The sequence below is a fragment of the Balaenoptera musculus genome, chromosome 19 (genome assembly GCF_009873245.2).
Source record: "Balaenoptera musculus isolate JJ_BM4_2016_0621 chromosome 19, mBalMus1.pri.v3, whole genome shotgun sequence".
Classification (NCBI taxonomy): Eukaryota; Metazoa; Chordata; class Mammalia; order Artiodactyla; family Balaenopteridae; genus Balaenoptera; species Balaenoptera musculus.
Genome location: NC_045803.1, coordinates 23,857,409 through 23,913,582, shown reverse-complemented (window position 1 = coordinate 23,913,582; position 56,174 = coordinate 23,857,409). Strand labels below are relative to the sequence as shown.

The following is a 56,174-nucleotide window of genomic DNA, read 5'->3' as shown; positions in this document are numbered from 1 at the left end:
CTGCGGCTCTGCCAGCCTGCTTAACTGCTTCCTTCTAGCTGCTGTCGGCCTCTGATTCGGCAGCCATGCATTCAATCAAGTTCAACCTGAGGTTATCAGGATTAACCAGATGTCACACACTTCCTCTCTGATTCAGCCAGCTTCTTGACCTGCTATGTGGCCATCTGATTATGGTTTAAGTGGGTATCATCATGTCCACAGGAATCCCAAAAGGCATGAGGTGCTGGAGTTAGGAAGGAGAGAGCAGCCCACGGTTCCTACGGTAGACTGAATGTTTGTGTCCCCACAAAATTCACATGTTAACATCCTAATTTCCAATGTGATGGTATTTGGGAGGTGATTAGGTCATGAGGATGGAGCCCTCGTGAATGAGACTTGGTGCCCTTATAAAAAGGACCCCAGAGAGCTCCCTTGCCCCTATGGCCATGTGTGGTTATACTGAGAGGACTGCTGTCCATGAACCAGGAAGCAAACCCTCACCAGACACCAAATCTGCCAATACTTTAATCGTGAACTTCCCAGCCTCCAGAACTGTGGGAAATAAATGTTTATTGTTTATTGTTTAAGCCAGCTAGTCTCTGGTATTTTTGTTACAGCAGCCCGAATGGACTGAGACAGTTACCAATGTTTCAACCCCTTCTTAGGGGTTCTAAGGTTCAGAAGAGTCTGGAAACTTGCTAAAGGTCACACAGGGAAGATTCAAAACCAGATTTGCCTGGCCCTAAGCCTGAACTCTTTCTCCAAGGTTCAGCATTTCCCAAACTCAAGATTCCTAGGCCCCATCCTCCCACTGCTAATTCAGTAAATCCGAGGGCAGGCCTGAGAATTTGTATTTTAAAAGTGACTCTCGGGCTTCCCTGGTGGCGCAGTGGTTGAGAGTCTGCCTGCCAATGCAGGGGACACGGGTTCGAGCCCTGGTCTGGGAAGATCCCACATGCCACGGAGCAGCTGGGCCCGTGAGCCACAACTACTGAGCCTGCGCGTCTGGAGCCTGTGCTCCGCAACAAGAGAGGCCGCGATAGTGAGAGGCCCGCACACCGCGATGAAGAGTGGCCCCCGCTTGCTGCAACTAGAGAAAGCCCTCGCACAGAAACGAAGACCCAGTACAACCAAAAAAAAAAAATTAATTAATTAAAAAAATAAATAAATAAAAATAAAAGTGACTCTGAAGATCATCTAGGTTTGAGAACCATTTATAGGGAGCCACTGTATTTCCCCAAATCCAAACAAAATGGCCCCATGAGGCTCAATTTGTGAGCTGGGCCCAATTTCACCACTTGCTTTAAACAATTAGTTAACCAGTCTATTTTACATCATGCCTGTCTTATTTCAAATCAAGCCTTTTAACATCTAAACATATAAAGTCCTTTATTTATTGACCAAATCTCTGTCCCAAGACAGCATTTATTCTGTGACTATGTGCACTGTAGACCCCTCTGGTCCTCTGCCCTCTCTTGTACTGTAACCTCCTAGAAACAGAAATTGAGTATCTATCATTTCATCCTGCACAGAAAGACACATAATACATGCCTCAGCCCAGCACACGTGGCTTGATAGGAAAAGATGTCCGCCTTGTCATCCTCCAATTTTAGTTCCTGGAGTTCTATAGACTCTTTTCTGGCAGGAAAATTAGACCAAAAGCTGCTTTAAAAATACAGTTCTATGCCCTCCAAGGCATTAATAAACTGGAATCGTGTAGGAGCTTTCTAGAGCAGAACCATCTCTGCAGTCAGAGCTGAGAGTCTGAACCAATTCAGGAGAGAAGTTGCTGCTTATGAAAAGGAGATTTGCTGAGCTTATAAATGGATTTTTTATGAACTTCTTGTCCTTCTTCTGATTTCGGCACTGGATCATGCTAGATTATGCTTCTAATGCCTTTCCCAATTCAAAAATTAGGCTTACAATAACAACCACTTTTAATAAGTCAAGGAATTTATCTAAAGAATGGCTTATTTCATGCAGACTGTATTTCTCTCTATTCAAACACTATAACCTTCTTGTTCCACTACCATAGACAGAAAGCGTCAGGGAGCAATAACTAACTTAATAGCTAAAATAAATGTTTAAATTTTCTGTGTAAAAAATAATAATGTAGCTAAACTTAAACATTAAAAAATAAATTATTGGCTTTCCTTCAGAGTTGGCCAGAAAATATATTAAAAATGCCCCACAAAGAATTTTTTAAAAAATGCTAGGAAAGGCAGAGAAATGATTATGACAGTATAAATGATGACAAAACTTTTTCTTTTAAATTATTTATTTATTTATTTATTTTTGGCTGTGTTGGGTCTTCGTTTCTGTGCGAGGGCTTTCTCTAGTTGCAGCAAGCGGGGGCCACTCTTCATCGCGGTGTGCGGGCCTCTCACTATCGCGGCCTCTCTTGTTGCGGAGCACAGGCTCCAGACGCGCAGGCTCAGTAGTTGTGGCTCACGGGCCCAGCTGCTCCGCGGCATGTGGGATCTTCCCAGACCAGGGCTCAAACCCATGTCCCCTGCATTAGCAGGCAGACTTTCAACCACTGAGCCACCAGGGAAGCCCCCCGACAAAACTTTTAATGAGAAGCAAAACTTAATCACTTAACTCTTGTCTACACCATGTCAGGAAATGTGTTTAATCTTTTCCCACTGAACTGTGTTTCTTCTTACTAAACTGATTCAATTTGCCTGATTGGCATCAAGACTGTATGTGCAATTCACTTCTGTTAGGGCAGTTAACTCAGTCCCTTCATGTATGGCAGAGATGAATACTGTGTGGAATGTGGGGGCCTTGCTTGTCTGGACATCTCATCACTTGGACTTGGGGACCAAAGACATGCCAGGTGACAGCCCCAGGATTTAGCCACTGTGACCTTTTCATTAGGGTCACTAGACAGACACTATATGGACATAAACCAAAGGCACACTGAGGAAGGGGCACAACTGAGCCTGGGATGGGGACAGGTAGAGAGGTTTCACCAAGAGGGGACTTTGGAGCCATGTCTTGAAGGATGAATAGGAGAACAACTAGCAGATCCCATTGACTCGGAGACCCAATAACCAGCTAACTGCTGCATAATAACTTGTTGCCTGCTGCAGAGCCGGCACGGTGCTGAGTCCTCTCTCCTTGCAAACATCCTCTCCTCTTAAAGAAAGTGTTACTGGCAGGAGATTTCTGCTGGCACACATCCTCAACTTTCCATTTCTCAGTTTCCATGATTTCCTTTGCTAACCCAATGGACTGGCTCGGGCAGCACATCCGTGGCTGTGGTGACAGGGAGCATTTCCTTCCACTCCTCCTTATGGTGGTCCATCAGCACAATCAGCCCATGGTCGGTGCAGTACTACTCAGGCAGCTATCTTGTCAGCTTGACTGTGTCCCTCTACCCAGCACTCATTTCCAGCTATTCTAATCTTTCCTATATCAACCTACAACCTTTTAATCCAATGTCCTACGCAGACCAGGGAGAAAAGACATCCAGTGGGCCGCCAAGGTCTGGGGCTCTGGGGGTACAGTGAGGGATCCTTCAGGGTAAAAGGAGATTCAGTGGCCTGAGTCTTTGTGGTCAGGGCTGCCCAAAGCCATTCCCAAATGGCACTCTTTGTGCATGATGGGCTCCACTTTAAGAACACTCAATTTATGAAAACCTGAATTGACAAAACAAATACCTCAAGGGCACATGTGTTTCACTCAGCATTCGGGGTGCTTCTTCAATCTGAGATTCATGTATTTCATCAAGTCTGACTATTCTTTTTCTGTAGGGTCATTTCTCATGTTGCTTAACTATCTCAAATTCTCAGGGGCTCTAATTCTTTTGTGGCTGTGTCTGCTGATATTCTCTAATGGTCTATGAATTTTGCCTGTGAGCTCATATTTCCTGGGGGCACATACGTGTGTGTGTGTGTGTGTATGCCCTCACACATGTGTTCTGTGAACTCTGGAATGTGGAAATGTCCCCACAGGGCAGGTCTGAATTCCCCTCTGCTGAATACCCAAGTATTTCACCTGTGATTAGTTTTCCTCTTAATTTATTGGCTCTCTATTGCTGCAACAAGCAGGAAGAGTAAATTTGCGTTCCACATCCTTGCATGGAGTAGGTTTGGGGTTTCAACTTCTCAAGAAGGTTTTTTTTTTTCCATCCAGAGTCCTGATGAGATAAACTCCCATGCTAGGGTAGGTGTGCACCTAATCACAGAGGTGCAGCCATTCCAGAACCCAGGTTTATGCAGGTGTGAATTCCAGCTCCCCACCACTCGTGGCTGAAGGCCATGTGTCCTATCCCATTGTGGCCAATAAACTGTTTGGGTCAGTATCAAGGTCTGCTGTTCCTGGCCCACCATGGCACTGACTTTCATGGGCACCAATGTGGTGTGAACTCCGCTTCATTGCTGGCACGTGGGGAAATCTGTTTATTTTGAGCTTGTCATTGAATTTGAACTTTTCAAAAAACATTTTACTCTACTGTTTAAAGCAAGAGGGAGGTCCACATCAGTTCATCATACTATATTCTGAAATCCAAAGTAGAGTTAATATTTTAAAAGTAAGAAATCCAACAAACAAAATACCAGGACCAGATAGCTTCACTGGTGAATTCTACCAAACACTCAAAGAAAAATTAATACCAATCCTTTGCAAACTCTTCCAAAAAATAGAAGAGGAGGGAACACTTCCAAACTCATTTCACAAGGCCAGCATCACTCTGATACCTAAAGCAGTACATCACAAGGAAAAAAAAATTAAAGGCCAATATCCCTCATGAACATAGATCCAAAACTCCTCTGCAAAATATTATCAAACCGAATTCAACAGTACATTAAAAGGATCATACACTAAGATCACGTGGGATTTATTCATGAGATGCAAGGATGGTTTAACATTTGCAAATCAATCAATATGATACACCATATTGTGAAAATGTAGGATAAAAATTATACAATCATCTTAATAGATGCAGGAAAAGCTTTTGACAAAATTCAACATCCATTTATGATAAAAACTCTGAACAAGTGGGTATAGAGAAAAGGTACTGCCACATGATAAAGGCCGCGTAAGACAAGCCTACAGCTAACATCAAACTCAATGGTGAAAAGCTGAAAGTTTTTCCTCGAAGATCAAGAATAAGACAAGGATGCCCACTCTCACCACTTTTATTCAACAAAATATTGGAAGCCTTAGCCATAGCAATCAGAAAAGAAAAAGAAATAGGAAGCATACAAATTGGAAAGGAAGAAGTAAAATTGTCACTATTTGCAGATGATATGATACAATACACAGAAAATCCTAAAGATGCCACCAAAAAACTACTAGTGATCATCAATGAAGCCAGTAAAGTTGCAGAATACAAAATTAATATACAGAAATCTGCTGCATTTCTATACACTACAACAAACTATCAGAAAGAGAACTTAAGAAAACAATCCCACTTACAATCATATCAAAAAGAATAAAATACCTAGGAATAAACCTACCTAAGGAGGTAAAAGACCTGTTCTTGGAAAATATTAAGACACTGATGAAAGAAACTGAAGATGCCACAAACAGATGGAAAGATAGACTGTGTTCATGGATTGGAAGAATTAATATTGTTAAAATGACCACACTACCCAAGGCAATCTACAGATTCAATGCAATCCCTATCAAAATACCAATGGTATTTTTCACAAAACTAGAAAAAATAATTTTAAAATTTGTATGGAAACACAAAAGACTTTGAATAGCCAAATCTTGAGAAAGAAAAACAGAGCTGGCAGTATCATACTCCCTGACTTCAGACTACAATACAAAGCTACTGTAATCAAAACAGCATACTACTGGCACAAAAACAGACACATAGATCAAAGGACCAGAATAGAGAGCCCAGAAATAAATCCACACACTTATGGTCAATTAATCTACAGCTAAGATGGCAAGAATACACCAGTCTCTTCAATAAGTGGTGCTGGGAAAACTTGACAGCCAGATGTAAAAGAATGAAATTAGAACATTTTCTAACACCATATACACAAATAAACTCAAAATGGATTGAAGACATAATGTAAGACCATAAGCCATGAAACTCCTAGACGAAAACTTGTGCAGAACACTCTTTGACATAAATCATAGCAATATTTTTTTGGATCTGTCTCCTAAGGCAAAGGAAACAGAAGCAAAAATAAACAAATGGGTCCTAATTAAACTTAAAGCCTTTTTCACAGCAAAGGAAACCACTGACAAAACGAAAAGACAACCTACTGAATGGGAGAAAATATTTGCAAATGATATGATGACAAGGGGTTAATATCCAAAATATGTAAACAGCTCATACAACTCAATATCAAAACAAACAAACAAAAACTCAGTCAAAAAATGGGCAGAAGACCTGAATAGACATTTTTCTAAAGAAGACATACAGATGGCTAACAGGCACGTGAAGAGATGCTCAACATCACTAATTATTAAAGAAATGCAAATTGAAACCACCATGAGGTGTCACTTCACACCTGTCAGAATGGCTATCATCAAAAAGTCTACAAATAACAAATGTTGGTGAGGATGTGGAGAAAAGGGAACCCTGGTTCACTGTTGGTGGGAATGTAAGTTGGTGCAGCCATTATGGAAAATAGTATGCAGGTTCTTCAAAAAACTAAAAATGGAACTACCATATGACCCAGCAATTCCAATCTTGTGTATATATCCAGAAAAACCCCACTAATTTGAAAAGATATATGCACCCCAATGTTCACAGCAGCATTATTTACAATAGCCAAGATAAGTGTCCATCAACAGATGAATGGATAAAGAAGATGTGGTATACACACACACACACACACACACACACACACACACACACTGGGATATTACTCAGCCATAAAAAAGAATGAAATCTTGCCATTTGAAACAACATGGATGGAGACTTCTCTGGCGGTCCAGTGGTTAAGACTCTGAGCTTCCACTGCAGGAGGCACGAGTTCAATCCTGGTTGGGGAAATAAGATCCCTCATCCCACATGTCGAGCAATGCAGCCAAAAATAAAAATAAAAAAATAGAAACAACAAGGATGGACCTGGAGGGTACTATGCTTAGTGAATTAAGAGAGACAAAGTCTGTATGTTTTCACTTATATGTTGAATCTAAAAAATTAAACAAATGAATATAATAAAACAGAAGCAGGCTCATAGATACAGAGAATAAATTAGTGGTTACCAGTGGGGAGAGTGTTGGGTGGAGGGGCAACATAGGGGAAAGAGATTTTAAGGTACAAACTACCATGTATGAAATAAATAAGATACATGATGTAATGTAAAGCACAGGGAATATAACAAATATTTTATAATAACTTTAAATAGAGTATAACCTATAATAATATCAAATCACTATGTTGTACACCTGAAACTAATGCAACATTATAAATCAGCTATACTTTAATAGATGGAAAGAAAGAAAGGAAGGAAGAAAGAAAGTAAGAAAGAAAGAAAGAAAGAAAGAAAGAAAGAAAGAAAGAAAGAAAGAAAGAAAGAAAGAAAGAGAGAGAAAGAAAGAAAGACAGGAAGGAAGGAAGAAAGAAAGGAAGAAAGAAAGGAAGGAGGAGGGAGGGAGGGAAGGAAAGAAGGAAGGAAGGAAGGAAGGGAAAGTAGTGGAGACATAGATGATATGATATATGGGGATCCCCAACAAAAGGAAGGAACCAACCAATAATCCTTCATGGAAACCTGCTGTAAAATCGACCCAAAGAGCAGATAAATACCTCTAACACTGTATTTCTCAAAGAACTCTAGGGTTCTTCAAGGTATCACTAGAGGCTCTGTGAATGATCACGATTCAAAAAATAATAATAAATATCAGTTATGAACTTCACATGCCTTGTGATGAAATGATGGACAAAAAAAGATAAATTATGATTAAAAAATTAGAGTAGAACATAAGGACCTGTGCAATTGTTATACTGTGCTTCCTGACAGGCAAAGGGTAATGGGAGATACATAAGGTTCTTTTTATAAAAAAAAAAGTGTCAAATATAAGAAAAACTTATATTAAAATTAAACTCTGATCTTACAATATAGGTCATGGTAGGAGAATCTCTGGTGGGAAGGTGTAGCCAGCTACTGTTATTCTAAGTATGTGTATGATGTTTACAGTTTTTATTTAATATAAAATTAATAGATATTTGTTGTAGAAAATATGGTGACTCCAGCAAGAAAATTAAACTCTCAGTAAATCTTACCTTAGTTTATGGCATACCCATGTCTCTGCAGAATACTTAGGACTGATACAGAGAATCATGACTCTGTGCTGTCTCCTGAACCCTCAAAGAAAGACAAAAGCTTTCTAAGAAGGTATACTATAGCAGACTCTGGTGGCTGCTCTGTCACTTACTATATAACACCAGGCAGATTCACCTCTCTGCACCTCAGTTCCCTCATCAGTAAATTGGGATAGGAACAGTATCTATTTGAGGGGTTATGAAGACTAAATGAGTTAATAAATGTAAAATGCCAGGCACATAGTAAGTGCAAATCAGATTTGTTATTACCTATAGCAATCAATTTAATATTTTAACCCAATTCTTGGAAGGTTGATAATGCACATAAGTCACATTTGGTAACTCTCACTTATCTAGGAGAGTTGATTAACCAGGGCGCTGCCTTCCTTGACCATGGCAGATAACAAGAAATTTATTGTACTTGGTGCTGTAGAGGTGTACATTAGAAAGGATGATTAACATCACTATGACCTCATGTATAGCTTAATATAGACACAGATGGATAGATACAGAAGTAATTAATAGATTTATGTATATAAATGGGTTAGTAAATACATATGTGTATTTCTCCTAACTTTGCCCATCGAGAGGGACTCAGTAGCAATGAGAAAATCCAGTGCTGAGATCTTATTTTCTAAACACCATTCTCCAGCAAAAGAAACCAGGTGTCCCTGGAGAAATGGCTGATTTTAGGTCTGGAGTAGGGAAAATATAAGATAAGCCTGGAGCATCTTGTAATACCAGGAAGGACTCATAAAAAAAAAAAAAAAAAGGATGGGAACATGTCAAAGGGACACAGGAGCCAACCTGGAAGAGCTCCCAATGGTCAAGGCGGGAAAAATTTAAGCAACAAAATAAATAATATATTGGGTTATAACCCAAAACATAAAATATATATACATGAGTCCATACTTATATAAACAAACAATTGAATAGATAAATAATGGAGAAAAGACAAATATTTTGCCAAAGAATTTATATTGATACCCCTCCCCTCCAGGATGTGGAGCTTAACTTCCACCCCAGCCCCAAATGGACTATACTTAGCAATTTTCTTCCAAAGAATAGAGTATGGTGGGGAAGTGGTAGGGAGTAACTTTGCAATAGAAAAACATGGCAAACACTCCCTGAGGCAGGTGATCAAGGTTAGTATCACCAACGATAAGTCGTGTTGAGAGCATGTAGGATGTGATGAAAAGGGTACCTCGCCTTTGTGATAATCTTCCTAAAACCCATAACTCCATAACTGAGAAAAACTTTAGATAAACCCAAACGGAGAGAGAGTCTAGAAAATACATAATCAGTACTTCTCAAAACTGTCACGGTCAGGAAAAACAAATAAAGACTGAGAAACTGTCATAGACCAGAGGAGAATAAGAAATCATGTAGAGTTAATGTAATGTGATACACAGGATGTTACTCTGGTACAGTAAAAGGACATTAGTAGAAAAACAAGTGCAATCAAAATAAAGTCTGGAGTTTAGTTAACAGTAACGTACCAAGTTGGATCTTAGCGTTGTGACAGACTTACCATGGCAATGTAAGATATTAAAAATAGGAGGGTTTGGGGGAACTCTCTGTATTATCTTTGCAACTGTTCTGTAAATCTAAAAGTATTCTGAAATAGTTTATGAACCCCACCTTCCCCTCAAAAAAGAAGGGCCAAATATTTGTTTTCTTCTGGGTCTCTGCTCAGTTAGAGACTCAGCAGAGTCTGCTCCTTATTTGGGCGTCTGGGTAGATCAATCCTGAGTGTCCCTATTTCTCACCATTTTTGCCCTTACAGTCATTTTTTGGTTCCTGTAAGCATTTTAATCCAAGTTACATTAAAATAACATTTTAAATAATTTTGAGGCATCTTTCAAGTGTGTAAGGTATAATCAACTACCTTGTTTCCTTCATAAGTTTATTTTATAATTCCAATGGAAAAACCATAGTATTCTTCTAATATGGTTCAAGGTCATATAGTCTTAACCTTTGTTACTCACAATCCCACTGTCTTCTAGACTTTGGCACTGAATTTATTATTTTATTTTTAAACAACAAAAGTAGAATCCAGAATCCCTCATTTATCAGTTTAGAAGAACAATAGAAATGATTGTGAAGTTTGAGGTATGATGGAAAGACTAATAATAAATCAACACTACATTTGCTAATTTGCCAAGCTTGAAGTGGATTTTTTTAATTAAATAGAAACTGTAAAGAAAAAAATTTTTAATCCCATTAAATGCCACAGAGGCATTTCCTCTGCTCTTAGTGGCTGGAATTCGTTCAAATTCTCCAAGGGTTCCTTTAGCAGCTTTTGTCATATTCTTTTCTTTTTTCATATTACAGTTGATTTTATTTTTAAATTTTTTAATTGTATAATTGACTTACAATATTATATTCATTTCTGGTGTAATCGAATCTAGTGATTTGATATTTTTATAAATTACAAAAAGATCATCAGATAAGTCTAGTTACTATCTGTCACTAAAGTTATATTATTGAGTATATTCCCTATGCTGTACATTACATCCCTGTGACTTGATTATTTTTTTTAAATTGAAGTATAGTTAATTTACAATGTTGTGTTAATTTCAGGTGTAAAGTGATTCAGTTGTACATATATTTTTTTCAGATTCTTTTCCATTATAGATTATTACAAGATAGTAAATGTTCCCTGTGCTATACAGTAGGTCTTTGTTGTTTATTTTATATATAGTAGTGTGTATATGTTAGTCCCACACTCATAATTTATCTCCCCCCCCAAACCCAGCTATCCCCTTTGGTAACCATAATTTTGTTTTCTATGTCTGTGAGTCTATTTCTGTTTTGTAAATAAGTTGATTTATATCATTTTTTTAGATTCCACATCTAAGTGACATCATATGATATTTGTCTTCCTCTGTCTGACTTATTTCACTTAATATAATAATCTCTAGGTCCATCCATGTTGCTGCAAATGGCATTATTTCATTTTTTTATGGCTGAGTAATATTCTGTTGTGTGTGTATATATATATATATACCACATCTTCTTTATACATTCATCTGTTGATGGACATTTAGGTCACTTCCATATATTGGCTATTGTAAATAAAGGTGTAATAAGCATAGAGATGCATATATCTCTTTGAATTAGTGTTTTTGTTTTCTTCAGAAAAAATACCCAGAAGTGGAATTGCTGGATCATATATGTTAGTTCTATTTTTAGTTTTTTGAGGAATCTCCATACTGTTTTTCATAGAGGCTATACCAATTTACATTCCCACCAAAGGTGAACTAGGGTTCCCTTTTCTCCACATCCTTGCTAACACTATTTATTTATTGTCTTTTTGATAATAGCCATTTTGACAGGTGTGAGGTGGTATCTCATTGTTATGATTTGCATTTCCCTGATAATTAGCGATGTTGAGTATCTTTTCATGTGTTTGTTGGCCATCTGTGTGTCTTTTTTGGAGAAATGTCTATTCAGATCCACTGCCTATTTTTTGATTGAGTTGCTTGTTTGTTTTATGTTGAATTGTATGAGATCTTTATATATTTTGGATATAAACCCCTTATCAGATATATCATTTGCAAATATCTTCTCCCATTTAGTAAGCTGCCTTTTCGTTTTGTTAATGCTTTCCTTTGCTGTGCAAAAGTTTTTAGTTTGAGGTAGTCCCATTTGTTCATTTTTGCTTTTATTTCCCTTCCTGAGGAGACATTTCCAAAAAAATATTGCTAAGTCTGATGTCAAAGAGCATACAGCCTATGTTTTCTTCTAGGAGTTTTATGGTTTCTAGTCTTACATTTAAGTCTTTCATCCAGTTTGAATTGATTTTTTGTATAGGTGTGAGAAAGTAGTCCAGTTTGATACTTTTGCATGTAGCTGTCTAGTTTTCCAAACACCATTTACTGAAGAGGTTGTCTTTTCCCCATTATATATTCTTTGCCATGGATTAATTGACCATATAAGTGTGGGTTTATTTCTGGGCTCTCTATTCTGTCCCACCATTGATCTATGTCTCTGTTTTTTGTTTTTGTTTTTTGGGTTTTTGGGTGTTTTTTTTGCCAATACCATACATACTGTTTTGATTACTTTTGCTTTGTACTATAGTTTGAAATCTGGAAGTGTGATACCTCTAACTTTGTTCTTTCTCAAGATTGTTTTGGCTATTCAGGGTCTTTTGTGTTTCTATAGAAATTTTACAATTATATGTTCTAGTTCTGTGAAAAAAAAGCCATTGGTATTTTGATAGGGCTTGCATTTAATCTGTAGATTGCCTTGAGGAGTATGGTCATTTTAACAATATTAATTAATCCAATCCATGAACACAGTATATCTTTCCATTTGTTTGTGTCACCTTCTATTCTTTTATCATGTATAGCTTTCCAAGTACAGGTCTTTTACCTACTTGGTTAGATTTATTCCTAGGTATTTTATTCTTTTTGATGTGATTATAAATGGGATTATTTTCTTAATATCTCTTTCTGATAGTTCATTGTTAGTGTACAGAAACACAACAGATTTCTGTATACTAATTTTGTATCCTGCAACTTTATTGAATTCCTTTAGTTCTAATAGCTTTTTTGATGGTGTCTTTATGATTTTCTATATTATTATATAGAATATATATATATTATATATATATATATATATAATATATATGATATATTATCATGTCATTTGCAAACAGTGACAGTTTTACTTCTTCATTTCCAAATTGGATGCTTTTTATTTCTCTTTCTTGTCTGACTACTGTGTCTAGGATTTCCAATACTATGTTGAATAAAAGGGGTGAGAGGGCATCCTTGTCTTTTTCCTGATCTTAGAGAAAATGTTTTCAGCTTTTCATCATCGAATATGATGTTGGCTGTGGTTTTGTTGTATATATGGCATTTATTATTTTGAGGTATGTTCCCTCTACACCGACTCTGTTGAAAGTTTTCATCATAAATGGATGTAGAATTTTGTCAAAAGATTTTCTGTATCTATTGAGATGATCATATGATTTTTATTCTTTAATTTGTTAATGTGGTGTGTCACATTGATTGATTTTTAGATTTGTAGATATTGAACCATCCTTGCATCCCTGGGATAAATCCCATTGATCATGGTGTATGATCCTTTTAATGTATTGTTGAATTCATTTACTAATAGTTTGTTGAGGATTTTTGCATCTATGTTCAGAGATATTGACCTGTAATTTTATTTTCTTTTTTTTTTTTTTGAGGTGTATGGTTTTGGTATCAAGGTGATGATGGTTTCATAAAATGAGTTTTGAAGTGCTCCTTCCTCTTCTATTTTTCAGAAGAGTTTGAGAGTATAGGTATTAACTCTTTAAATATTTGGTAGAATTCACCAGTGAAGCTATCTGGTCCTAGAATTTTGTTTGTTGGGAGTTTTCTTACTACTGATTTGACTTCATTATTGGTAATTGGTTTGTTCATATTTTCTATTTCTTCTGATTCAGTTTTGGGAGAATGTATGTTTCTAGGAACTTATCCATTTCTTCCAGGTTTTCCATTTTATTGGAATATAATTGTTCATAGTAATTTCTTATGATACTTTGTAATTCTGTGTCAGTTGTAACTTCTCATTTTTCATTTCTGACTTTATTGAATTTTCTTGATGAGTGTTGCTAAAGGTTTATCAATTTGGTTTATCTTTTCAAGAACTAGCTCTTAGTTTTCTTTGATATTTTTTATTTTTTATTTTTATTTAGTCTCTTTAGGCTGCTTATTTGAGACTTTTCTTGTTTCCTGAGGTAAGCCTGTATCACTATAAACTTCCCTCTTAGAAATGCTTTTGCTGCATCCTATAGATTTTGGGTTGTTGTATTTTCATTTTCATTTGTCTCCAGGTATTTTTTATTTCCTCTTTTATTTCTTCTTCCATTGGTCGTTTAGTAGCATATTGGTTAGCCTCAACCTGTTTGTGTTTTTTGCAGTTTTTTTTTCCTGTAGTTGATTTCTAGTCTCATAGCTTTGTAGTCAGAAAATATGCTTGATATGATTTCAATTTTCTTAAATTTACCAAGTCTTGTTTTGTGAGATAGCATGTGATCTATACTGGAGAATGTTCCATGTGCATTTGAAAAGAATATGTATTCTGCTGCTTTTGGATGGAATGTTCTATATGTGTATGAAGTCCATCCGATCTAATGTGTCATTTAAGGCCAGTGTTTCCTTACAATTTTCTGTCTGTTGGTCTAAGTGAGGTGTTAAAGTCTCCTAGTATTATTGTGTTGCTGTCAATATCTCCCTTTATGTTTGTTAATATTTGCTTTATGTATTTTAGGTGCTCCTATATTGGGTGCATATATATTTACAGTTGTTATAACTTCTTGTTTAATTTATCCCTATATCACTATGTAATGTCCTTCTTTATCTCTTGTTTATTTGCCTGATATAAGTATTGACACCCACACCACCCCCCCAGGTTTCTTTTCATTTTCGTTTGCATGTAATACCTTTTTCCATCCCTTTCACCTTCAGTCTGTATGTGTCTTTAAAGTGAGTCTCTTGTAGGCTGCACATATATGGGTCTTGTTTTTTTTAATCCATTCAGCCACTCTATGTCTTTTGATTGCAGCATTTAGTCTATTTACATTTAAAGTAATTATTGATATGTATGTTTTTATTGCCATTTTGTTAATTGTTTGGGGATTGTTTTTGTAGTTCTTTTTGTCTTCTTTTGCTCTCTTCCTCTGATTTGATGACTATCTTTAGTGTTATGTTTGGATTCCTTTCTCTTTTTGTGTGTAACTATTATAGATTATTGGTCTGTGGTTACTATGATATTGATCAATAGCAATATACATATATAATTATAATTTTATAATATATATGATTATTTTAAGTTGATCTCTTAAGTCTGAATGCATCCTAACCCTGCATTTGTACTTCTCCTGATGCAAACTTTTAATGTTTTTGAGATCACATTTTACATCTAATTGTTTTGTGTATCCCCTAACAACTTATTGTGGGTATAGATAATTGTACTTATTTTATTGTTTAATATTTTTACTACCTTTATAAGTGATAGATCTACTACCCTTACTGTATGTTTTTCTTTACCAATGAGATTTTTCCTTTCTTAATTTTCATATTTCTAGTTGTGGGTCTTTTCTTTTCTTCTTAGAGAGGTCCCTTTAACATTTCTTGTAAAGCCAACTTAGTGGTGCTGAACACATTTAGCTTTTTCTTGCCTGTAAAACATTTATCTTCCCTTCAAATCTGAATGATAGCCTTGCTGGGTAGAGTATTCTCAGTTTTAGGCTTTCTCCTTTCATCACTTTGAATATATCATACCACTCCCTTCTGGCCTTCAAAGTTTCTACAGAAAAGTCAACAGATAGTGTTTGGGAGTTCCCTTGTACATAATTAGTTGCTTTTCTCTCCTGCTTTAAAGATTCTTTATCTTTAATTTTTGCCATTTTAATTTTAATGTGTCTTGGTGTGGACCTCTTTGGGTTCATCTTGTTTGGGACTCTCTGTTCTTCCTGGACATAGATGTCTGTTTACTTTCCCAGGTAGGAAGTTTTCAGCAATTATTTCTTCAAATAAGTTCTCTGCCCCTTTCTTTCTTTTTTCTCCTTCTGGGACCCCCATGTGAATGCTAGTATGTTTGATGTTGTCTCAGAGGTCTCTTAAACTATCTTCATTTTTTTTAATTCTTTTTTTTTTCTCTTCTGTTCAGCTTGGGTGGTTTCCACTACTCTGTCTTCCAGTTTGCTCATCTGTTCCTCTGTATCACCTAGTCTACTGTTGATCCTTCTAGTGCATTTTTACTTCAGTTATTTTATTCTTTATTGCTGTTTAGTTCTTCTTTATATTTTCTATATCTTTGCTTAACTTCTCACTATGTCTATTAGTCTCTTACTTCATTGAACATTTTTATGATCACTACCTTGAACTTTTTGCTGGGTAGATTTTTTATCTCCACTTCACTTAGTTCTTCTTCCAGGGTTTTGTCTTGTTCCTTCATTTCTAAAATATTCCTCTGTTGCCTCATTTTGCCTGGTTCTCTATGTTTACTTCTATGAATTAGGTAGGTCAGTTACATTTCCTGATCTTGGAGAAGTGGTCTCAGTAGGAGACATCCTATAGGGCCCAAGAGCACTCTCCCCTTTAGTCACCAGAGCTATATGCTCTAGGGGTGCCCCCTATGGGGGCTGCATAGGCCCTTCTGTTACGGTGGTGCTACCTACTGTGAGTGTGCTGGTAGACAGGACTGGTCACTGGCCCAGTTGGCTGCCAAGCCCTGCCTAGTGTGGTGGCTGCTGGCCCACTAGTGGGCAAGACCAGGTCCCAGCACGGCTGACTGTATAATCCAGTGTCTTGGGGCTGATGCTGGCCCACTGGTGGATGGGACCAGGTTTCAGCGTGGCTGGCTGAGAAGCCTGTGAGGTCCCAGGGCTGGTGCCAGTCTGCTGATGGGCAGGGCTGGGTCCTGGGGCAGGGCTGGGTCCTGGGGCACCTGGGGGGCCAAAGGAGTCTTGGGCTAGTGCCAGCCCACTAGTAGGCAGGGCTAGGTGTCAAGGTGGCTGGCTGTGGGAGCTGGGGTCCAGGGATGGTGCTAGCCCACTGGTGGGTGGGGCTGGACCCAGGGCTGCTGTTGGCCCACTGGTAGCAAGGCTGGGTTCTGGCTCATGTAGGCCCACTGGAAGGTGTGTAGGCCCTTGGAGATAATAGGCTAGAGGGTAGACTCCAAAATGGTATTTGCTAGCACAGTGCTCTCATGGTAGGACAAGCTCCCCCAAATGGCTGCTGCCAGCATCTGTGTCCCTGGGGTGAGTCCCAGTTACCTCCTGCCGCTCCAGGAGGCTCTCTAAGATCAGCAAGTGGGTCTGACCCAGGATCCTTTCAAATTACTGCCTCTGTGCTGGGACTCAAAGTGTGTGAGATTTTGTGAGTATCCTTCAAGAGCAGTCTGTTTCCTACAGCCCTCCTGCTCTCCCACACACTCCCACTGGCCTTCAAAGTCAGATGTTCTGGGGGCTTATTTCCCTGCTGCAGGACCCCTGGGCTGGGGAGCCCAATATGAGGTGTGGACCCCTCACTTCTTGGGAAGAACCTCTGCAATTGTGATGATCCTATTTGTGGGTCGCCTACCTGTGGTTTGGGTCTTGACTATGTTGAGTCTCTGTTCCTCCTACCTGTCTCACATTTCCTTCTTTATATTTTTAGTTGTGGAAAATCTTTTCTGCTAGTCTTCAGGTAGTTCTCATAGAGAGTTGCTCTGTAAATAGTTGTAATTTTGGTGTGTCTGTGGGAGAAGGTGAGCTCAGGCCCTTCCTACTCTGACATCTTGGTGATGCCTCTGTTGTATCCTTTTCTAAAAGATATTTTCCCCAATGTGCAAATTCTTTTAGTGCAAATTTTTGCTCTATTCTTATTCTCTGAAAAAAGGTGTCAAAATTTCCACTATTTGGAGGGAGCTTTAATTTCTCACTCTCCTGGATTAAAAATATTTTCTCTAATGTCTGTATTAATTTGGCAGAAATCTGCCAAGATCTTGCTTATAGAGTCTCATAGATTAATATTTATAACAGAAGTAGTATAAACCAGAAAGTAAAAAATAGAAGTTCCAACCAAATCTGGCATGCACGTTTGTCTTGGCAGGTCCCATATAGCTCAAAAAAAATCAATCCATTTCCCATGAAAATTTGGATTTTCACATTGACTTGAAACAGCAGTCTGTCAACATGGGACTCACATTTTTTTTCTTTCTTTCTTTCTTTCTTTCTTCCTTCCTTCCTTCCTTCCTTCCTTCCTTCTGCCCTTTCTTCCTTTCTTCCTTTCTTTCTTTCTTTCCTTCCTTCTTTCTTTCTTTCTTTCTTTCTTCACAGCATGCGGGATCTTAGTTCTCCTACCGGGGATCGAACCCATGTCCCATGCAGTGGAAGCATGGAGTCTTAACCATTGGACCACCAGGGAAGTCCCAGGACTCACATTTCTATCTATCTGGCTACAATTAGCTGGACCTGGAAAGGGGCTTCTTCATTTAGTTGACATATGAGTCCTTCAGAACACCACAATCCTCATCGATCCAAACTGTAGTACCCTCAGTTTACCCCATTTGTGCCCCTCTGCAGCTAATTAAATTTCCAAGTCCTGATCTGGAATATCAAATGCCTTCTTTGTCTAAATGATTTTCTTTTAAGTGTCATAAAGAGAGAGAAAATAACTAAACATGAAGCAAAATGAACCTGGTACAAATGCTATAAAACCCTATAAAACCAGCTTAAAATCAGCTGCTTACACATTTTTAGAATAAAATAATAAAGAAATTAACAATTTATTATAAATGTACTAATTTTGGGGTAGTATTATTGAAGCTGCCAATCAAAATTTGGGGTTCTTGGTACACAAGGCAAGAAGCAAAGTCAGTTCCCAGTCAGTACCCACCTTTGCATTTGCTGTGGGATTCTATGCAGTCCTAATGACTTTAAATTACATGCTGAGTATTTTTCTAAATTTGAAGTGTAATTGTGACTGGAAAACGTCAGTTCACAGATGATGAAGCATGATCAATGGTGTTGAAAGAGGGAAAGAGATGAATGCTTTTTCTGCATCCTTTACCATAGTGACAGCACAGTTAGACACTTTGCTGCTGACACAGCCTGCTCAGGGCAGAGCAGCACAAACACAGCAGAGATGCATGCTATCATTACAACTTCTCAGATAATGTTGGACATTGACTTTTTAATATCTATGCCATGAACAAAACTATACATATTTTCACTTCTTTCCTAAAAGTTTAATCTATGATAATACTATTTATTAAAAAAGGAAAAAAGGAACTGATTTTTTTTTCAGCCTAATAGAATGTATATACTGCTTTTCCTGTTTATTATAATTCATTTTGTCTTAAGCATTTCTAAATATTCTGCCACATCTTAGAGCTCTGAATCGAGTCATATATACTATGTATTGGACTCCCTCTCTCTAAAGCAGGAGTTGGTAGAGATGCATCTGGAAAGTTGGCTTGAAGGCAGGAAACCACAAAGTCCAGTTGTCCCAAAGTTAGACAGGACCAATGTGAGCTGGGAAGACATAGGTGGCTGCACCACCCCCACCCAAATTATTCATCTCCCGGGACCAAGACTTGATCCAGCCCACTTCCTGGGCCTTCTCAGCTGTTCCCTTAGGGCTTCTCTTCTCAGGAGCAGACAAAGAACAGATTCTACTGCCCTCTGGTTCAGGTTTGCCAAATACCCTGCCCCCTTTTAACCCTATGAAGTGGGATACAAAGAGGAAGACCGAACTTTAACAAATAGAGCCCTCTGGAAAATTATATGCCAACCAGGTGGAGCACTTCTAATGGATTTTCCTTTACATGATGTAACAGGAGGAGGCTGATATGCTGGGGCTGGATGGGATGGGGCCAGATGTAGGTGGAGGGAAGGGCCAATTGGGTATTGTCCCAGAATAGAAACCTAAAAGAAATGCTAAGAGATTTTACTGTAGTAGAATAATGGCCCCTTTTAGCTCTTTGCTCTTCATCTCCTCCCCATCTTCATCTATTCCAGACTAAAACAAAAGACACCCTGATTGAGGGCTGGTAGACTGGTAGGGAGAAAAGAGAGGTGGAGAGAAAGTGATGAAGGTTTACACACAGGTGAAAACTGGGTAAACGGGAGCGAATGCTGTCCAGTGGGCAATGCACAAAGAAACACACTAAAACCCGAGAGTCTGAGAGCAAAGAGGTTTGTGTCCCCTTGCGTGGGGAAAGCTGCAAAACCCCAGGGAGGAAATGAATGCACAGGAGTCTAAGCAGATGTGGCTTCAGAGAGACACTGTTACTTCCCAAAGCCTAAGCACAGCAACGGAAGCAGCAGCAGGGATGCCATTCACAAGTGTGGACCCAGCTACATGACCTAAAGGGTCCAGGCAGATTCAGGGAGGGACGGCTTCATGGACACTTGGTACGCAACAAAGAGGACACACCTCAACTTCCTGGTATGACGAAAGCCCCTAGAGCTTAGACATAACCACAGGAAAGGGAGGAGCTCCAAGTTTCCACAACCTTGGTCAAATAGGGGTCCTAGATAGAAATTGAGTTATAGAACAGCAGAAAAAGTTCTATTTCTTGCCTACCTCAGTTGTACGCCCACTGCAAAATGTAAACTGCACTGGTTTTAGCCAAGGACGATAGCAACATGAAGCTGAAATCATAAAACATTTCCAGCATTTCCAGCCACACACAGCCATGGTCAATATATCTGAACTGAATAATGCATGGTGTTGTATTGCTTACTGGGAATGAGTGATTTATTTTATGATCTAAATTTTAAATCCTTTAATATGCCTCCCAAGGGGTCAGCTGATTTGGAAAATTAAAAAGGAGTGAATAGCTAACTAATGAGTGAAAAAACTACAGAAAAAGCAGACACTGTTTCACTGACTTTTTTTCTAACACGAACTGCTTTGACCAACTAAGGTAAATTAGTAAACCAATCTGTTTCTAGGTACAATTTTTATTAAAATTTGGTGGAAAAGAAAAACTGTGCCTTCTATACAATTATTTGTGTATAAAATGTATATATGCTTACATGTGCATAGAAAATGCCTGAGATTATGCATAAGAGACTGTTATTAACAGAAATTACCTTCTGAGGAAAAAGGCTGAGAGTCTGGAGTGGAAGAGAAATAATTCTTTATTCATGAATCAATCATTTTAATTTTAAAAACAACATCAGCAATTAGCCAAAACGATGATGACAACAACAAAACCAAAAAAACCCAAAGCCATTGGTAAATCACAGTTATTAGAGGAGTAGGCAGAGGAAGCCAGTGAGCAGAGAGCAGGACAGAGTAGGCCCTCCAAACTGGGGGCGCACAGCTCCCACAGTTACTGGCCCCAGGTTCCTGTGGTAGCTCCTGGTATTGGATCAAGGTTTGGGTCAAACCTTATAAATCCTTATAATAAAACTATCTTTGGGGAATTCCCTGGCGGTCCAGTGGTTAGGACTCCACGCTCTCACTGCTGAGGGCCCGGGTTCAATCCCTGGTCGGGGAACTAAGGTCCCACAAGCCTTGAGGCCAAGGGTGGGAGGGGAACAAACCTTCTTTGCCTGAGTAAGCTCAAGGGCATCTCTGTTCCCTGCCACCCAAAGAGCCCTACTGAAATCACCAGTCTCCTGGGAAGAAAGGCTGATTTGAAAACAAAATATCTAGACCAGACAGTCTCAGCTTATGTACTCTCCCCATGAGCAATGGGAAGGAGTCTGATTCACAATTTTTACCCTGTGTTTTTCACCCTTTGTGGCAACTTTGTTGTCTCTCGTCTGCCTTCTCTTGGCCATGGTTCTGATAGATGGGCTGAATTCTGTATCATATAGCTAATAGGTGCTATTTGGGCAGATTTTTTAATAGTTATTAATACGATGATGCATTTTATTTATTAATATATTTCAGTTGAAAGTGGATTTTGTGATTTTGGTGATCCATAAACCCCTCTGAAATTAAAAGAAGGTAGAATGTGTACAGTAACTGAATGGGAGTGACCTGCTGAAATATCAAATGTTTCCTTTCAATAGGAGTCAGAAGAAGCTGCTTTCCTGAAAAAAACAAAAACAAAAACAAGCCCAACTAACCGACCAAGCCCACTAAGTACATTCCAGCCTCAAGGCCTTTGCACCTGCTGTTCCCTCTTCCTTGAAGTTTCTTCTCTCAAAAAGCAGCATGGCCAGTTCCCGCACCCTCTTCCTGGTCTCTGATCAGTTGTCTTCTTTATAATGAGGTCTTCCCTGGCCATCTTATTTAAAATAGCTTCTACCACCCACAGTCCCATGCCTTCCCAGCACGCTGCAGCCTCATTCTCTCCTTTATTTTGTCCTTAGCTTTTAGTACTATTAGATAATCTTTAATTTGTTTTTTGTCTTCCCCTCCTAACTGAAACGCAAGCTCTATGAGAGCAAGGTATTTGCTGTTTTATTCACAATTTTATCTCTAGGCTCTAGCACAGTGTCTGGCATAGAGTAAGTGCTCATCAAAAATTTGTGGAAAGACTGAATGAAATCTGTATATTGAAAAGAAGACACACAGATGAGTCTTACAAAATTGCTGGACATTTTCCACATACTCCCCCTGTGCATCTGAGATAAATCCTTTCACTATATAGATGACACTTACAAATCAAGTGGCTGCACATTAGGAGGGATACTAGGCTTGGCGAGCATATATTTTACCCTTATATACACAATATCCACAGGCCCCACTGAGACTGTTAAAGCCACAAGTGCTCTGTTCTTAGACCAAATTTGAATCTTCTACATGCTGCGTGACTTGGGGCACATTTCTTTTTTTTTTTAATATATAAATTTATTTATTTTTGGCTACGTTGGGTCTTCATTGCTACACGCGGGCTTTCTCTAGTTGCAGCGAGCGGGGCCTACTCTTCGTTGCAGTGCACGGGCTTCTAATTGTGGTGGCTTCTCTTGTTGTGGAGCAGGGGCTCTAGGCACATCAGCTTCAGTAGTTGTGGCACACAGGCTCAGTAGTTGTGGCTCACAGGCTCTAGAGCACAGGCTCAGTTGATGTGACGCATGGGCTTAGTTGCTCCGCAGCATGTGGGATCTTCCCAGACCAGGACTTGAACCCGTGTCCCCTGCGTTGGCAGGTGGATTCTTAACCACTGTGCCACCAGGTAAGTCCCTGGGGCACGTTTCTTACTTAGCCTTCTGAGATAAATAAAGATGGTTGATAATCTTCACAGCATAGCTAATGTTATAAAGATTAAGATATGTATGTAAAAATTTATAAATATGTCTGCTCAGAGTGACCTGATTTTTTTTTTTAAATTTCGGGTTTGTTTATTTATTTATTTATTTATTTATTTATTTATTTATTTATTTATTTATTTATTTATTTATTTATTTATTTATTTATTTATTTATTTATGGCTGTGTTGGGTCTTCGTTTCTGTGCGAGGGCTTTCTCTAGTTGCGGCAAGCGGGGGCCACTCTTCATCGTGGTGCACGGGTCTCTCACTATCGCGGCCTCTCTTGTTGCGGAGCACAGGCTCCAGACGCGCAGGCTCAGTAGTTGTGGCTCACGGGCCTAGTTGCTCCGTGGCCTGTGGGATCTTCCCAGACCAGGGCTCGAACCCGCGTCCCCTGCATTGGCAGGCAGATTCTCAACCACTGCGCCACCAGGGAAGCCCTGTGACCTGCTTTTTAAGTACTCCACATATTTCCCGGGGTAACAAATGGTTCAAAACATTTAAGAATATTTAGGAAGAGAATTTTCTGCTGGGCAGGGTTGCTCCTTTCAGTAGGAGAATGTGAATAACAATTGCTGGGGATGGAAAGAAAGTGAGGGAAAGGTTCCCTCTGCCTTTCCATTGTCCGGTGTTGTAGGGGAGGTGGGAAATGAAGGAGATCCAAAAAGATTTATTTAACTTTATTTTCTTTCAAAGTTGATATAAACTCTGAAGACCAGTCACCAAGTTGGATTCAACATGTAGAAGCCACTTCATCTGCCAGCTTAAGAGTAGACAGGAGCTAAATGACATGAGTGGATGGAAATGAGAAAGTGGAGCTCAGGGTGAATAAGAGAGGTTTGTGATGGGAGCAACTGAAAGGATGAGGTCATTGTATAAAGGTGGAAGTGCTGGGGCAATGGGGCAGTGGAAATTTGAGTGTATGCAGGGCCACTTTTCTGCTTTACAAACTTCTTAGAACATAACAGTTCTCAGTTAAGAGACATCAAACTTATTACAAAATAAATTCTCAAATTCACAACTTAGCATTAATAGGGGACATATTTTTTTTGATAGGGGACACATTAATAATACAAGTTCAATAGGAGTCTAAAGAAATTTTAATTGAGGGACTTCCCTGGTGGTCCAGTGATTAAGAATCCACCTTCCATCACAGGGGAAAAGGGTTCGATCCCTGGTCGGGGAACTAAGATCCCACATGCCGTGGGGCAACTAAGCCCATACACCGCAACTACTGAGCACGCGCACCACAACTAGAGAGCCCGTGCAAGCCCAAGCGCCACAACAAAGATCCCGTGTGCCACAACTAAGACCCAATGCAGCCAAAAATAAAATAAAAATTAAAAAAGAAGAAATTTTAATTGAATTACAACATGTACATAAAACGCACAAGAGTAGACGTTTCTGAGCAGAACCCTGGTACCATTTACAATGTGTATATATTTTAATATAAAAAACCTTTGTGTTTTCTAAACAAAAAGATTTTAAAATAAATTCATATGGAAAATGCTTGGGAACATAACACATTGAGAAAAATGTATTCACTCAGCAAACATGTATTCAGTGTCTACTCTATGCCAGGTACTTTGCTAGGAAATAGAGAAATAAAGACAAAAGTCACAAACCCTACCCATTAAGAACCTAAATTCTACTGGGTTCAACATTCAAGTTAAACATAATCCAGTAGAGTAAATGCTAAGCACATGCACAAGTCAAGAAATTGGTTGGGGCATGCTACTTGGCATTACCTTTTTTTTAGGGGGCTTTATATTTTTGCTTTACACATGTGAACACTGTGTCAGTGCAACATACTGTGGTTGCGGACACAACTCAACACCAATTGTAAGAGCATTTCCCCATGGTTTTCACCCTTCACTTCTTTTTTTCACCCCTCACAACAGATCCATAAGCCATTAGTTTCTGTGTCATCTTTAAAAATCAATCCAGAATTCAGCCACTGCTAAGTATCTGGCACCAATAACACCCTGGACATCTCTTGCCTGGATTGTTGCAATAATCTCCTAACTTCTGCCCTTACTGCTCTTCAATCCATTCTCAATGCAGCAGAGTACCCTTTGAAAATGTCCATCCCACCATATTGCTTCCCTGCTCAAAATCTTTCAATGTCTTCCCATCTCACCCTGGGTAAAGGCCGAAGTCTATACAATGAACATAAGACTCTGTGTGTCCTGCCTTACTTTACATTTCTGACCCTGTCACACTCCTTGGCACACTCCTGCCGCAGGATCTGTACACCTGCTGTTCCTTCTGCTTGAACTGGAATGTTCTATCCCCAGGTATCTGGTAGATCCTTCCTTCCCTCACTTCCATCTGGGCTTTACTTAAATATCACCATCTTAGGGAGGTCTTCTCTGGCCACCATATCTAAGATTTCAATACTATATCCTTCCCCTAACAGTTCCTATTCTCTTTTCCTGCTTTTTCTTCTCCTTAGCATTGATCACAATCACACTTAACATATTATTTTGCTTACTTATCTCGTTTACCAACTAGAATATAAGTTCCATGAGGGCAGGGACTGAATCTGGCAATTGTCCACTGACTTTTCCCCCCAAGGGCCTAGAACAGTGCCTATACTATAAATATTTCACTTATATATTTGTGAAATGAACAAATGGATGAATACATGAATATTTTATATAAGGAATTCATTATTATTATCCATTCCACAGATATCTGACTGCTTTTGAAAAAGATTCTCTCATTGACCAAATTCTACTCAGATTCCCCTGAACTCGTTTTCAACTACGCATGACTTTTGGACTTTAGTCATCTACTTCATTGTTCAATTTAAACAAGAATCCTGATAAATCTGTTTAGCCAGAATCTCCCATCTTGCATATCTCATCACCCTCAATATCTAATCAGGTTCCTCATCCTCTACCATCCCCCAGATGATGTCCGATCACCCTGGGCTGCCTTCAGCAAGAATCCTGTTAGGTCAGTTTAGCCAGAATCTCCCCTTACCTCTGATGTTGTTTCCTAGTAATTTTCCACCCACTGACCCCCACTCTGCTCCTTGGCTATAAATTCCCTCTTGTCCATGCTATGTTAAGAGTTAAGCGCAATCTTTCTCTCTCAATGCAAAATTCCACCCCAGTGGTACTATACCTATCACTATAGTGCTCTTCCCCCTCCCACCCCCTGTAAAGTCTTCCTTACTATGCTTCAACAAGTGTCATTTTAATATTTTACCACTATGTACGAAGCACTTTTTAAAGTAGAGGAAATAAAACAAGCAAGAGAGATATAATTCCTGCTCCCATGAAACTTACAGAAAAGTAGGAAGGGATCTTTAAACTACTTACACCCTCAGAAAACTTACTGCACAATAGGAAATAAGAACAGGACATAAGGTCTTCGGGCTGTGCACAAATCTACAGATGGCATTTCCTTTACCCTTATAGAGCATCCTGGAACCTAACAATTATAGTATTTATCTCCCATCTCCAAAGAGCAATGGAATCCTTCTTATTAGTGATAAACCACATTCACGTCTCAATGTCCATCCAATTCTGGAATCCAATTCTGGAATCCAATTGCTGGAAAACACAGGCAGTGTTGAAGCTGTCTTCATGGTGAATAGTCTTTGAGGAAAAAGGCCATGCCCGTTCTATAGCACCTGGCAAGAGTGAGTATTCAGTAAATGGTAGTTATTGTTGTTACTGACCACCTCAGCAAAGAATAGCCACAACTTGTGGCCTTTCCCGGAGCAACTTTTAGAGGAGTGGTCACAACTAAGCTTTAGAACTTCATTAATCCTGCTAAGAAAGAGAAAAAAGAACTCTTATAAGAAATTCTTGCAGGAGGTGTGGCACTTTACTTCAGGTCACCATTGATATGGTGGCTTTTTAGATAAGGAGAGCTATGCATTTATGAACCTTCTTAGTCTGTCAGCCCCCTAATCTGGCTGGAAAAAAATATTTAAATAACTGATCTTTGGTTTGCCGAAAGAAAACTTCAGAATGGGATCTTCTTTCCAAGGAGACACAGACTGGAACTATAATCATTTCAGTGAGTTTTATCACTCATGGAGATCCTCCTAAAGAGTATTCTACTGTGGTTTCTTTTAGAGGAAAAGAGGGCTTCCATCGCCAAGGCCAACAATCCTCTGGATTTCTTCTATGTATTTTTCCAGTTGGACCTGAGTAGCTTGTTTCTTTAGCAGAATAAATCTGCTAGCCAAGTTCACAGCTAAACCACATCTAAAGCAATGTCTCCATTACGTTGACCTAGAAACTGTAATTCAAAGCTACTGTTCTTACAATTTCGAGATATCTTTCCCTGAAACAGAGGAGAAAGTTAACGACTGAGCTCAAATGACAAATACTGATGCTGATGGTTGTTAGCTTTAGATAGTCCCCTGGGAGCTCCTTAATTCTAAGATATTTGAAATTAATGCCTCCTGTTCTAAAGAAAATTTGAAATTTTCTTTAGATTAAAGCAATTTCCTTTAAAAATTAAGCTATCAAAAATAAATTCAAAACATCTTTCAGCCTTGCAGAATATTCCTGAAGAATTAGATCCTATTTTCTAAAAGTTGGGAGATAAAGAATAACTTCTAAGGTGTTTTCATCGCTGGCATAGATACATATCTTAATTACCAGATAACAAGTCAATTGTCCATCAATAAAGAGCTAATTAAATAAATCATGGTACATTCTCACAATGTATGTTGCTACAAAAAAGAATCAGAAAAAAAAAAAAGAATGAGGAAAATCTCTATGTACTGATGTGGAAGGATTTTCAGGATTCATTAGGTGATCAAAGCCAGTGCAGAGCAGTACATATAGTATTTTACTTTTTATATTTAAAAAAAGTGGAGATAAGAATATAAATTTGTATTGCTTGACTTGTATAAAGAAACAATGGAAGGGTAAGTAAGAAATATAGGCAACTGGGGTGAGGTAAACAGGGGTGGAGAGGACAGGGATGGAAGCAAGATTTCCCTTGTATAATTTTGAACTACATAAATGTATTTATAAAAAACCTTAATTTCCTTGTAAGCAAGATGTCTACATTCATAAAGTCATAGGTCTAAGAAACATTCAAGTTGAGATAGATGAAACTGAAAAATAGTTGATTCTGAAAATCATTTAATGAAATTTTTCTAAGGTAGATTGAATCAAGTTCTTTTTATTTTTTCTTCTTCTTTTTCCTTTAAGAAACTGATCAATCCTTCAGACCCAGAAATTTAGAGAGAAAGCATTAGGACTCTTGATTAGGCTAGAACTGGAAAAATATCCAGTATCTTTTAATATAATTAAAGTTCTGTAATAAATCATTCTAGAGTTTCTGCAGCCAGATCACACCAGATTTGAACTGTTTCAAAGCAATACTGGCTGGTACTAGAAGAAATTTAAATTCCTGTTGAATGGGTCTAAAATTATGAAGTCTGAAATTCTTCCTCTCTGCCCTCTGGAATTCACTGCCCATCAAAATTCCCATATCCTCAACTCCTGTGAACTTTCCCTTTGCCTTCTTATTCAAATGGAAACTGCAGCGCTCTTAAACTGTGGCTGTTTTTCCTCCTTTCCCCTGGGCCTGGAGGGTGACTTCAACCAGGTCCCAGACATTGAATGCCACCTAGGATAACTGTTGCAAAGTTTCTATCCCAATCCTGACCCTGAGCTCTAAGTGATCAGATCTGATTCCTGGGCTCTAAGTGATCAGATCTGATTCCTTAGTCTACATCTCTAGTTAGATATTGGAATTTCCAATTTAACTTGCCAAAATAGAGTTCTCGATTCACACAACTACCAAATCTTCTTCCTCAGCCTTTTTCATCTCTATAAATGACTTTACTACCACTTTAGTGACTCAAATAAAAATCTGGAATCATCTTGATTTTTCTCATCTTTCAAATACCTATATCAAATCCATCAGCAAGTCCTATAAGAACAGGACCCATAATCCACTGAAAGTACCACATTCTCACTGACATTCACCATCAAACATCATCTGTCTCCTGCACAGCCTCAAAGTCCTTGTTCTATTCTCATAATGGTCTCCACTTTGCTAAATCCAATCCTGGTGTGGTTGAAAGATTGTTGGGGTCAGAGTATTAGAGGGAGTGGAAAAATAGGTGTAATCAGTGAATGAGATTAAGGAGAGTTTGGCAATGACACAGTCATAAAACCAAGGGAGTGAGTAGCTCCACGGCGACAGAGGACAAGACCACTGGATGTAAGTTCAAAGAAGTGAGAGGCCAGGCTGTTGGGAGGAGCATTTACAAACTAAAGATTAGGACAGTAGTGGAGTTGGAGAGTAAGCCAAGGGTTACAATTTTTGAGAAATAAGAGGGATTCTAGGGGTCAATAAATTGACAATGAAATATCAGGTAATAGGTGATACTGTCTGGTGACTAAAAACTAAAGGCTTTACGTTTTTAGGAATATGGGAGGAAGAAATATCTGGAAATAGCAATGAGATTAACCCATATTATCTGCAGGCTTTACTTCTAAAATATATACCAAATCCATTCACTCCTCTCCATTTTTACTGTTGCCATCCTAGTCCACGCTGTCTACCTTTCTCTCTCTCTCTCTCTCCTGAATCCCTGCAATTGAGCTTCCTAATTGGTTTGCTTGATCCTTGTCTACCAACATTTTACATTGTGTGTCATTGATACTGTGATTTGTTTTAACCTGATGAAATTCACAGAGAAAGAAGGTATCTCATCAGAATATTAAACTGACTCCCAGATTGTGACTACCTTGATGACTAAGTCAGAATTGAATGAGCTTTCTGTTTTCTATTCATTTTTTGCTCTTTCTTAGCTATGATTTCTTTTCTTCTGATTAAGCAATGTTAAGACCTCTTAGCACTATGTCTAGGAAAAAAGATTTGACACTTAAATGTCACTATAGATTTTGGATGATTTTCCTGATCTATATTATCAATTGTTAAATAACAATTGTTCTAACACTTAAGGTATGGAAATTTTATTAAGCAAATTCACAACTTTAGAATACTTTAAGAATTGTATTCCAGAACAAAAGCATGTGTTCTTCATGTGTGAATTGACAAAATAAAAATATTAACAGTATTCTAGAAACATATCCTATGGAAGCAACTAAGAATATGCATAAGAAATTAGACTATAAGGCAGTTCACAGAAGCATTGTTTACAATGTTAAAAAAAAAACTATAAACAATCTAAGTATTCAAAAATAGAATCACCATAGACTATTTTTAAAAATACAATGTCTTGCCCTATTTCTGATCAATTCAGTCAGGAGCTCTGGGAGGACACTGGAATTTTTAAGAAGTTCCCCCAGGGGTTCTAATGTGCAGTTATTGAGTCAACTATCATAGGTGAGATTACCCAGTCTTATCTCTTTATACACCATCAATGTGTTGACAGGGTCCTAAATTTACATCTTCAGCCCAGACTGCAGCCCTTCCAACTCTATTCTTATAAACCCACTGCTTACCCAGCATTGCTCCTTAAACGTCTAATAAGCATCTCTAATTTAACATGAACTCTTATTTTTACCCCACTCCCATTTCCGCCCCAAATTTAATTCTATCAGCTCCAAGTTCAAAATATATCCAGAATCCAACCATTCCTCACCAACTCCAGCTCTTCTACCTGGGCCCAAGTCATCCCTCTCCAGGGTTTTATTACAATAGATTCTCAACACAGCTACCAGATGCATTTAAAATACCACTTGGTTTATGTTTCTCTTCTGCTCAAACCCTTTAATGGCTTCCCATCTCACTCAGGGTAAAAGCCAAAGTCTTTACAATGGACCTAATTGGGTCTTTCACAACGTCTGACTTCAACTCCTACTATCTCCTTAACTTGCTGTCACCCAGCCATACTGGCTTCCTTCCTCTAATAAACCAGGCATGTTCTGCCTTAGGGCCTTTGCAGGCCCACTGCTGGGAAGTTTTCTCAAATATCCTCGTAGCTAACTCCCTCACTTCCTTTAAAGTTCAAATATCACCTTATCAATGAAGTCTTCCCCAAATACCGTAAATAAAAATAGTGTCCAACTTCAATACTTCCTTATCTCTCTTCTTTCTCATCTGTTATACTGTATATTTACTTGTTTGTTTACCTTCTGTCTTCACCGCTAGGATGTAAGTTCTGTGAAGGAAAAGATTTTGTTTTATGATTGTATCCCTAGCCCTGAAAAGTGCCTGACACACAGTGGGTCCATAATACATATCTGTTGAATGAATGAATATATAGACATATTTTCACCACTATTTTTCCCCACACAAATGGTTAAACTTTCCAGTTTCTCTGCTTACCATACCATTGCAATGATATAAGCAAACTGAAAGTTTAAATGTGCTAATTGACTTGGAAGGGTTTGACATGACAGGGTTTGACAGGTTAGCAGTGGGGCTATACAGCCATATACACTATACATACATGTATATGTATACAAATGTATATATGTATGTAAACATAGACACATATATACTATATACAACCATGCGTCCCATCACTAAACAATCCAGTTTAGGAACTGCAAGGAATGCAGACTCTCCAGTGATCCAAACCCCACAATTTTTTCTTCTCAGAGTACCAACAATCATCAGTTCTAATGGCACTAATATCCTCATGACAAGAGTACTGCCTTCCATATACCATGAAAAATATTTCAAATGGCGTCACCTGCTCTGTACATTCAAAACTAGTTAGATTTATAGAACACTCCACACAACAGCAGAATAAACATTCTTTTCAAGTGCACACACACACATACACACACACACACAAAACTAGTTAGATAAAAGGCAGAAAGCAAAACTACTGTTTGAACTGCCTGAATCATATATACAAGGCTATCTAAAATAACGGGTTACGTGGTTCTGTATTCAGTTAGCTGGGAACAATATGAATGGCCTTTCTGGTTCATACAGTCTCTCCCTAGTCCTTATCCACCTACTCCCCACCTCAACCCCACAAAGTTACACAAATACACCAAATTAAAAAAAAAAAAAAAAAGAAAAAAGAAAGAAATTGAACAACAATATAAACCTAGCAGAAATCTGAAATCACTCCAACTTCAAACTTTAAATCATCTGCCTAGTGAGAGCAGCCCTCAGATGCACTGTGACTCAGCATTTTATGATGCCTGAGACATGAAATGAGATAAAGGTCTTGTTCCCTTCATGGCATTACCTAAATACGGAGCGAAAATAAATGAGCTACCTTAAAAACACAAACTCAGTGGCTGAAATGTTACAGTGCTCACCCTGACACAGATGTGACTCAACATGCGATGACAGGGAGGACGGCAAGTGTCAGCTGAAGCACACAGAACTGTTCTGAAATAACTTGTTGACCTGTAACATTAGCAAATAACAATGCTGACTACAATTAACACTCAGAAATGGAGAAAATACTGTGAATAAATGAAAATAAAAAATATATGAACTGTGGCGACTGATTTAAGTCAGGTAAAGAAAATAACTTAGACCTGGGGTGGGGTGGGGGGATTGACCCAGCTACTCTTCACTAGAAAACAGAAGCTAAAATTGAACCAAGGGAAAACCCTTGCTAAAAAAACATTAAGTAAGACTGAAACAAATAGAAAAGTTCAGCTCTTTTTGACTCGTTATGGACAGAAAGAAAATAAGATGAAAATAAAACAATAAACTATATGAAGGCTGCAATAAAGACAAAGTTTTCAGTTCATATTGTCGTGTGGAGCACAAATGGATGGAGGAAGAAGAGAATGTGGTAATTGGCAAGCAGGGAGAGCTGGGTATCTGAGATCAGGAAGAAGGACTGAGGAGTATTCCACACAGGCAATTGGAGGAAGTTGGGGAATTCCACTTGGGAATCCAAGAATTTAAATAAAGACAATGAATAGAGATGTGGAGACAGCTTATAGGCAAATGGGCCAAAAAAAGTTGCTAATACTTGGTTTTAGCTCCTGTTTTTAGTACTCTGTATTAACTCTTTTAATCCTCAAAACAAGCCAATGCTATAAATATTATTAAACCCCATTTCACATGTGAGGCGACAGCCTCAGAAAAGTTAAGTAACTTGTTCAAGGTCACATTGTTAATAAATGGCGGAGCCAGGCTACCAGCCCACACACTCTAACTCCACCACAACTTTATACTGCCTCTTATGAACCACTCAAAATGTGAAAAGGAAGTGGGGGAGTTGAAATTATTGAGGCCTTTACTGCATTCAAAACTAGACCATCTGCATTCAAAAACAGGAGTGAATTTCCCCTAAGGAACTTACAGCCCATTAATGGAGTTCAGACTCACAGCAAAATACCACTCAAGTCCCACATCAGACCTATCTTACAAAAGGCACAAGCCAAGGATAGTGGGAACTCAAATGAGATAGCAATGTTCACCAGGTTGTGGAATCTAGGAAGACTTCACTGAAACAGCAGCATTTTGGACAGGATTTGAGAAAACTGGAAGAGTTAGGTGAAAGGAGCATCATGACTTCACATTAACTCCCCAGGGTTTTCAGGATAAATTTCAACTCTTTGGCATGGCACTCAGTGCCCTCCAAACTAGGTCTGGGGGAAAGCCAGGGAGAAGGGATTATCCTAAGTGAGATGCCTATGTTGGAGCCTTTATTACCAGTTCAGGTTCCAAAGGATCAGAACATCTTATTTTTTCTGTCTCCATAAATCGTTAGTGGGTTGAAGGTAGGCACCATGGCTTATTCTTAATACTCCCCTCCACCAGTCCAGGCGTCCATACCTCTTAGCACATGGCAGGTGCATAGCAAACATTTTCTGAAGCAAATCTAAATCATGGGCAACAATCACCAGATGACTGTGCGTCCAACCAGGCTGCCTGATACCATCTAGACCTCTGGTGTTGGCTAATTTTAAAGCTACCAAGAGACCTAAACACATGATCCGAAGGTAACAGGTGGAACTTGTGGATCTAGATGCCACAAGCCAATTGTGAACGGACATGAGACAATTGTGAAAATCTAAACACGGACTAGGAATTAGATGAAGGAATTCATTTCATTACATGTGGTGATGTGATTATGCCTTAAAAAGTCATCTGTTAGACTTGTATATACATAGAGAATTTATAAACTTAATGATTTCCCTTAAAACACTGGAAGTAGGGAGTATGGGGGGAATAGATGAAACAAAGTGGGCAAAATGTAGCTAACCGTTCAGTATAATATACTACTTTTGGTGAATGTCTGAAAATGCCCTAATATAAAACACACACAGCACACACACACGCAGGTGCTCTTTTTCATCGTAAACCCCGAGGGAACCAGATCCAGAGAGTCCACCGGCGGCAGCTCGGATTCTGAGGACTACCTCCGCGAGCCCGGACCGCCTTTCTCTCCCGCCGGACTCGAAGTTGACCGAGGGGGCGGCTGTGGGCCGCATCGGCCTCTTCATCCTTTCAGCACCCCCATAAACGCCTCTGGAGAGAGCTGGTGTCACGGAGGGTAGCGTGCACACTTAGTTATCCCGGTTTCTACGCTGGACTTCACCCAGCGGCCCAGAGCCTCAAGGCATCTCAAAAGCACCTCACCCGCTCCCTCACCGCCCGAGACGCCGCCACCACCGCAGCTGAGCGCTCGAGGCGGGCTCCGCGAAGCAACGTCACGGCGCGCCGTGCGTCGGTTCAAAGTTCGGCCCCGCCTCCGCTTCCCCCTCGCTGTCTCGCTCGGCCTGCGCTGCCACTGCTGCCGCTACCGCTGCTGTGGGCCGGGATCCGCTTCGCCTGCTCCGCCGCCTTCCTCCCTGAGCGCTGCCCGGCCGGCCGCCATGGCGAACGTGGCCGATACGAAGCTGTACGACATCCTGGGCGTCCCGCCCGGCGCCAGCGAGAACGAGCTGAAGAAGGTATTGGGGAGCGGGCCGCCCGGGCAGGGTGTGAGGGGCGCGGGCCTGCGCGGCTGGGACTGCCAGGCCGCGCTGCGGGGCGGCCCGCTAGCCGGCGGCGGCGGGCCCAGGCTGGGGGCCGGCGGCGAGACCGGCCCGCCGCGGGCCGCGCACTCCAGCCTCGGCTGACCTTGGGCCGCCGGCCCCGCCCGCCCGCCTACAGATGCAGCAAATAAAACCCACCCCTGCGCAAACACGACGAAAACGCTTCCTTCCTCCCTCCCCCGGCGGGCGCCGGAGGCCGGGCGCTCCCGGGAGGCAGCTGCCTGCCCGGCCCTCCCCGCGCCGAGGTCACCACCCTGGAAAAACAGGTTGGACCGAGACGCCCAGCGCATCCCGGCCCCGGGAGAGGAGTTGACCGCGCCGCGGACGTCGGCGCCCGAGCCGCGTCGGGGCTGGTCTGGGGCCTGGCGGAGGGTCGAGGCCGCCCCCGCCGGGTGCCTGCGGGAACTTAGGGATGTTTCCTGGGAGCCGCGGCCGCGGAGCTTCTCCCCTTCTTCCTCCCTCGCCCATTGACCCGGAGGTGGCGTGGGTCTGTGTCTGGGTGCATTGTTCTGTGGGCAGGTAACCCAAATGTTATGTACTCGTTTCAGGAAAAAGCTGTGGGCCCCAGCCAAACACCTGAGTGTACACTGACTAAATATAAATAGAAGGCCTCATTATCGCTGTTTGCATTGCTGCGAATCTTTCGTCTCAGGATTTCAAAGCATTTGAGGCATTTGATTAAGCCCCACAGCATCTTCACGGGGCTTAGAGTATCCGGATTTGTAAGCTTAGAAAAATGAGAATGCTCCTTAGGCAGTGGGACGGGTGCAATTGAGAATAAAAGCACTTCCTGTTACCTTACCGGAAATGCTATTCTGTGTTACATAATTCAGGTGTCTGTGAATGAACGCTTAAGTGCTTTATATCTCAGCCACCCTAATGTATGCAGCTTCACTAAGACCGAGGTCACTCCAGTTAAGACCCCAATCAATCCACCGTATGGAAATAAACCATGACCTAGGAGCTTGTCTTCGCTTTTTCCTGATGCTACAATTAGAGGAGCCATCGTGAGCCCGGATTCTTACCTTAGCTTAATTTTAATAATAGTGGTTTTGCAGGCTGTAGAGCTTAACAGACATTTCTCTTTAGAGTTTATTGGAGTCGTCTTGGTCTGCTTACGGGCCAACAAAGACATTTGACAGTAGTGAAAATAGGGGATTTTTCAGTATTTTGTTTTTCTCTGTGGCTTTGTTTCGTTGTTTGTATCTGGCTTTAGTATAACCTATTTTCAAGTATAACTACTGTCTGCTTTGTTATGAGTGAGTAAACAGTATTAAGATGGAATATGCCCAACAATGCCAATGAATAAAGGATATTTTGGGAGGTTATGATTTTAGAACATTGCTTTTCAGAAAATTGGATGTTAAGTTAGTACTCACAAATCTTTAAACTGGTCTTTACATATAACCTTTTTTTTAAAAAATCTTTTATTGAAGGCATACAGAAAGTTAGCCAAGGAATACCATCCCGATAAGAATCCAAATGCTGGTGACAAAGTAAGTTATTTGAGACTTTTTTCCCCTGAGATTTCTGTTTTAAACTTAAATCGCCCTTCTTGGGAAAAAAAGGGAATGTTGTAAGAAAAGTCCATTTATGCCCATGGTGCCAAATTTTTATGTTAAGAGTATTTTGGTTTTATAATGGGAATACTATCATTCTGGGCAGTGGTAGGTGGTAAATAGGACCAGAATCAAACCAAAGGTAACTTGTAACTTTTCTTAGAATTAAATGAATTCTAGATTCCTATAGCTTTTTATTTGTAGTCTTTTATTTGAAAATCCAATTGTTTTCCTTTTTACTTTTTCTTTATAGTTCAAAGAAATAAGTTTTGCGTATGAAGTACTATCAAATCCTGAGAAGCGCGAACTATATGACAGATATGGAGAACAAGGTCTTCGGGAAGGTAGCAGCGGAGGTGGTGGCATGGATGATATTTTCTCTCACATTTTTGGTGGGGGATTATTCGGCTTCATGGGCAATCAGAGCAGAAGTCGAAATGGCAGAAGAAGAGGAGAAGACATGATGCATCCACTCAAGTGAATATCTTTTTTCTTTTTTTAAAAAAATGCTAAATACTTTTTTTCAAGTAGAAGTACTCAGTAAAAGAGAGAAGAGGCATCAAAAAATACTCTGTCCATCAGAAAAAAAAAAATCTTCCATTTACCATGCTGTCCTCATTGAGTGACTAAGTTGAATTTAATAACCTGAATGTTGGTATTTTGCTAACAGATCTTAAAGGATGGTTGGTGTTTTTACAGAGTAGGAAGATTGTTTTGGTATATGCTTCTGAGGCTGCTTGTTTTTAAAATTTCAATTATGAAGATTCTTTTCTTTGAAGTATTTAAACCTCCTGAGTTACTTTTTATTTAAAAACTTACAAATTGAGTGACCATCTGGCTAGTTTGTTAACATGTTACAGTAACTCATTACTTGTTCCTCAGTGTGAACTCTCCTAAATTGATTTCCGCGGAGCTTGCTGGCCTCAAGCCTGACATTAACCTGCCAGCGTATGAATGGTGTCTGACCTTGATCTTAGACTGTGAACCCAATATGAAAATAACTATTTGACTTTGCAAAATTTGTGAGATCTTTTATCCTGTTAATTTTTCATGGACCGGTAATGGTTATACTAGCAAATGCCAGAGACTGAAGTTCAAGTGTTTATTTGAAATATTTCATAGTATCTAGTATATACATTTGAGTAGGTAAGAGGAAGTAAAGTGTAATTTGTTAAAATTTTCCTGTTATTACAACCTTTCATTTTGGGTGGCTTTATAATATTCCATTCCATCATTTATTTTTAATCATTCCCTTTCCTTTAGGATGTTACCAGTTTTTTCCTATCATAAATAGTGCTGCTGTGCGTATCTTTATGTACAGCTTTGTCTCTCCTTGGCAGAGATTCCTGGGCAGGCATCAGTGTTTTGAGGCTGATAAATATAACTAAATTGCCTTGTAGAGGATTGTGCCAGTTTAGCCCCACTGGTGGAGAGTGCCAGCTTCACTAGACCATTACCCACATTTTTCCTTCTTTTGCCATGTTTATTGAAGATTTTTCTGGCCTCTTACACAATGGTGTTGCATGCTAATTGCAGTTTAATATAATTGCAGTAAGGGGAAGAAGACCTACCTATCATGTAAATGGTTGGTTAAAGGTTCTTAGGAGGAAGTTAAAGTCTGATGGAACCAAGTGCTTTGGTCTAAGGTCTAGATATGCCGTTGTTTGGAAGTGCTGATAGTGTTTTGACCATAAGTGTTTTATTATACTGTCTAGAATGTATAAAAGATAACAATTTTGAGAAAGTTTGAATGCCACAAAATAGTATAGGTGCTTTGCAAAGCACATTTAACTTCTTTTGTTCCTCTATTTTAAAGTAAACCTTTAGTATTAAAGGAGATTTTAAAACACCATGAGAAGGGTAAAACCAAATTAAATGCATTGCTTGCAAATTGTAAATGAATAATATTTTTGAGACTTTTGATGTATATGGATTTTTTTTTTTTGATGTTTATTTGGAAATGAATGGTCCTGCAGTTCAGATATGCTGTATGAATAAAGACGAGTTGGGTTTTATCAGTTGCGATTTTTAATAGGCTTTTTAACTTGGCCATTTTGGGGTCATAGACCCCTTTGAAATTTTTGTAAAAGTTGCTCAAGTTTTGCTTATAATTCACTGCGTTTTTCAGACATCTAAAACTTGTTGTAGGCTCTCTCTTGGAAACCTATCCTTCTCATCTGTCACACTCTAGATAAGGCCAGTTTTTTTTTTTAAGACACACGCAATCTAATTGCCTCCCGTAAATTGTAATGTAACTTTGTAGCGTTTCTGAATTGTCCTTAAAGGGGACAGAGCCTTATAGTAGAGCCTGGACTCTGGAGCCAGACTGCCTGTGTAATCTTGGGCAAGTTACTTCTCTGTGCCTCAATTTTGTCCTGTAATATATACCTCATTCAGAGGGTTGGATTAGGTGGAGGTCTTCCTTGAGGCCAGAAGAAGGTGTGATGTTTTGAGTTTGTGCAGTTATCAGCTTTATCAGGAAATGCAGCACAGTAAATTATTGGCCTGATCCTTTAGGTTGTGGCTTTGAGCAATACATACATTGTTTATAGCCATAAACAATTTGAGCTACAAAATAAAATCTCACTCAGTTGATTTATGTAAGGTGTTCTTTTTTTTTTTTTTTTTTTTTTAATAATTTTAGCAATTTCATGTATCTTTATTTATTTTATTTATTTTTGGCTGTGTTGGGTCTTCGTTTCTGTACAAGGGCTTCCTCTAGTTGCGGCGAGCGGGGGCCACTCTTCATCACGGTGCGCGGGCCTCTCACTATCGCGGCCTCTCTTGCTGCGGAGCACAGGCTCCAGACGCGCAGGCTCAGTAATTGTGGCTCACGGGCCCAGCTGCTCCGCGGCATGTGGGATCTTCCCAGACCAGGGCTCGAACCCGTGTCCCCTGCATTGGCAGGCAGATTCTCAACCACTGCACCACCAGGGAAGCCCCTGTAAGGTGTTCTTGAATTCTTTTTTTAAAAGGTTATAGTGGAATTTGCTATATCAGCTATCGTTTATATCTTGAATTTAAGAGAACTTGGCAAAATTTGAACCTAATTCTTTTCTCCCCAGAGTATCTTTAGAAGATTTGTATAATGGCAAGACAACCAAACTACAACTTAGCAAGAATGTACTCTGTAGCGCATGCAGTGGGTAAGTGTGTTTTCTGGTTATGAAATGAATTTCATCCATTCTTTCAGTGGCACATTGAGCCTATATCAGATAAAAATTGTTCGTGACTTCAAACTGACTACCCAACCCAGAACACTTTCTGATACCTCTGAAAGTCTTTAAATACTAGTCATTGGCCATTGAAGATGAAGGTGAAAAGCACAATTCCTATTTGTCATGGCCTAGGGGGAGAATTCTAATTTATACTTTTGCTTGCTTTTTAGCCAAGGTGGAAAGTCTGGAGCTGTTCAGAAGTGTAGTGCTTGTCGGGGTCGAGGTGTACGCATAATGATCAGACAGCTGGCTCCAGGAATGGTACAACAGATGCAGTCTGTGTGTTCTGACTGTAATGGAGAAGGTATGCATGCCAGTGTTTCTCTGCTTTTATGTTGGATGGATTGGGAATGCAGAAGTTGGAGAGGCTTACAGTTTTTCTTTTTCAACGTGTGTTTGTATTCATCTTATTAAAGATACAGAGAGTTCTGAAAGAAAAATGTAAAAATAATATTTCGTTATGCATAGGCCCAGTGAACACAGATAAACAGTAAACTTATGTTGAGTGAAATGTTTAGTCTTTTTTCATTCCAAAAAGATGGGGCAAAGTTTTTTGTCCCTTTATATTTTAAAAAGTTATATTTGGTAAAAGAGAGAGAGCAAATTGTTTAGTTCTCATCCTGATAAGTGGAGAATTTTACTGTAAGCTTTAGTTAGCTTTTGAGGATAGATTATTGCAATTGAAGCTCTTTTTACAGAAGTAAATATTTTAGGCTTTGTGGGCGAATGTTTTCTGAAACTGCTATTCACTTCTGCCCTTTTAGCACTTTCATAGCCACAGACAATATGTAAACAAGTGGGCATGACTGTCTTCTAGATAAACATTACTTATAGAAACAAAGGCATGCCCATTTTGTCCTGTGAGCCTTAGTTTGCCAGCCCTTGTTCTAGAGCAGTGCTATCCAAAAGAATTTTCTGTGATGATGGGAAAGTTCTGTGTATGTAATGTCTAGTATAGTAGCCACTAGCCACCTGTGTATGACTGAGGAACTGAACTTTTAATTTTAATTATTTTTAAATTAAATAGCCACATTGGCTAGTGGTTACCACATTGGTCAGTTCTAGAACATCCTTTTCCAAATTGCTTCTGGAAGAGACAAGATAATTTGGAGAAGCTGCATATCATATTCCCCTCCTGGAGCGTCTCAGGGCATTTTACCTTATTAAAGTTGCTAACAATTCCCACTCTCAAGAAATCAGAATTGACTGAAATCTTTTCCCATGTGCCATTACCATTTTAAGGAACTGGTGCTTTGCAGAACATACTTTGCAGAAGCAGTGTTCCTGAAGTCACTTACACATGTCATCTGAGCATTAAAGTGTGCCACTAATCAGCCATTAGAAATTGATGGTATTTTTTTTTCACAGTATACTATGTACAGCTTTGGTTTTATTTTATTATAACACTGATCAGATATTTCAGAAGAATACATATGATTAAAGGATGTTTAAATAAAGGATGTTTAAATCTTTATTTGGGTTGTCTCTCTCCATTGTTAAATTTAAATGAAACTAAGACAAAAAATGAAGAAGCAGTTGTAGAAGTTCAGGCATCCGACCACCCATTTTGTTTGCTTGATCATTAGGCTTTGTTTTAACTTAGGAAGTAGAGTCAAGAGTTAAGAAAATATTGTTTAAGATACTTTATACTCTGGAATAGAGGAGACTAGGGAGCTGGGTCCTTTAGGTAACCTGCAGTAAGATGTGAGTTTTTGTTACTAAGAATGATATTTTAATCAAAAGTTTAGGTAGCAGTTTAAAGACATTCAGGAAATTTATTTAGTGAATAAAGACATTATCAAGACCTATCTTACTTGAGTGCGGTATAGTACCCTTGCTGGAAGTTTGAATGACCTCTTTTTCCAGGGGAGGTAATTAATGAAAAGGACCGCTGTAAAAAATGTGAAGGGAAGAAGGTGATTAAAGAAGTCAAGATTCTTGAAGTCCACGTAGACAAAGGCATGAAACATGGACAGAGAATTACATTTACTGGGGAAGCAGACCAGGCCCCAGGAGTGGAACCAGGAGACATTGTTCTTTTGCTACAAGAAAAAGAACATGAGGTAATTTCCTTTTTGTTTGTTTTGTTTTTGCCGCAGAAGACCAGAAATGGGTCTTGTATGCAAGATATAGGTTAGATCAGTTTGAGTTTCCTGAAGCAACACTGAACATAGATGAAGTTGTTAAGTCCTTAGGCTGAGTTCATAAGAACTGACTTCTTTAGTAGACCAACAAGACAGGTGCTGTCAGAAGCACTGTAGAAGGAGTTGGTCTTGGTCCCAGCTCTGCCATTGACTGGCAGTATAACCTTAAGTAATCCTGTTGTGTCTGTACCCCGGTTTCCTTATTTATGTAAATAAGGGCATTGGACCAGATAATCTAGGCAGCCTAGTTTTCACTGTGAAACTCCTTGGATGGTTGGTGAGGGCTTCAGTCCTCAGTACTGCTCTGTTGACTTGTTTTACATATTGGGTATCTATGTGAGCTTTCTTGAAAGAAAAGGTTCTGCAGTTTTAAAAACATTTTATTTTTAAATTTCTTTTTTGTTTTTTTTTTTTTTTTGGCCGTGCCGCGCAGCTTGTGGGATCTTAGTTCCCCAGCCAGGGATTGAACCCGGGCCCACGGTAGTGAAAGCGCTGAGTCCTAACCACTGGACTGCCAGGGAACACCTTATTTTTAAATTGCTCATTGACTCTGTATTGTATCCATTAATGTACATGGCAAAATGTACTGGGCTGATGATGTGGCCTGGTATATGTTATTTTGATTATACCATTGTATCTGTATTTTTTAAATGTGCGATGGAGTATATTTTAAGTTTTTTGTTTGTTTTTTCATTTGGACCATTTTTAAAGTCTTTATTGAATTTGTTACAATATTGCTTCTGTTTTATGTTTTGGTTTCTTTGGCCACGAGGCATGTGGGATCTTAGCTCCCCGACCAGGGATTGACCCCACAACCCCTGCATTGGAAGGTGAAGTCTTAACCACTGGGCCACCAGGGAAGTCCCCTAAATTCTTGGATATAGAAGCATTTGACAGGATTCTGGCTTTGTACTTGATCACATTGCCATTTTGAGTTCCTTTGTAAGTATTTAGATTACAAATCAGCTGCCTTTTTTAGTTCACACTAAAATTTTCTCCCATTTGATGGTGATTTCTACAAATAAAGTAAATTTTAAAAATCACTTCAAGAATCCAGTAGAGATTAAAGCCATATTGAGATGCAGATTCTGGGAATTTGATTTGATTCATTCCCTCATTAGATTGTGGCTTGCTCTCCTAGACAAGCCTTTCTCAAGGTATACTAGTCAAATTTATTGCCTCAGGAAAGCTGTAAATTGCTATATATCTTGGCCTTTAGTGAATATTGCCAAACCTACCAATGGCAAGGGTCCCTAGATTGCTTTTGTTGTTGTTTTTTTTTAAGGAGTAATTTCTAGAATTCTGCCTTAGAGTGTTATGGGTTAAAATATTCTGTAAGTATATTGGGATTTTAAAAAATAGAAATCACTGACCTTGGAGACAAGGGACTTAAGTTCTGGCTCCCATTTACTAGCTTTAGCTTCCCTGGGCTTGGCTTTGCATACTAAAAAAAAAAATGTCGTCCCTCAGAAAGATAGTATAGAATCAAATGAGATAATGAATAAGCTGCTCTTCTTTCTTGGGGCTGTGAGGAGGAGGCATTTGGAAGTAAATCACCTCCAAAATTATTGGCAGCAGTGGAATTGCGTGGAATTTCCAGCAGACAGCAGATGTTACTGGTTGTGTAAAGTAGAAAATAGAAGATGATAAAGGTTAGAATGGAAGTTCATCTAGTAAGAGGTCAAAGATTGTTCCTTCTTGGTTTTATTGTGACCGGTAAAGTAAATTTGAGCCCAGAATGAGATTTAGGCATCTTGTTTCATTTATACCACTGAGAATATTCTTAACCTTCTTAAGAAAAATTGATTAGTTTGACTAGTTCATGAACATACTTGTATTTTTTTGGGGCTTTCTTTTTTAAAAAAAACTCTCAACACTTGTGCTGAAGGAATTGTGAGGCCATGAGATCAGGGTGGGTACTGTAGCTGAAACAGAGTGTAAATCTTCTGATCAAAAAACAATTCAATTTTGAGAGTGCTGTGTATGCATGTGTATCATTTTTCAGTACAGGTGTGTGTGTATTTTGGTAATCTTGCTATCATAGTGCATTTGTACAGCAGAGAACCACAGTGGTGGGTAAGATCTGGTGATGTTAGTCTCTCCTCTATGCTCTATATTTTTATTTTTCAGAAATTATTACAGCTTTTAAGTGTTTTACTGTCTGGTTCTTGGTAATTTCTCCTCATTAGTCTGGTTTTTCAAAAATTTCCTGGCCATTCTGGCCTGTTTATTCTCTGTTTGAATTTTAGCATCAAACTGTCTAATATAACCACCCTTCCTGCTGGTCCCCTCCTCCCCCCAAAAAACCCCCTAATACCATTTTTTATTGGAATTACTTTAAGTTGAGGTCTCCTATACAAGAACATAGTATCCCTTCATGCTCCCTACTTCTTTTTTTTTTTTTTTTTTTTATTTATTTATTTGGCCACACTGTGCAGCATGTGGAACTTCCCCAACCAGGGATGGAACCCGTGTGCCCTGCATTGGGAATGCGGAGTTTTAACCACTGGACCATCAGGGAAGTCCACTCCCTGCTTCTAATATAGCTTTAACCAAAGAATATTTGGTTAAAGATAGTTTTTGGAACAGTAATGTAATGATATGTTCAGAAACACTTTCATTTTATGAACTTGCAAAAGCATTGAAAAGTGCTGCATGAAAGAAACCGTATTGAAATTAACTTTTCCACCCATTGTGAGAAACACCTGAGTAAACTCTCATAGGAAATATACGTTCAGTGGTTCTCAAACTTTAGCATAAGTTAGAATCCCCTGGAGGGTTTATTAAAACTACAGATTGCAGGTCCTCACCTTCATAGATTCTGATGCAGTGGTTATGGGATGAGGCCCAAGAATGTGCATTCCTAACCAGTTTCCTGGTGCTGCTGAGGCTGCTGGTCCAGGACCACTGGTCAAGATAATGGTTTGAGATTAACTTTTTTTCGTAGGTAAATTTAGGAGGATAATTTAGGAAAAGAGGATATCTTTCAGATTTCCTCTCCTCTCTGACTGAACCAGCCAGGATTATTCTTTGGAAGAGATAACTATTGTATTGAAAAAAAACTAGGTGACCTTTCACTGCAGTTAATTTTATTTCAACTTAAATTTCAAAAGTTAACTATAGATATTTGTGAATTCTAATAAGCAAACGTAAATTTCAAAAGTTAACTATAGATATTTGTGAATTCTAATAAGCAAACGTTATAAGTTGGGCATGTGTGAAATTGGATGTATTTTTCCCTACACACTGAACGCTCATTTTTTAATGTTTATTGAATAACCTTTGCATTACCTAGTCCATAGGCTTATGGTATAATAATAAGCCAACTTTAGCATTTGTTTTACATTCACCTAAGCAAGTTTTGAATTTTAGGTGAGGTAAAATTTGTTTGTACTTGTATGAAGCATGGGGTTTGAGCCCCTTTACTGGCTGAGCATTACTGGTTGAGCTTTTTTAGTTGAACTTGGGCCTTCCCCTTCCCCTGTTGGGATCACATCTGGAGGAAACACCAAGTGAACCTGTTCTCCAGAATCCCACTGGGCCTTGTACACCTTTTCACTCAGAGGCAGTGTTCGGAAATGGTCCATAATTGTAAAATATACCTGGTTCTGTTTTTGAAGCTTCAGTTGTACCTTACGAGCCATTGTTTTCCCAATTCCAGTTCTTTCGTGTTAGAAGTTTTTAGCATATTACTTGAGAATAGCTAGGTTTCCTTATATAAATTTAGGAAACCTAGGGATGGTGGCAGTTTGGCTTTTGCAGTAAATGGTAGAACTAAGGTTTTGAAATTGATTCAAGGAGCACAGAACAACAGAGTACGCCTCCATACTTTTTTAAAAAGATGTTCCTGGTGTGCTTTATTTGTAGGTGTTCCAGAGAGACGGAAATGATTTGCACATGACATATAAGATAGGACTTGTTGAAGCTCTATGTGGATTTCAGTTCACGTTTAAGCACCTTGATGGACGTCAGATTGTGGTGAAATACCCGCCTGGCAAAGTAATTGAGCCAGGTAAATCTTGATTTTTGTCTGATCCAAGATTCTGTGTAATCTTCTACAGTAGGTGACTCAAAAAAATATTATTGAGCACCTTCTTGGGTAAAATTCTTAATACTTTCCCCTTTATTTACTCAAATAATAGGATGTGTCCGTGTAGTTCGAGGTGAAGGAATGCCACAGTATCGTAATCCCTTTGAAAAAGGTGATCTTTACATAAAATTTGATGTGCAGTTTCCTGAAAACAACTGGATCAACCCAGACAAGCTTTCTGTAAGTGTTCTCTAAATTTAGGCAACAGATGACTTAAAGTTTAATAATAGTTGTGTTTCTGTGTCACCTTGCGTTTGTTTTGGGTGCTAAGATTACACAATTTATTAATTTGAGTGATTGATGGGCTGTCCTGGTTGTTTTAAAGTGAGGATACCTGATGTAAAAGTTTACGGGGCCAAGTAGGGAATAGTGAAGGAGTAAAGCAGACTGCGTGTGAGGTGGTGGTGGGAGGATTGGGGCTCCCTGGAGAGCAGATCTCTCACCTGAAGAGGGCAGCCCTCCAACTTAGCATCTGCTGGTTGTTCATGCAGGAAGGCATGTCTAGTGTGAAATTTTCCAGTGTTTAAATGTTAGCAACTAATTCTGTTTTTTGTTTTCTAAGCAATAGATGGGTTGCACAAAAGATGTCTGCAGATTTGGTCTGTGGGTCATCCATTTGTGATCTCTGGATTAAAGTGCCAATCCTAACTGTCAAACATATACCTTGGATTGTATCAAAAGGGAACTTGATAGTGGATGAAGATAATCTTCCAGCTAACCTTATTTTTGTTTATTTTAATGAAGGAATTAGAAGATCTTCTGCCATCTAGACCAGAAGTTCCGAACATTATTGGAGACACAGAGGAGGTAGAGCTTCAAGAGTTTGATAGCACTCGGGGCTCAGGAGGTGGTCAGAGGCGTGAAGCCTATAATGATAGCTCTGATGAAGAAAGCAGTAGCCATCATGGACCAGGAGTGCAATGTGCCCATCAGTAAACTCTGCAAACAAATTGCACAGGTGGATTTTCTTTCCACACTTGCCTGGTTTGTTTTCAGCGATCCAGCTGGTCAACCCAGATGAACTGATGGACATCTGTTGGTCTATGTGTAACTTTTAAAATTGGTATAGTATCTACAGAGTGTATAATTTAAACTAACCACAAAGCTTTACATCTTCATTTCGACTGTTCTGTAGCAGAATAAAGCACTTGAAAGGAAACAAGACTCCCTTTCACACATGGGTTATAAGTTTCAGTCCTGGTATCTGTGCTTGATTTTTATCAGTTTTGTGTAGATTTTATGTTTCATATTTTAAATTCAAATCCCACATTGTAAAGTTTGTGTACAATTTGTCCTGAAGCTTTGTGTTTGGCTGCACCTGCATAAGCTGCTACAAATAGAATAAAGAATTTCATAGCCTGTATCTATCATTTAGATGCATGGAAAAATGGGCTTTGCACACAATGGGTTTGGAGCTGACTGGGAACAATGGAAAAAACATTAGCTGAGCTGTGGTTGTAAAGTTTGGGGTTTCTCCCCCACCCCTTTTTTTTTTCCTTCCTTTTTTTTTTTTTTACCATCTTGTGAAAGGTTTCTGAAACTCAATAATAAAAAGCAGTTGGTGTAAATTACTCTTTGTCTCACATTTTTAGAAGGAAGAAATATTTTGAACTGTAAAATCTATCCTTAAACTGGAGAATGTATCCTTAGTTCTGGTTCTTAAACAGCCCTTAAAAACCCATTGGCCTGAAGCTTATGCCTCAGGCACATGCCCATTTTATAGTTTCAAAAGACAAAAGAAAGTTTGATATGTTGGTAGAAACAGGCTTTATTGGTTTCAATTAATGCTTTGTAGAGTCAAGGACATCTGAGTTATGTAACTCCTAAGTTATGATCCTGAGCACTGGGGCCAGGTTAACCTGGCCTGTATTTCCTCACCCCACCCCCTTTTTAAAAAAATAAGGTAACAGCAAATCAGTATTAGAACCATGTCTGCATAGAACCTGTTAAAATGCTCTGTTTTCATTAAATGTTAAGTTAAAGATTCTCTTGTCTCCATTAAGTTGAATATTTGAGATTGGGGGGGAAGCATTGATTACTATTGTTTTATAGAAAAGTAAGATTCTTAGGCTGGTATGAGAAAAATCAGGTAAAACTACTATGAAAAGGATGTTGTATTGCTCTTCTTTCATCTTCTACTACCTTCTTTTCATTCCCAGAGTAGGTATTTTTAGAACACACTTTAATTTTAGGGAAAAGAGACATCATTTATAGATTTTACGTTTGTAAAAGGACAAATGGGAGAAAGCCAAAAACTAAGAATCTTAAATGTATTATGCCATCCCTGAGCCTAATTGTAGTACTTGTAGTTTATTTCTAGGTCTACTAGAACCTGAATGAAAAAAAAAAAGGTGTCCTGGCATTAATCAAGGCCTTGAGGTTTAAATTATTGCCCTATCCACTCTACCTCCATTGTACAAAAACTATTTTACAACCAGCCTGGGCAAGATGCAACAGCATAGTAGTTTTGTATCCAAGGTTACTTCCCCACAACCACTTTAAGTAAGAAATGCAGTGGCAATACAAAGTTTGTAGCCTTTCCAATAAAGGTTTATGAAACATTAGAGTTGTTCAGTGTAGTCTTTCTTTCAATTCTTCTACCCAGGTTTTTGGACTAGAGTAGAGAACCATGTGGAAGGGGAATAAAACCTTGTTAAGGTCTGTTATTTCACTGACTACTGGCTCTACGTTGTAGAGCATCTGTCTAGAGAATAAGCATATGTCATCAATACAAAGAACCTTTTATAACAGCTTTATTGAAATATAATTCATATACCATTAAATCTACTTTTTAAGGAAGGTGTGCAGGGAATTCCCTGGCAGTCCAGTGGTTAGGACTTTGCTTCCACTGCTGGGGCCCTGGGTTCTGTCTGTGGTCTGGGAACTAAGATTCTGCAAGCTGCGCAGCCAAAAAAAAGAAAAAAAGGTGTGCCATTCAGTGGTTTTTAGTGATTCACAGTGTTTTGCAACCATCACCACTGATTTCCGGAATATTTTCATCACGCCAGAAAAGAAAAATCCATTAGTATTTACTTGCAATCTCTAGTTTCTAAGTATTTGCCTATTTCAGATGTTTTCTATAAAATGGAATCATAACAGTATGTGGCCGTTTGTGACGTGTTCATTTAGTATGTTTTCAAGGTTCATCCCTGTCATAGCATGTATTGGTATTTCATTTTTATGGCAAAATAATACTCCATTGTATAGAAATACCGTATGTTTGTTTACTCATCCATCAGTTGGTGGACATTTGAGTTTTTTCCATTTGGAATAATGCTGCTGTGAACATTCATGTACAAATTTGTGTGTGGACATGTTTTAAATTCTTTTGGATAAACCTAGGAGTGGAATTGCTGGGTCACATGGTAACTGTTGAGTCTTTTGAAGAACTGCCAAACTTCCAAAAAGGCTGCACCATTTTACAGTACAACAATGTATGAGGGTTTCAATTTTTCCATGTAACTGCCAACATTTGCTGTCTTTTAGTATAGCTATCCTAGTGGGTATGAAGTGGTTTTGATTTGCATTTGCCTACGACTAATGATGTTAAGCATCTTTTCATGTACTTACTGGCCATTTGTGTGTTTTTGGAGAAATGTCTATTTCAGATCCTTTTCCCATACTTTATTCAATAGATTTTCTTACTTTCTAACCTTTTTCTGTTCTAGGACACCATATTTCACTTAGTCATATCTGCATAGGTTCCTCTTGGCTGTAACAGTTCTGATTTTATTTGTTTTTGATTGGTGACCTAGACAATTTTGAGCAATAGTAGTCAGGTATTTTGTAGAATGAACAATGTAATATTAGTATTAACATATGTAAAAGTTGATTCTGACAGTACTAGTTGCAGGAATGTATCAGTAAGATGTTTAAAAGAAAAACCTGTTTTCTCTACTCATAACACTTTTGATACTACCTGGAGTTAGACCCCACAGGTTAAGGGCTCAGTCCCACAGGACTGCCTGGTCTTCAGACACCAATCACAAGTCCCAGATTGTCACCTGTACTTTTGACCAACTAGTTATAAATGCAGGGTACCCACAAGCCCCTCCTCGGTTTCAGTAGTTTGCTAGAATGGCTCATAGAACTCAGGAACACTTTTCTTACTAGATTACCAGGTTATAAGAGATACAACTCAGGAACAGCCAAATGGAATAGGGCGTAATCATTCACCATTGATGATTGAACTCAGTGTCAGCCCCTCTCCCCTTCCCAGAGGTCTAGGGGTGGGACCGAAAGTTCCAACCTTCTTACCGTATGGTTGGTTCCCTCTGGTAAGCAGCCCCCGTCATTAATATAAACTCAGGAATAGCTGAAAGGGGCTTGTTATAAATTTAAAGACACACCACTAACCCCTATCAGGAAGTTCCATGGGTTTGGGGAGCTCTCTGCCAGGAACCAGGGATGAAAACCAAATTATTTTTCTTATTCTATCACAGTATCACAGTGTTACTGATATTTCAGTGAAACAGCTGCATATTATAAACTCTGTCAAGGCACGTGTGTAAAAGTTATTTCTAATAGTCTTACTTGCATGAGTGAATCTGTGTACTTTAGGAGAAACATGGGAGACCTTGCTCCCACCATCTGCCAACTTTTTGCTTAGTTGTTCAATTCCAGTATACACGTGTGGTAGTATCAGAATTGTTAACCCATACCCACATGGGAAAAAAAAACCTAATCAACTAGAGTACAGTGCTAAGCATAGTTTCTTTTACCTTTAATTTCACAGACTCCATTTCCAAAGTTACTTAGGAAAGTAACCTTTCCCCCCACCCCCTTCCATGAGATTGTTTCATACATTTGTAATATAGTTAAATTGTGTGATTGCATTCTACATTCTATCCTAGGAACCACCCCACCAACACCTCCTAAATGATTTTTTAAAATCTGCATACAGGGAATTCCCTGGTGATCCAGTGGTTAGGACTCCATGCTTTCACTGCTGAGGGCGCAGGTTCAATCCCTGGTTGGGGAAGTAAAATCCCACAAGCTGTGCAGCGTGGCCAAAAATAAATAAAATCTGCATACATTGAGGGTCACTCTTTGTGTTGTGAAGTTCAAAATGTCTTGACAAATGCATAGTGTCATGTATTTACTAGTATGTCATACACAATAAAAAAATCCCCTGGACTTCACCTATTCAACTCCTCTCCCCCTCCTGATTCCGTGGCAAGCACTTATTGTTTTGCCTTTTCCAAAATTTCATATAGAGTCATATAGTATGTAGCCTCTTCAGTCTTTCACTTAGCAATATGCACTTAAGATGTGTTCATATCTTGGGGACTTCCCTGGTGGTCCAGTGGTTAAGACTTCACCTTCCAATGCAGGGGGTGCGGGTTCAATCCCTGGTTGGGGAGCTAGGATCCCACATGCCTCATGGCCAAAAAGCCAAAAGAAAAGAGAAGCAATATTGTAACAAAAATTCAATAAAGACGTTAAAAAAAAATGGTCCAAATTAAAAAAAAATCTTAAAAAAAAAAAAGGATGCGTTCTTGTCTTTTTGTGGTTTGATAGCTCATTTCCTATTATTGCTGAAAAAGATTCCATTGTACGGCTGTACCACAGTTTATCCCTTATCAGATTTATTTATTTGTTTATTTTTGGCTGTGTCAGGTCTGAGTTGCGGCACGTGGGCTTCTCTCTAGTTGTGGCTCATGGGCTCAGTAGTTGCGGTGATCAGGCTTAGTTGCCCCTCAGCATGTGGGATCTTAGTTCCCTGACCAGGTGGGATCTTAGTTCCCTGACCAGGGATCGAAGCCACGTCTCCTGCATTGGACGGGGGATTCTTAAACCACTGGACCACCAGGGAAGTCCCACCTTATCAGATATTTGATTTGCAAATATTTTTTACCATTCCATGGGTTGTCTTCACTTTCTTGATAGTGTCCTTTGAAGCACAAAGTTTTTAAAATTTTCATTAAGTCCAATTTATTTCTTTTGTTACTTATATAAAATTTTTAACCAAAGTGTATAACACTGGAAATGACCTTCAGTGTTCATTGTGGTATAGTAGCTGGTTTTTTACATACAGCAGTCATCTGGCTCTGGGAGTACGTAGGACATTGTAGACCTTACTTGGTTATTGATAATTTACTTGGGAAGCCTACATGAAGTTACTGTTCAACAGTTACATCAATTAAGTCTTGGGTATTTTGCCCCAAGTACTGATTATACCCCCTCATTTTCTTTTTTTTTCTTTCAGTTTTATTGAAATATAATTGACATACAGCACTGTATAAGTTTAAGGTGTGACAGCATAATGATTTGACTTTCATAATCATGAAATGATGATCACAATAAGTTTAGTGAACATCCATCATCTCATATAGATAACAACAGTAAAGAAATAGAAAAAAATACTTTTTGTGTTTGATGGGAACTCTTAGGATTTGCTCTCTAAACTTTTATATAATATATAGCAGTGTTAATGACATTTATTATGTTGTACATTACATCCCTAGTACTTATAACTGGAAGTGTGTGTCTTTTGACTGTCTTCATCCAATCCCCCCTCCCCACACCTCTACCTCTGGTAACCACAAATCTGATCTCTTTGGCTATGAGTTTTTGAGCTGTAATTGACCTACAACTTTATGTTAGTTCCTGGTACACAACATAGTGATTTGCTATTTCCATACATTTCAAAATGATCCCTTGATAAATCTAGTTGTCATGTGTCATTATACAAAGATATTATAATATTATTGACTGTATTCCCCACACTGTACATTTCATACCTGTACTCATTTATTTTGTAACTGAAAGTTCGTTACCTCTTAATCTCCCTCACGTATTTCTCTCATCCCCCCCTTCCCTCGTCCCTTGGCAACCACCTGTATGTTCTCTATCTATGACTCTGTATCTGTTTAGTTATGTTTGTTCATTTGTTTTGTTTTTTAGATTCCACATGTAAGTGGAATCATACACTATTTGTCTTTGACTTATTTCACTTAGCATAATATCCTCTAGGTCCACCCATGTTGTCGCAAATGACGTTTCATTCTTTCTTGTGGCTAATATTCCACTATATATATATATATATATGGGTTGCTTCCATATCTTAGCTATTGTAAATAATGTTACAATGAATATAGACGTGCATACATCTTTTCAAATTAGTGTTTTCGTTTTCTTTGGGAAAATGAATTGCTGGATCGTACGTATGGTAGTTACAGTTTTTTATTTTTTTGAGAACTCTTCATACTGTTTTCCACAGTGGCTGCTACACCCACTCATTTTCTTGCTTTTCCTTGCTAACCCATTTACTTATGCCACACTTTTAGTAAGTTAGATCCATAAACCTAGTCTTCCTTTTCTGGCTTACTAGCTTGGAAGTTTTTATAGTATTTCATTAAGTAAACACATTTTATATTAATATAAATAGCTGGAGTTTGATTACAAAGGGATGCATGTAATCTAATAATGAAGACTCCCGGGAATTCCCTGGCAGTCCAGTGGTTAGGACTCGGTGCTTTCACAGCCAGGGCCCCGGTTGGATCCCTTGTCAGGGAACTAACATCCTGCAAGCCGAGTGGCTCAGCCAAAATAATAATAATACTAATAAAGACTCCCAAAGTCTTGTGATTGTCATCTCCAGTTGCATGGGATTTGATAAAATTCTGAAGTCCACGTAATCTGGCACAGACTTCTAGAGAATATTGTTAGTATGATTCTTGTTTTTAATTTCTGAAAGTTCAGTTAAATCTCTAGTCAAAGTGGGCCAAATGAGTCAAGCTAAAGATGCTAGAAGACCTGACTTCTCAGCTATAGGAAGAAAAGGGCCTGAGAAATCTCTTTAGCAGGAATAGGCTGAGAACTTTCAATCAGTGGTGTACTTTAATAGCCTATGTGTGAACAGCTAATACCCTCTTGTGAGCCACAAATTATTTTTTCTGTTAGGAATGCAGTACATAGCCATTAAAAAATCAAACATTACAGAACTATGTACTTGGAAATATGAGTAATCCACTGCCCCCATCAAATCCCATGCTCATGAGACTATCAATACAAATAGATTGGTCTTTATTCTTCAAGATTTTTTTTAATGCATATAGAACCAAATCTCCCATCTTTAGTCCTCCTCCCACCACTTTTACCAATTTCTTGTGTGTGTAAAAATGGGATACAACTTACTTTATAAATTTTCTTTGGTCTTATTATTCCTTTGCCATATTTGCATACTAATACATAAAGATCTATGTCTTCTTTTTAGTGATCTCAAAGTTCTATTGTTTGAATGAACCATTATTCATTCTTCTATTGATAGATATTGGGATCGTTTCCAATTATTTCTTATTACAAACAATGATATGCATAATATCTTCATAAATATGTCTGTGCATTTGTACACAATGCACAGATTACAAAGTTAAGCTTCTAATGCAAAGAACACTGGCACATAGTAGAACCTAAATAAATATTTATTGAATGAAGGAAGTGACTCTTGATCTTCTCATATGGGCAATTGGTTTCAGCTGGACTCAAGTCTCTGAGGTTCTGGCCTTGCTCAGGCATCTAAAAGGTGGATTCTACAGAGCTCACCAGGAGGGTTGAGCCATTTCCTTGAAGGCATAGCTGATCCTTTGTCCTCAGTGCTCTTGATGACCAGGCTCTCCAAAGAAATCTATCAATATGGATGGCAGTGGCATGACAGGACAACATGGTGATACCCTAGCCCATTCTCCTTTCATCCCGTTGATCCAGGAGTGTCTTATTTAAAGCTCCTTTGGTTCTAAGTCCTCTTTTGTTTGATCCTAGACATCAATCAGTAGCTGGGTACCCAGAATGATCATCCTAGGAAAGACAGGCAGTGTTGGATATTCCCTGTGTATCCCAACAGTCTAGAGACATCCACTATAGTGGCCCCACTATAGGAATTTATGCTTTGAATACTTCATTTCTTGCTATCAAAACAAAACAACAAAAAAAGAGAGATTCAACTATTGGCTAGGCTCTTGTCATAGCTGATCCTTCAGAGGTGGGAAAGTTCAAAGACCAAGGATGAAGAAGCAGTGCTCCACTGGCCATCACTACTTTAGAAACCCTCTGACTCATTTTTAGAACAGCTTTGGCTTCAAAGAGTTTGTCCACAGAGTTTCCTTGTCCTTTGTATTTACTCACAGAGGACTATTGACTACATTTTTTCAACACAAGATTCCTTAAACTATTTAATGTTTGGTCTACATATAATCTTTAGAATGCCTTTGCCAATGGTATACATTTTTGTCTGACCAAGACATTTCAAAGGAAATAATGGCTGATTACATATCTGCTTATACTGATTAGTACGTAATTGCATCTAAGACATCTTGTGATTGCAATGAACAAAAACATACCAGTCTTAAGAAGCAGTGAGGCACATCTGGAGGAGGAAGAGCCCATAATACATAATACATTGTATTGTTGAAAGTCCAAGAGTCTTGATCCATGGACAATCAAGGGTCAGACTATGTCAGGAGTATTAGGGGCTTATAAAGGGCATTAAAAAAAATTTTAGCTACCTTCATTCAATCCCCTCTCTCTGGGTGCTTATACCCTGGTTTTCCTCTAAAGCCAGGGGTCTGCAAACTATAGCCCATGGGTCAAATCACCTACCACCTATTTTTTGTAAATAAAGTTTTATTGGAACACAGCCATGCTCATTCTTTTACATATTTTCTATGCTGCTTTTGTGCTACAATAGCAGGGTTGAGCACTTACAACAGAGACCATGTGGCCTGTAAAGTCTAAAATATTTACTGTCTTCCCGTTTATAGGTAAAATTTGCTTACTTCTGCTCTAAGGGACCAGTACCTTCCTCACTCTCAGTTCTTGTGAATTAGAGCCAGTTAAAGTTGGGTTTTCTGTCACTTGGCAACCAACTGAGTCCTTCCTGACACAAGGGTAGCCCAGCCCAAATCACTCTGTTTCCTAGAATGGCCTAAATCACATGCCCAGAGCAATGGCGCTGGTCCATCCCCATCATAGATGGACAGGAAGTATGTTCCTCTGACCAGAAGCTGCAACTTGTTCCACAGGATCAAATATTTGAAATTGGGAGTTCCCAGAAAATCCCAGGTGCATGGTCACCATATGATGATGCCTCATTTATATATATATATATGTTGACAGTGGAAAAAGATGTATATATCTTTGATGAGAGGGCAATAGTGTTGTGGACTAAGAGCCTTAGCAGGATGGAAGCTTCCTGTCTTCTTCTATATCTCAGGGTGCGGACAGTGTCATAACAGCCATCCAACAGCATGGAATGACTGACATGTGCCAGGCTCAGGGCTTAGTGTTTTACATATGTTACATCACACAAACCCCACAACAATCCTGTAAG

General features: G+C 39.0%; 1 protein-coding gene across 1 annotated transcript; it reads left to right on the top strand.

Annotated features, from left to right (window-relative positions):
* The first annotated feature begins 34,532 nt into the window (after positions 1 to 34,532).
* On the top strand, positions 34,533 to 48,406 carry DNAJA2 (DnaJ heat shock protein family (Hsp40) member A2). Its single transcript, XM_036833709.1, has 9 exons — positions 34,533 to 34,749; positions 36,270 to 36,329; positions 36,646 to 36,869; positions 39,458 to 39,538; positions 39,781 to 39,914; positions 41,477 to 41,673; positions 45,622 to 45,766; positions 45,897 to 46,024; positions 46,589 to 48,406. The coding sequence occupies exons 1-9, from the start codon at positions 34,672 to 34,674 to the stop codon at positions 46,778 to 46,780; spliced, it is 1,239 nt and encodes a 412-aa protein (XP_036689604.1). The 5' UTR covers positions 34,533 to 34,671; the 3' UTR covers positions 46,781 to 48,406.
* The last annotated feature ends 7,768 nt before the right edge of the window (positions 48,407 to 56,174 follow it).

Excerpts from the sequence above, each read along its gene's own strand:
- DNAJA2 (XM_036833709.1), top strand. The coding sequence starts at position 34,672 with ATGGCGAACGTGGCCGATACGAAGCTGTACGACATCCTGGGCGTCCCG. Across the intron at positions 39,539-39,780 it reads CTCTGTAGCGCATGCAGTGG|CCAAGGTGGAAAGTCTGGAG; the intron begins GTAAGTGTGTTT and ends CTTGCTTTTTAG. Across the intron at positions 41,674-45,621 it reads TACAAGAAAAAGAACATGAG|GTGTTCCAGAGAGACGGAAA; the intron begins GTAATTTCCTTT and ends CTTTATTTGTAG.